At 45.8% G+C, this 72,089-nt stretch overlaps 1 protein-coding gene and 1 long non-coding RNA gene across 2 annotated transcripts; both read left to right on the plus strand.

Moving 5' to 3' along the window:
* The first annotated feature begins 13,503 nt into the window (after positions 1–13,503).
* Positions 13,504–49,235, plus strand: LOC142295765 (uncharacterized). Its single transcript, XM_075338852.1, has 3 exons — positions 13,504–13,554; positions 44,698–44,798; positions 47,579–49,235. Exons 2-3 carry the CDS (start codon positions 44,720–44,722, stop codon positions 49,159–49,161), a joined length of 1,662 nt encoding a protein of 553 aa, XP_075194967.1. The 5' UTR covers positions 13,504–13,554; positions 44,698–44,719; the 3' UTR covers positions 49,162–49,235.
* LOC142295766 (uncharacterized) lies at positions 17,086–18,577 on the plus strand. The gene is made up of 3 exons (XR_012751547.1): positions 17,086–17,849; positions 17,927–17,989; positions 18,063–18,577. It is a non-coding gene; the product is annotated as an uncharacterized LOC142295766 (long non-coding RNA).
* Positions 49,236–72,089: the final 22,854 nt, after the last annotated feature.

Genomic DNA, 72,089 nt, shown 5'->3' on the forward strand with positions numbered 1-72,089 from the left:
CACCCCTCACCCTCAGAACCTCCAAACACCGAGTAAAACAACCTTGGCTCACATCACAAACTCGATTTCTCCAGCGATGCTCTAGGAGTGCCGAGCGCCTATGAAGGAAATCCTGCACACCAGAAAACTTCATCCACTACAAGTTCATGTTAAGGACCTACAACTCTTCCCTTCACCTCCCCAAACAGACCTACTTCACATCCCTTATCTCCTCACTATCCAACAATCCAAAAAAGCTCTTTGACACCTTTCACTCCCTCCTCAGTCCCAAAGCACAGACCCCTATCACAGACCTTCATGCTGATGACCTGGCCTCGTATTTCACAGAGAAAATAGAAAACATCCGCCGAGGAGATCCGCTCCCAGCCACCAAGCTTTGTGAATCCCATCCCTCCCCATATCCTATCCAGCTCACTCTCCACATTTGACCCAGTCACAGAGGAGGAAGTCTCCAGGCTCCTCTCTTCTTCTCGTCCTACCACTTGCGCTACTGATCCCTTTCCCTCACACCTACTCCAGACACTCTTTCCGGTTGTCACTACTCACCTAACTAAAATCTTCAATCTCTCTCTCTCTTCTGGTATCCTCCCTTCCTCCCTCAAACACTCTATCATTACTCCATTATTAAAAAAAACTTCCCTTGATCCGTCCTGCACAAGCAACTACAGACCAGTCTCCAATCTCTCCTTCATCTCTAAACTCTTGGAGCGCCTGGTCTACTCTCGTCTCACCCACTACCTTTCCACTCACTCTCTTCTAGATCCTTTACAGTCTGGCTTCCGCCCTCTACACTCAACAGAAACTGCCCTTGTCAAAGTGACCAATGACATATTGACAGCAAAACGTAACGGTGACCACTCTCTGCTTATCCTTCTTGACCTTTCTGCCGCCTTCGACACTGTTGACCACCATCTCCTTCTCTCTATGCTCCATTCTATCGGCCTAAAGGACACTGTTCTTTCCTGGTTCTCTTCCTATCTTTCTGGCCGCTCATTCAGCGTATCATTTGCTGGCTCCACATCTTCTCCTATTCCTCTCACTGTTGGGGTCCCTCAAGGTTCAGTCCTTGGCCCTCTTCTTTTCTCCCTCTACACTGCCCCAATTGGGATGACCATCAGCAGATTCGGCTTCCAGTACCATCTTTATGCTGATGACACACAGCTATACACCTCATCCCCTGACCTCACCCCCGCTGTACTACAGAACACCAGTGACTGTCTGACTGTAGTTTGCAACATAATGTCTGCTCTCTATCTGAAACTTAACCTTTCCAAAACTGAACTTCTGCTTTTCCCTCCATCTCCCAACCTTCCTAAACCTGACATCTGCCTCTCAGGGTGTGGCACAACGATAAGTCCTAGGCAGCAGGCCCGCTGTCTGGGTGTTATACTTGACACCGATCTCTCCTTCACCTCCCACATACAATCTCTTGCCCGCACCTGCCGCTTGCACCTCAAGAACATCTCTAGAATCCGCCCCTTTCTCACAATGGAAACGACAAAAACCCTCACCGTGGCCCTGGTCCACTCTCGCCTTGACTACTGTAACTCTCTATTAATTGGTCCCCCAATAACTAGACTCTCTCCTCTACAATCCATCCTTAATGCAGCAGCCAGGGTCACCTATATGGCTACTCGGATACCTCTGCTCTGTGCCAGTCATTGCACTGGCTGCCCAAATATCACAGGAGCCAATTCAAACTGCTTGTTCTCACCCACAAAGCTCTCCACAGTGCGGCACCCCCTACATCTACACCCTCCTCTCTGTCTATCACCACAAAGCTCTCCACAGTGCGGCACCCCTCTACATCTCCACCCTCCTCTCTATCTATCATCCCACCCGTTCTCTACGCTCTGCAAATGACTTTTGACTAACATCCACACTAATTCGAACCTCCCACTGCCGAATCCAAGACTTCTTCCGAGCTGCACCAAACCTCTGGAACGCTCTACCCCAAGAAGTTAGGACAAATCACAACTTACTCAGCTTCAGACGCTCCCTAAAAACGCATCTTTTTAGGGTGGCCTATCACACTCCCTAGCCAAACTAATTTCACCTAATCCCTCTACAACTTCTCAAAACATAACCCCACGTCAAACTCCATGGCACCCAAATGCATCTCAAGGCTCTGGCCAACTGGTCCAGGAAGCCATTATCTATCCCCCATGAGATGGCTGGATTGTCATTGTAAATAAACACTTGTACCTTGCCCCTCCCCCCCCATCTCATTGTAGATTGTAAGCTCTCACGAGCAGGGTTGCCATTTTTCCCTTTAAATATTGTATCTTCTATAATTGTTACTTGTTTGTATATGTTTATGTATATGATATGTATATGTATATGAGCCTCCTGAATTGTAAAGCGCTGCGGAATATGTTGGCGCTATAGAAATAAAGATTATTATTATTATTATAATTAATGTGAAAAATAATAAGACATTAACCATTATCTTGAGAATATTCATGTAGGATATTCCTAGTTGGTGATATTTTAAGTGAAACAGCGTGTATAAAGGAAATTTAGAATAATTAAATAAAGTGTGTGTTGAAATCACATGTAAAGAATCGGTTCTGTTTGCTGAATTTGTGAAAATTATTTTTCAATCAATTAAATTAATGAATAAAAATTAAATGGTGTAAATAGTAAAATAAAAGGGACATGTGTCATTGGGATAGAAGTCTACGATGACGTGGGAGATCATCACGTACACCATTAGTATTAGCCTCCACCAGAAGGTATGGAGTAAAGGGAAAGCAAACACTGAGAAATGCCCAAGGCGCCAATGAAATGTATATTTGTATCATAATAGAATATTGTGTTAGAGACACTATGAATGGTGATTCCATGTGAACGTGAAAAGAAGAGACCAGGTAATAACAGTCGTTTCACAAGAAAGTGAGTGCCATAGTAAAGCCAAGTGCGCATGCGTCACCACAGTGCAACAGTCCAACACGCCAGTTCCTACCCTCTCTTTACTTCCATCCTTGAGGTAAGTCGGGAAGTCCCCATACTCATCGGATTGTTGTCTGATCCTGCCAACTTTAGCCCTATGTCTATGGGAGCCTTCATGTAATATGTATAAGGGCTTATTCAGACATCTATGCACGTTGGTACAGTCTCGGAATGCAATGCGTGGACTGGCTGAGGCCGTCCTTATAGACAATACTGGGAGCTCTGAAATCATGAACCTCAGTGCAGCAACTCTGATCTTGTCATCCCTGTAGTGAGACAGCTAGAATGGAGTTGCTACAGGGAAGACGTCCTTATAGACAGTACAGTACCCAGAAATCATGGACCTAGGTGCAACAACTCCGATCTAGTCATCTCTGTCCTGAAACATCTATAATGGAGTTGCTGTACACAGGACGTCATTATAGACAGTACAGTAAGCTCAGAAATTATGAGCCTTATTGCAGCATCTTCGATTTAGTCACCTCTGTAGTGAGATAGAATGGAGTTACTGTACAGAGGATGTTCCTTACAGACAGTGCTGGGAGATAAGACATGAGCCTCAGTGCAGCAACTCTGATCTAGAGCCTCTGTGGTGAAACAGCTAGAATGGAGTGTCTGTACAGAGGGTTTTCCTAAAGGCCCCGTCACACTAAGCAACATCGCTGCTAACGAACAACTTTTGTGACGTAGCAGTGATGTTGCTAGTGATGTTGCTGTGTGTGACATCCAGCAACAACCTGGCCCCTGCTGTGAGGTCGTTGGTTGTTGCTGAATGTCCTGGGCCATTTTTTAGTTGTTGCTGTCCCGCTGTGAAGCACAGATCGCTGTGTGTGACAGCAACAACTAAATGTGCAGGCAGCAGGAGCCGGCTTCTGCGGAGGCTGGTAACCAATGTAAACATCGGGTAACCAAGAAGCCCTGTCCTTGGTTACCCGATATTTACCTTTGTTACCAGCCTCCTCCGCTCTCACTGTCAGTGCCGGCTCCTGCTCTGTGCACATGTAGCTGCAGCATACATCGGGTTAATTAACCCGATGTGTGCTGTAACTAGGAGAGCAGGGAGCCAGCGCTAAGCATTGTGCGCTGCTCCCTGCTCTGTGCACATTTAGCTGCAGCACACATCGGGTTAATTAACCCGATGTGTGCTGTAACTAGGAGAGCAAGGAGCCAGCGCTCAGTGTGCGCTGCTCCCTGCTCTGTGCACATTTAGCTGCAGCACACATCGGGTAATTAACCCGATGTGTGCTGTAACTAGGAGAGCAGGGAGCCAGCGCTCAGTGTGCGCTGCTCCCTGCTCTCTGCACGTGTAGCTCCGTGCGGTGGTAACCAAGGTAAATATCGGGTTGGTTACCCGATATTTACCTTAGTTACCAAGCGCAGCATCTTCCACGCGGCGCTGGGGGCTGGTCACTGGTTGCTGGTGAGCTCACCAGCAACTTGTGTAGCGACGCTCCAGCGATCCCTGCCAGGTCAGGTTGCTGGTGGGATCGCTGGAGCGTCGCAGTGTGACATCTCACCAGCAACCTCCTAGCAACTTACCAGCGATCCCTATCGTTGTTGGGATCGCTGGTAAGTTGCTTAGTGTGACTGGACCTTTAGGCCAGAGCCACACTAGCATAAGGCATCGGATGTGATATGCTAATGGCACTTGGATCAGGCTCTGCTGCGAGTGTGAGTTGAGTGTCATTAGATTGTGATCCGATCCAGCGAACGGATCACAGGGGCAGAGGAGAAGGAAGGATTAACCCCTTCACGACCGGCCGATTTTTTCGCTTTCCGTTTCTTTTATTTCGACATTCTTTTTCTGAGAGACGTAAATTTTTTATTTTTCAGTCAATATGGTCATGTGAGGGCTCATTTTTTGTGGAACGAGCTGTTTTTACCATATAGTGTACTGGAAAACAGCAAAAAAATCCCTAATGCAGAAAAATTGCAAAAAAAGTGCGATAGCACTATTGTTTTTGAGATATTTTATTCACTGTGTTCACCGTATGGTAAAACTAATGTGTGGGTGTGATGCCTCAGGTCAGTACGAGTTCGTACCATAGTTACTGGTGTGCATACCTTATCTCCCCATAGTGATGTTTTTTAGGTTTTTTGCACCCAGTTCAGACATAGAATGGAGTTCCAAACGTTATTCCTTAAAGTACGAGTTCGTAGACACCAAACATGTATAGGTTTACTTTTATATAAGGGGTTAAAAAAAAAATCGGAAGTTTGTCTGAAAAAAGTGGCGCACGTTTTACGCCATATTCCGTGACCCATAGCGTTCTCATTTTTCGGTATCTATGGCTCAGTGACCACTTATTTTTTGCGTCTCGAGCTGACGTTTTTAACGGTACAATTTTTGCGCAGATGCTACGTTTAGATCGCCTCTTATTGCATTTTGCGCAAACGTGGCGACAAAAAAACGTCGTTTTGGCGTTTGGAATTTTTTTGCCGCTACGCCGTTTACTGATCAGATTAATTGATTTTATATTTTGATAGATCGGGCGTTTCTGAACGCGGCGATACCAAATCTGTGTATATTTTTTATTTTTTTAACCCTTTAATTTTCAATGGGGCGAATAGGGGGTGATTTGAACTTTTAGTTTTTTTTTGTTTTTTTTTAATTTTTTAAAACTTTTTTTTTAACTTTTTTTTTTATTTTACTAGTCCCCCTAGGGGGCTATAGCAATCAGCAATCTGATCGCTATTATCTATCTGCTGATCACAGCTGTAAACAGCAGATACGCTCACTTTCTTTTTCACTGTACTGCGGGCACAGCGAAAGTGAAAGCAATTCATGTGTAGTACAGGAGTCATCACATGACCCTGTGCTACCATGACAACTACCTGAAGTCACGTGATCGCATCACGTGACTTCCGGTATCGGGCGGTAAGTAAAAGTTTACCGCGATCGAGCTTATAATGGCGCTGTCACATATTGACAGCGCCATTTAAGGGGTTAAACGGCACAAGCAGATAACGATTCTGCTCGTGCCTAGCAGGCACACATCTCAGCTGTGAAAATCAGCTGAGATGTGCGCCGATCACAGCATGCTGCCACCGGCAGACCGCGGGCAGTAACGTTATGACCGCTAGGACGTAATTTTACGGGCCGCGGTCGTTAAGGGGTTAATCTCTCCATCTTCTCCATTGTTTGTCTCTGCGTATATCCATATGTCATCTGAGCGCAGTGTGATGTTTCACATGCACCCATAGACTTGTATGGGTGCAAGTGAGTCGAGACTCCCTGAAATCGCAGCATGCTGCCATTTTTCCTCAGTTCAGTTGGGGCTGAAGAAAAAAAATCATAGATCTGAGCTGCATCATTGTCTAACATTAGGCCGAGTGCAATGCGAGATTTTCCCTAGTCATACGCCAGTGTAACTCTGGCCTTATAGACAGTACAGTGCCCAGAAATCATGAACCTCAGTGTAACAACTGCGATCTAGTCATCTCTGTACCGAGCAGTGGTGTAACTAGAGTTTGATGGGCCCCAGTGCAAAGTTTGGACCTGGCCCCCCCAACACAGACACACGGGGTACAGGATGACACCGACACTGGGAATATGGGATATTGACGCTGACACTCAGGGTATGGGATAATGACATTGACATTTGGCTCTTTCCCTCAGCACCCAGCTTTCCTATGTTCTGAAATTCCTCTATCAGCACCCAGCTTTCCTATGTTCTGATATCCATCTATCCCTCAGCACATAGGTTTCCCATATCAAACCATGAGAAAGCTGGGTGCTGCGGGAAAAAGCCTCTTTCACTCAGCACAAAACTTTCCCATCCCAAGCTTGTGTCTTTGTCCCCCCCCCCCCTCGTATATAGTTCTCCAAATACTATAGGAGCCCCCACATAGCCTTCCATATAGAATAAAGGTTCTCACGTAACCCTTCATATTATTAGAATGCACTCCATAGTCCTCCATGTATTATAATGCATTTCCCACAATCCTCCATGTATAAGGTAGCCCTCATAGTCCTCCATATATTATAATGAACTCCCATAGTCCACGTATAAGATAGCCCTCAAAGTCCTTCATATATTATAATGCAGCCTCCATAGTCCTGCATGTATTATAATGCAGCCTCCATAGTTCTATATGTATTCTAATGCAGCCCCATAGTTCATGTATAAGGTAACCCCATTAGTCCTCATACAATGCAGCCCCCATACTCCTATAGGTATTATAATGCAGCCCTACAGTTCTTCATATTGTATTATGCACCCCATAGTCCTCAATGTATAATGTAACCCTATAGTCCGTGTAAAACTTATCCTTCATATTGTATTATGCAGCCCCATAGTCCTCCATGTAGCACCCCCTATAGTTCATGTATAAGGTAACCCCATACCAATAAAAAGGATGGATGCAGTTGATTTATTGATTATTTATTACGCCACCTGTGGTATGCGGCCATCTATGTGCCGCCGCTGTGGGAGGTGCTCGCTGGGGCAGATGGTGTGATGCAGCAGAGTTGGTGCAGCTCTCCACAGCCAGAGCTGTGCCCCAGTGATGCACCGGAGCGCGAGGGAAACAACCCCGGCAGTGATTGGACGACACAGTGGTTGCAGTTAAAATTCTTTACTCACTGAGATGTCACTGCCTTTGGAGTGCCGAGCTCCGCTGTTATGGGCTCCAGTTAATCCCGGATAGTTTGGAGGTCAAGGCCGGTGTTCCCTTCTGTGTGTCCTTTTTTGCGGTATTCCCTCCACCCCAGCTCCTGGGCTGTGGAACGGGTCACGGGTGTCCGCTGCACTCCCCACGATCCCTGGGATCCCTCTTCTTCCTAAGAGCCTAGGTAGAGCACTCCAGCTCCAGACCACAGATCCCTTGCTGTGTGCTCTCTCCTGTTGTCTGCTGTTGCTTGGAGTGGAGGTCCCGACTTGACTGACTTGAGTGTGTGATGGCCACTAACTTCCCCTGAAGGTGCCCCGTCTCCCGAGTTGCTGAACTCATGGGCAGGAGGTCCCATAGCTCATGATGGCCACCCCCCAGCACCTACTCTAGCCCAGTCCCAGTGTGAGGGCTCCTGTACTGAGTGTTGTATATATTATGATGTACACCGGTGAGTGACCTCCTCCTTACCCGGAATGATTACTGCACCTCAGCTGAGGCGTAGTACCCTGTGGTGCCTGAAGCCGCAGGAGCCCCACATATACACCCTTTATATTCCTCCATATAGTATTATGCACCCCTTATAGTCCTCCATATAGTATTATGCACCCCTTATATTCCTCCATATAATAGTATGCACCCCTTATATTCTGCTTATATTACGCCATATACTAGTATGCAGCTCTCATATACTGCACCACCATATTGTGCACCCCAATATAGTATTGTGCGCAACATATAGTTATATGCAGCCCTCATGTACTTTTTTGCAACCTCCATATAGTAGTATGCACCCTCATAGTCCTCTGGCCATCTTGATTAAATACACTCACTTCTCCTCATTCCCCCACTACTCCGGTCTCCTCAGCGTGTGTCCACTGTTCTGCCGCTCTGACATTTTAGCACAGCGGCGCACAGTAGTGACGTCACCGCACTCCTCTGTGCTGACACATCAGAGTGTCACAGACACACAGCGGGAGACTGATGAGAAAGGGAGTGCTCTGCTCCTCTCATCATTGCTTTCAATTGTATTGGCATCTGTGATGTTGATATAAATGTAAGTGCGATCCTCGGCAGGGGGCGTGTGGAAGGGGAGGAGGGCCGATGCCAGTGCTGGAATCGGGCCCCAGTGACTCATGGGCCCCATAGCGGTCATGTGGCCTGCCTCTATTGGTGGTATGCCACTGGTGGAGGCTACATGGAGATCATCAAAAAATCCACTCTAATCTAGCCGGCTCACTAGTGAATCATCTAGAAATGATTCACTAGTTACTAAAATGAGGTCCTCAAAAAATCCCCTCCAATCCAATGTTGTAAATTATGACGACTCTGTTGGCGTCGCTCTGTTAGGCTATGGGCGCATTTTGCAGATTTGGTGAAGAAATGTTCTCCATGAAATCTACATCGTCTGACAGAAAAATGCATAAAAAACATGCGTTTTGGTAGGTTTTTGTGCCATTTGTTTTTCTCAATGTAATCAATGGATTGAAAAGCTAAAAAGTGCAGGAAAAATCACACTAACAATTCACAAGATGCAGATTGTTTTCTGCACCAAATCTGCAGAAAAAAACAAAACGTGTGCGCTCAGCACATCAGCATTTACATTGACTTTGCTGCCATAGCTGGAGTAAAGATAGACATATAGACTGGTGCTACAAACTGCACTAAATCTGCAACAAAAACGCACTGTGTGTACACAGCCTTACACTTCTCCCCGTGAGGCTCCACCCACTCTTCAAAAATGTCGCTGCTGGGACTGAAGGGCGTAAAGTAAAAGTCAAAATGGAATTTTACTCTATAGAAATACATAAAATATAAGTGTAAAAGAAAAATTAATGTATGACTTCTGCTCCATTAAATACTTGAGCAATTCCCGAAAAAAAAGCATTAAAACATTAGTCATGAAATCATTACAATTATAAAGCGTGTGTGTGTATACAGTATATATATATATATATATATATATATATATATATATATATATATATATATATATATGAGAGGAGCTCCTAGAATCAAGTCCAATATAGACGCAACCGTCGCCTCGCTCCTTGTGAAACCAGGCCACGCCCCTAACACGTGTCAGAGGTGAAGGAGCCCATACATTCTAGCACGTAACATCCAAGTAGCCAGAGGGAAGCGTCTAGAATGGAGTTGATTGTAATGACGTCACCAGAAAAGGCGGAGCTTCCTCGGAGCAGGGCAGTTCTGTGAGCAGGAAGCAGCAGTGGTCGGGCTCCTAACTAGCGGCTAAATGATCGACAGGCCAGAATTCGCATCGCTTACTACGCATGCGCCGCTACCGCCTCCTCCTCTCCTGTGTATCCGCCCGACTGCTCCTGGCCGCGTTCCCGAGCTTCGCGCACTCGCCGGCTGTCATGCACCTGCCGGGAAACCCTCTATATTTCAAGACTGCAGTCAGTGGAGTGTCACAATGATTAACCCTTACACCGCCAGCGTGCCACAGTGATTAACCCTTAGGGCTGCTTCTCACTTGCGAGTTGCTCACAGTAGAGCAATGCGAGAAAAGCTCGCATTGGAATCAGACAAGTTAGTGAATGACTCAGCTCGCATTTGAGATTTTTTTTTTTCTCAGTCCAAATCGAACTGAGAAAAAAATCGCAGCATGCTGCTTTTTTGCGAGTTTCTACTGCGAGTCTCTCCAATGCAAGTCTATGGGAGCGTGTAAATAATCGGATGTCACGGGACGGCACTCACCATCCTAGTGACATCCGATTTTCTAAATACATTTCTCGCAGGTTTCCTAAAACACTGGAAACGAGCGATGTCTCACAATGTCTGTCAATCACTATTCTCTGTCAGTCGGTCTCTCCCTCTCGGTCTCTATTCTCTCTCTGTCGGTCCGTCACTATCTCTGTCCCTCTCTCACAGTCTGTCGGTCATTTTCCCCTCCTCTCTCATACTCACCGATCCCCGGCGCGGCGCTGCACGGCTTTCTCACTGCTGCGGCGGCTATTACTATTTTGAAAAAGCCGGCCGCTCATTAAACAATCTCGTATTCCCTGCTTTCCCCGCCCACAGGCTCCTATGATTGGTTGCAGTGAGACACGCCCCCACGCTGAGTGACAGGTGTCTCACTGCACCCAATCACAGCAGTCGGTGGGCGTGTCTATACTGTGCAGTGAAATAAATAATTCAATAATTAAAAAAAAACGGCGTGCGGTCCCCCCCCAATTTTAATACCAGCCAGAAAAAGCCATACGGCTGAAGGCTGGTATTCTCAGGATGGGGAGCTCCACGTTATGGGGAGCCCCCGAGCCTAACAATATCAGTCAGCAGCCGCTCAGAATTGCAGCATACATTAGATGCGACAGTTCTGGGACTGTACCCGGCTCTTCCCGATTTGCCCTGGTGCGTTGGCAAATCGGGGTAATAAGGAGTTAATGGCAGCCCATAGCTGCCACTAAATCCTAGATTAATCATGTCAGGCGTCTCCACGAGACAGCTGACAGCGCGACTCACTTCAGTTGCTGCGTGGAGCTGACAGAGAGCATTTTTACCAGCATTGAATAGTGCGGGGGCGCTCCGTGTGGAGAAGTGCGGCGCTCGTGAAAAAGCGCTAGTGTGAAAGCCCTCTAAGGTGGCATTCACAGTACCGCTTCTTCATGGGCTCTTAGTGCTCGGGACAAGCACGTCGTTTGCCTGCTGGAGTGTCCTTGCTTAAGGCTACTTTCACACTTGCGTCGTTTGGCATCCGTCACAGTGCGTTGTGTGACGCATGTGACGGATGCGGTGTAAATAGTGTGATAATAAAGGCAACGGATTTCTGTGAAATAACCCCGGCACTACAGCCCCCATCATCACCGCACACCCCGACACTACCGCCCCCCATCATCACCACACACACCAGCAATACCGACCCCGTCATCACCGCACACACCCTGGCACTTCCGCCCCCATCATCACCGCACACACCCCGGCACTACCGCCCCCATCATCACCGCACACACCCCGGCACTACCGCCCCCATCATCACCGCACACACCCCGGCACTACCGCCCTTATAATCACCGCACACACCCCGACACTACCGCCCCCATCACCACCGCATACACCGGCACTACCGCCCCCATCATCACCGCACACACTCCGGCACTACCACCCCCATCATCACCGCACACACTCCAGCACTACCGCCCCCATGATCACCGCACACATTCCGGCACTACCGCCCCCATCACCAGCGCATACACCGGCACTACCGCCCCCATCATCACCGCACACACCCCGACACTACCGCACCCATCATCACCGCACACACCCCGACACTACCGCACCCATCATCACCGTACACACCGGCACTACCACCCCCATCATCACCGCACACACCCCGACACTACCGCACCCATCATCACCGCACACACCCCGACACTACCGCACCCATCATCACCGTACACACCGGCACTACCTGAGTGACGTCTCCGCTGACAGCACGATTCACTTCAGTTGCGGCGTGGAGCTCACAGTGAGCGTCAGTGTTCTACGGCCGATCCTGTCAGCTTCATGTAGCAGAGCTGAAAGCGTCGTGGGACCATGTGAGGATTACGTGGGACCTGAAGGGTATTTGGGGATTAATAAAGTGGTGAAAGAGAGTGGGTTTTTTTGTCTTTTATTCCAAATAAAGTATTTTTTCGGATGTACTTGTTTACTTTCCCTTACAGGTTAATCATGGGGGGTGTCTCATATTCTGCAGTTACGTGCGCATGAGCCTTAAGGCCAGTTTCACACTAGTGCTTTTTTTTTCAGCGCTAATCATTGCGCTTTTCCAGTGGCGATTGGCGCTGCAAAATAGAACATGGGATTTTTAAATAAAAAAAAAATCTGAAGGAAAAGCCGGCACTTTTCGAGGAAGCATTGACTAAAGGCTGCTTTACACGAGACGATCTGTCGTGCGATAGATCGTCGGGGTCACGGTTTTTGTGACGCACATCCAGCATCGCTTGTGTGACACCTCCGAGCGACGCAGTATCGCTCACAAATCGTTAGTCGTGTACTCGTCGCTCGGTTTCATAATCTCGTTTAATTAAAATGGCGCCGGTTGCTCATCGTTCCCGGGGTAGCACACGCCGCTCCGTGTGACACCCCGTGAACGATGAGCAGCAGCTTACCTGTGTCCCGCGGCACCCGGCATCTATGCGGAAGGAGGAGGTGGGCGGGATGTTTACGTCCTGCTCATCTCCGCTTCTATTGGGCGGCCGCTGTGTGACGTCGATGTGACGCCGAACGTCCCTCCTCCTTCAGGAAGAGGATGTTCACCGCCCACAGCGAGGTCGCACGGGAGGGAAGTGCGTGTGACGGGGGGGTTAACGACTTTGTGCGCCACGGGCAACTAATTGCCCGAGACGCACAAACGACGGGGGCGCGTACGATCGCTCGTGCAATTGCACGATAGATCATACCGTGTAAAGCAGGCTTAAGGGTTAACCACCGTGGAACTACACTGCAGAGTTGAATTTGGCGGCTTTCCCGGCGGGCTGGCGGTGTAAGGGTTAATCTCTGTGACACTCTACTTGAAAATTGGCGGGATTCCGGCGGGTGCATGACAGGCGGCGGGAGCGCGAAGCTCGGGAACGCGGCCAGGAGCAGGCGGGCGGATCAACAGGAGAGGAGACGTGGCAGGAGAGGAGGAGACGATAGCGGCGCATGCGCAGTAAGCGCTAGTAAGGTTGAGCCTAGAATGTACGGGCTGCAGTCAGGTCATGGGCGTGGCGATGTTTTCCCGTCCTCTATAATCCTGCAGGCTCCGCCCCCTGCACCCCCTTCATCTGGAGCTGTTACCCCCAGACCCCGCCTCTATTATAATCACCTCTGTGCCCACGTGGTCTTAGAATAAACATTGCTAAACATGGCTGGAAACATCAGGCTGCATTGTGACCACGCCCCCTCACATGACCAGTGACGTCATACCTGTCAGGAGCCCGTACATTCTAGCATCTCCCCTGTGCAGAGCGGACGGATCCTGACCCTGAGGTGGGGAAGATTCAGCTTTTCCTCATTAGTTATAGAGCTGAGGTCACACTGGATTTTGGGGGAAGAAATAAAAGTGTCTCCTGTCACTACTGGGGGCTGCAGCTCGTGTATATATCACAGGGAAGGGGCTGAAGCTGCAGCACAGGGCTGTGGAGGCTTCCATAAGGAAGGGAGATATGGGGGGCTACACAGGGCAGGGGGCGATGCTGCATATTGGGAGGTTTACATTGAGCAATGCCGCACGCTGGGGGGCTTACACTGGGCGATACTGCATATTTGGGGGCTTACACTGGCCTATGCTGCATGATGGGGGTTTACACTGAGCAATGCCGCACGCTGGGGGGCTTACACTGGGCGATACTGCATATTTGGGGGCTTACACTGGCCTATGCTGCATGATGGGGGCTTACACTGGGTGATGCTGCATATTGGGGGGTTTACACTGAGCAATGCCGCACGCTGGGGGGCTTACACTAGGCGATACTGCATATTTGGGGGCTTATACTGGCCTATGCTGCATGATGGGGGTTTACACTGAGCAATGCCGCACGCTGGGGGGCTTACACTGGGCGATACTGCATATTGGGGGGCTTACACTGGCCTATGCTGCATGATGGGGGTTTACACTGAGCAATGCCGCACGCTGGGGGGCTTACACTGGGCGATACTGCATATTTGGGGGCTTACACTGGCCTATGCTGCATGATGGGGGCTTACACTGGGTGATGCTGCATATTGGGGGGTTTACACTGAGCAATGCCGCACGCTGGGGGGCTTACACTAGGCGATACTGCATATTTGGGGGCTTATACTGGCCTATGCTGCATGATGGGGGTTTACACTGAGCAATGCCGCACGCTGGGGGGCTTACACTGGGCGATACTGCGTATTTGGGGGCTTACACTGGCCTATGCTGCATGATGGGGGCTTACACGGAGCAATGCCGCATGCTGGGGGGCTTACACTAGGCGATACTGCATATTGGGGGGCTTACACTGGGCGATGCTGCATGATGGGGGCACATCGGGGGTGGGGACTGTAGGAAGGATGGATGGGGTATAGAAGTCCATGGCTTATCATATTTCTCTTTCTCGGTCTATGACATTCGCTCACACACCGCGCTGCTATCTCCACTGCAGTCTCTTCTTCCCCAGCAGGATATATATTTTCTCTTCCTCCTTTAGGCTATGTGTCCACGGTAGAATGTACCTGCGGATTTTTCTGCATCAAAATCCGCAGCTTTCCCCCGGAAGCCGCACCTTAGCATAGGTGCGGATTTCGTTGCGGATTTCGTTGCGGATTTTGTCCATTGTACTCTATTGTGTTTCTGAATAAAGCTTAGTCTGTTTTGAAGGGAAAAAAAAAGGCTCTTTATGTCATTTCCTGTCCCAACCCTCCTTTCTTCTCCATTATCCATTTTGTAATAAAGGGGCAGAAATGTTTAAAGGGAACTTGTCGCCACTTTTTTTGTAAAAAGCTGCAGCCAACACCACTGTGCTCTTATATACAGCATTTTAACAGGCTGTATACAATAACCCAGTGGTGGTGGCCGCAGCTTACAGCCAAAAAATGTGGTGCCATGTTCCCTTTCACTGGTATTTAAAAAAAAAAAAAAAAAAAAAAAAGTGCTCCGCTGTATTTTCACTGTCCAGCCCGATGCAAGCAAGCAAAAGAGAGAGGACCCCGCTTCACCATGTAGGTGCTCAGGAGAAAATACGTAGGCTAATAAAAGATAGCTCCGGCACACTACCTCAATGTAGTCAGACACAAAAGGTTTCTTTAAAAGATTTTTATTTTTGAAAAAAGGAATTCATGTATATGATGTCCACAATGTTAACGTTTCGACCACATTACGGTCTTCATCAAAAGGACCATCTAAATACAAATGTGAATACAAAGAATACACAAATAAACAAATAGCAGGTGAACAAAAAATATAGCAACACATATTGCCAATTTAGGGATTCAATATAGAAAGGGGAAGATCAATTAGGAATAGTGATCGCTGTAGAATAGAACATAGGAGGTCTATATAATTTTATTATACCATGACACCAACACCCTGACACAAGATGGAAGGTGCCCGTGTGGTGAAAATAATATCCTGCGGGGTGTAACTGATGGAGCTAACGTTACCTGTAGTGATTAGGTCAGGTGAGCTGTTAACTGGGAGATGCGCCGCGGCGAGAGCCTAAGGACCGTTACTTAAGAGTTTGAATAACCATACAATCTATCAAAGTAAAAGACACAAAAATTCTAGACAACTGGATAGAAATGTCATGTCCTAATTGTATGTTTGCCCAGTATTGTTACCTTGAAGTTATGGATATTAAATTGCATGTCATGCCGCTATATTAGTTCGGCTCAATCATATTCTTAATTCTGATATGACCACCGTTTCATCTACATGGAAGCAGAGAAAAGTAAATCCAGTGGATCCAAACATTGGATTATATTAGAGAGAAAAAAAACTCACATATACTTGCTCTGTGACTGGGTCTAGTTAGATAATGGAGGGGCAATATGTCGTTCCAGTATCCTAGAATGAATAACATAGTATATTGCGACTATAATAATTAAATGTATATGAACATATGACTACAGCGTGAGACATACCTATAAGGTACTGCAAGGTAATGTCCGTGTCCTTTGTTTAGGTTCGTGCCTGTATACTATAGTGTTACATTAGGTAGTCCTATAGATAATGTTCACTGTCTCATATCGGAATACAGGCTGCTGTATATACATTGAGGTAAAGGATTTCTGATAAATGATAAACAGTATATTAGTAGATATACTTAACTTATTATTTAGTGCTTAGTAATCAGAGTCAAATAATAGACCTGTTCAGGTTCCTAAGTGTGTACATGGCACCCAATGGAGGACCGGACTGTCTAAACAAAGACAGAAGGAAGACATGAGTGAAGTAATCTCAACAAGCCGCAAGGCATCACCCAGTAACTCACCTGAACCCGTGCAAAATGGCAAAAGGACCTGCTCCCTCAGTGTGGCGGTGGTAAATGCCAGCAAGTGGGGGTTTATAAAGAGAGACCTGCACGAATCATTTCCTGTACTAGCAATCAGGAAGTGGGGAGGTGAACCGCTGTGACGTTTGCGTTCCAAAACGTCATGTGACCCTCCGTCGCGTCACTTCCGGTTTCGTGTGACCGTCCGATACGTCACTTTTCCCTTTTTTTAAAAATTCTTTTCATATGCAGATCGGTTCTTGGATGCATACATATGTGCACATTGTGCACATTCCTTTTATTAATGTATATGACGTATGCATCCAGTGTGTAGATTTGCACATATGTGCACATACACGGATTTCCTGAACTAAAGTGTAAGATTTGTACATACGTGCACATGGATTATTTGTCTATCAGTGTATACATGTGAAAGAGTACATCGATATAGGTTTACATATGGGATATGACGAATCATCTTATGTCTAATATATAATAACTATGAATAATTATAATGATTTAAGCCGAACTGCAATTCTAATATATTTCCCTTTTTTTCAGAATTACTGACACCGCACTCTTGGGCACTTTCCATGACATGCCACCCATAAGCACAGAAACGTACAATCATAAGAATGGCACTTATTCACCACCTTCTTCGGATTAGTGACGCCCCCTACACTAGCGTCACTCCTAGGACACACCTCCTGGCCTTCTCCTCCTCACTAGTGGCACATGACACCAGCAAAACGTAAACCGGAAGTGACGTATCGGACGGTCACACGAAACCGGAAGTGACGCGACGGAGGGTCACATGACGTTTTGGAACGCAAACGTCACAGCGGTTCACCTCCCCACTTCCTGATTGCTAGTACAGGAAATGATTCGTGCAGGTCTCTCTTTATAAACCCCCACTTGCTGGCATTTACCACCGCCACACTGAGGGAGCAGGTCCTTTTGCCATTTTGCACGGGTTCAGGTGAGTTACTGGGTGATGCCTTGCGGCTTGTTGAGATTACTTCACTCATGTCTTCCTTCTGTCTTTGTTTAGACAGTCCGGTCCTCCATTGGGTGCCATTTACACACTTAGGAACCTGAACAGGTCTATTATTTGACTCTGATTACTAAGCACTAAATAATAAGTTAAGTATATCTACTAATATACTGTTTATCATTTATCAGAAATCCTTTACCTCAATGTATATACAGCAGCCTGTATTCCGATATGAGACAGTGAACATTATCTATAGGACTACCTAATGTAACACTATAGTATACAGGCACGAACCTAAACAAAGGACACGGACATTACCTTGCAGTACCTTATAGGTATGTCTCACGCTGTAGTCATATGTTCATATACATTTAATTATTATAGTCGCAATATACTATGTTATTCATTCTAGGATACTGGAACGACATATTGCCCCTCCATTATCTAACTAGACCCAGTCACAGAGCAAGTATATGTGAGTTTTTTTTCTCTCTAATATAATCCAATGTTTGGATCCACTGGATTTACTTTTCTCTGCTTCCATGTAGATGAAACGGTGGTCATATCAGAATTAAGAATATGATTGAGCCGAACTAATATAGCGGCATGACATGCAATTTAATATCCATAACTTCAAGGTAACAATACTGGGCAAACATACAATTAGGACATGACATTTCTATCCAGTTGTCTAGAATTTTTGTGTCTTTTACTTTGATAGATTGTATGGTTATTCAAACTCTTAAGTAACGGTCCTTAGGCTCTCGCCGCGGCGCATCTCCCAGTTAACAGCTCACCTGACCTAATCACTACAGGTAACGTTAGCTCCATCAGTTACACCCCGCAGGATATTATTTTCACCACACGGGCACCTTCCATCTTGTGTCAGGGTGTTGGTGTCATGGTATAATAAAATTATATAGACCTCCTATGTTCTATTCTACAGCGATCACTATTCCTAATTGATCTTCCCCTTTCTATATTGAATCCCTAAATTGGCAATATGTGTTGCTATATTTTTTGTTCACCTGCTATTTGTGTATTCTTTGTATTCACATTTGTATTTAGATGGTCCTTTTGATGAAGACCGTAATGTGGTCGAAACGTTAACATTGTGGACATCATATACATGAATTCCTTTTTTCAAAAATAAAAATCTTTTAAAGAAACCTTTTGTGTCTGACTACATTGAGGTAGTGTGCCGGAGCGATGCAAGCAAGCAACTGAGGGCTGTGCTTCTCAGCGGGATAAGGCTGAAGCATTCTCTGCCCCTCCCGCTGAGAAAAACAGTCCTCAGCTGCCCCTGAAAATGGCGGCTCCGTTGTGAAGCGCCATTCACAGGTGCTGTACCGAGGCTAATCCAGCTGCCCTGATGCATTGGCTGGCTGGGTAATATATTACGGGGTTAATGCCAGTGTTCTGCAAACTGGCACTAAGCCCGAGGTTCATAATGTCATGCCTGTGTAGACACGGCCATTATGAACCTCCGTTTGGTACTAAAGAAAAGAAAACACTTTTTTTAAAAATTTTATTTGAAAGAAAAACACACACACATCCCTGATTGCCATCTTTATTACTCCCTGAATCCCCCGACGATAATCCATGACAACCCCAAGCCGGGCTCCGATGTGCACCCGGCTGACCCGGGCACGGACGTCAGCCGGTCCCAGCAGCCGGAAGAGAGCTTTGCAGCATCTCGAACACTGACGGCAGCTGGGACCGGCTGACGTCCGTGCCCGGGTCACATGAGTGCACATCGGAGCCCGGCACATCAGCTGGTCGGTGTGCAGTCAGCTGACCCGCCCGCGCTCGCGAATTAAGTCAGCTGACCAGGGCTCTGATATCAGATGTTCCCAGCTGCCGGAAAAGAGCTGTGCAGCATTTAATAATACACTGACGGCTGCTGTCACCGGCTGACGTCAGTGCCCGGGTCAGCCGGGTGCACATCGGAGCCCGGCTCGGAGTTGTCATGGATTATCGTCGGGGGATTCAGGGAGTAATAAAGATGGCAATCAGGGATGTGTGTGTGTTTTTCTTTCAAATAAAATTTTTAAAAAAAGTGTTTTCTTTTCTTTAGTACCAAACGGAGGTTCATAATGGCAGTGTCTACACAGGCATGACATTATGAACCTCGGGCTTAGTGCCAGTTTGCAGAAAACTGGCATTAACCCCGTAATATATTACCCAGCCAGCCAATGCATCAGGGCAGCTGGATGAGCCTCGGTACAGCACCTGTGAATGGCGCTTCACAACGGAGCCGCCATTTTCAGGGGCAGCTGAGGACTGTTTTTCTCAGCGGGAGGGGCAGAGAATGCTTCAGCCTTATCCCGCTGAGAAGCACAGCCCTCAGTTGCTTGCTTGCATCGGGCTGGACAGTGAAAATACAGCGGAGCACATTTTTTTTTTTTTTTTTAAAAAGAATTGTGAAAAAAGACCTGGGATCCTGTTTTGCCAGCTAAAAGCAAGCAGCCTGTAACTAGCTGCTTTTAGCTGGCAATCCAGAGTCCGGACACAACACGACTACACTGCCACTACTCTACACTACAAAATGGTGAAACTTCCTCTTCCTGAACTATCCTACATCACTTCCTGCGGATTTGTTTGCGAAATCCGCACCAAATCCGCAGGAAAAAGAGCCTGTGGGAACAGACCTGCGGATTTCTTGCGGATTTTACACCTTGCATTGACTTGCATGGGAAAAATCCGCAACAAAATCCGCAACAATAATTGACATGCTGCAGATTTTTCCGGATCAAAATCCGCGGCAAATCCGCCGCGGAAAAATCCGCAGCATGGGCACAGCATTTCCAAAATGCCATTGAAATGGCTTGGAAGTGCCGCTGCTGCAGATTTTCGGTAAATCCGCGGCAAAATCCGCGGTAAATCCGCAGCGTGGGCACATAGCCTTAGAAGTGACCTGGTGCCAGACTGCTTGAGGAGGTGGCGATGGGGGTGTTAGCTCCCAATTGGATAACTTTGGCACAGGAATCTCTAAAATTTCGCAGAACCGAGGGAGGTCAGATGCTTCTTTGATCATGGCTGTGCGAACGTTTTTCCTGGCCGAGAAGCTAAAGGGGAATCCCCATCTATAGAGAATCTGATTAGGACAAGAGTGGTTTGAGCATCCTCCTCGTTTGCAAGGTAATCCAGGAGAGGTCTGGCAGAAGTTGAAGAGGGTGACCTTCGTGTTCTATGTTGCGCAGTTTCCGTGCTTGCTGCATGATCTCTTCCTTCAGCTTATAGTCAGTCACACAGCAAATGATATCTCTAGGTGTTTGAGATGCATTTTTTTGGTCGGAAGGCTCTGTGGGCTCTGTCTAGACTTATTTTATGGGATGGTGGAGCTTTCAGAATTTTGTTAAATATGGCTTGCAGGACTATGAATAGGTTTTCTTCTCCACTATGTTCAGGAAGGCCCCTAACTCTTATATTATGATGTCGTCCTCTGTTGGCTAAGTCCTCTAGGTGACGTTGGTATTCACAAAGGGTGTCATGCTGTGCTGTTATTGTAGATTGCATAATGGCTACATAATTCCTTGTGTCATCATGGTCGGTCTCTAAAGCTTCCACCCTGTGAGCCACATGCTGGATATCCTGTCTGACAGCCGAGATCTCTGTTCTGCACACTTCTTTAATTTCTTGTATCATGGATTGCAGGTCTTCTTTTGTGGACAATTGTGCCATGTATAGCCTCCAGTCCCTCCGAGATATACTTTGTGAGTCCTCATCTGGCAGGAGAGGGGTATCTGGGGTGTTGGGTAGAAAAGTGGCTGGTTGTGCATAGAGGGGGTGGCAGACAAGTGAAAATCCTCTGCAGGCTCCTGTGCCTGTGAGGAGTCAGTGTTTTCCTTTGATCTTAACGTTTTGGTGTGTTAGGCCTTGTGCGCACTAGGCGTTTTTGCCGCGTTTTTAGCGGCGTTTTTTACCACGTTTTTGTGCTGAAAACGCAGTGACATTGCTTCCCCAGCGTTGTCTATGGGTTTTCAGAAGTGCTGTCCGCACACAGCGTTTTTTTGTAGCTGCGTTTTTGTGGTGACCACAAAAATGCAGCATGTCAATTATTTCTGCGTTTTTCACTGCGTTTTTCACCCATTGAGTTCAATGAGATGTTCAACAACGCAATGAAAAACGCATATAGCTGCGTTTCTATGACTAAAAACGCAGCTATAAACGCAAGGGGTGGGTACTAAAGTGACGTGTACAGGAAGAGGATTCCTTCTGTTGGTAAACACAGAAGCATGAATCCTCCCGGTACCGTCACCGCTGCGTCCACAACCCGCCCTGTGCCATGTCAGCTCCGTGCAGCGCCATGTCTGGGCGGGAGGTGGAGGCAGCGGCGAAAACCAAAGTGAACAGTAGAAAAATAAAAAAATGTCATATATACTCACCTGTCTGCAGGGTCCCGGTGCCATGCCCGCTCCCATCTCCTCCCGGTACCGCCGCTCTGCCTGTGTGCAGTCTCCCCGGGGCAGGACCTTGCTTGCAGGACCTGGCGGTGGATCACCTGATGCAGTCACCTGACGCATCAGCTGATCGTAATTCTCGCGGGGTCGCCGGCTTTTTCGCGGCCGGCTATCAGCTGATCCTGTCATCAGGGGACTTCATCAGCTGATTACCGGCAGCTCCTGCAGCGATCGGACGGGATCAGACTCTCATCCGATCGCTGCAGGAGCTGCCGGTAATCAGCACATAAGTGAGTATGTATTTATTTATTTATTTATTTTTTCTACTGATGCATCAGCTGATTGTATAATCGGCTTTTATACAATCAGCTGATGTGTGATGTGATTCACGTAGTTTAACCTGACACATCATCTGATCGCTTTGCCTTCCAGCAAACCGATCAGATGATATTGGATCCGGATTGGACGGTGCGGGACCCTAACCCAGGATTACTGCGGAGGAGGGGGGTTCTTTATTTCAATAAAGATGGAGTCACTAATTGTGTTGTGTTTTATTTCTAATAAAAATAGTTTTCTGTGTGTTGTGTTTTTGTTTTTTTTTTTATCATTACTAGAAATTCATGGTGGCCATGTCTAATATTGGCGTGACACCATGAATTTCGGGCTTAGGGCTAGCTGATAATATACAGCTAGCCCTAACTCCATTATTACCCAGCTAGCCACCCGGCATCAGGGCAGCTGGAAGAGTTGGATACAGCGCCAGAAGATGGCGCTTCTATGAAAGCGCCATTTTCTGGGGTGGCTGCGGGACTGCAATTCGCAGTGGGGGTGCCCAGAAAGCTTGGGCACCCTGCACTGTGGATTCCAATACCCAGCTGCCTAGTTGTACCCGGCTGGACTCAAAAATTAGGCGAAGCTCACGCCATTTTTTTTTTTTTTTTAATTTTTTCATGAAATAATTAAAAAAAAAAAAGGGCTTCTCTATATTTTTGGTTCCCAGCCGGGTACAAAAAGGCAGCTGGGGGTTGGGGGCAGCCCGTACCTGCCTGCTGTACCCTGCTAGCATACAAAAATATGGCGAAGCCCATGTCATTTTTTTTTCTTTTTGGGCAAAAAACTGCATACAGTCCTGGATGGAGGATGCTGAGCTTTGTAGTTCTGCAGCTGCTGTCTGCTCTCCTGCATGCACTAGTGAATGGAGCATGCTGAGCCTTGTAGTTCTGCAGCTGCTGTCTGCTCTCCTGCATACACTAGTTCTGCAGCTGTCTGCTCTCCTGCATACAATGAACATTTTGAAGAAGGAAATGACATCAGACCTTTTTTTTTTTTCCATCAACAATCTTTAATGGCATTGTGCACTGATTAAAAACGCAGTGAGCAAAAACGCAGCAAAAAACGCACCAAATCGCGGCAAAAACGCATGCGTTTTTGTCGCGTTTTTTAGCTGCGGGTGCGTTTTTTGAGACAAAAACGCACATAAAAACGCAGCGTGAAAAAAACGCCTAGTGCGCACATACCCTTAGAGATTTTGGTTTCCGTTCTGGCTGCTGTGATCCCTGTGTCACTACTGGGATTTGCAGGCCTTCCTCCTCCATGTGTCTGGCCCCCACCCTCTGCTCCACTGCCTTATGTTGGGAGCTGTGTTGTCTCATGTTCTCCTCCTTCCCCTCTCTGCCCTGCATGCTCTGCTTGTTATGCGGTGAGATGGGGCTTTGATGTACCTTATCACTGTCCTGCTGCAGCTGTATAGTGTCTCCTCTCTGGGATTCATGCCGAGCTGCCACCATGCTGCCTGCACGTGTCTTCTCAGCTGAGGAGTGGAGGAACGCGTCCAGGGATCCCTGTGTTGAGGTAGGCAGTGGGGAGGGCACCGTTCCGTTGGGCAGCTCCTGCTGGGGTCTCATGACCATCGCTGGAGTGCCACCGGTGGGTTTAATTGTAGCTATGGCCGTTTGTTATGCTGTGACTGCGGGAGGTCCTCTGCCAGGCGTCCTACTCCATTGACTTCGGTCCCGCCCCCTGTCGTCAGCTTCTAACGCTGCCTGAAACCCCTGACTGGATGTGGCCTGAATCGACGAGACTGTCACATCTTCGGTCAGTGCCCCGGGACCCTGGTCCTGGCCTCTGCCTGACTCAGCTGCCACTTGGTCAGAAGGGAAAGAGCTATCGGACCTCCGAGAGGCCCCTTGGGTTCCAGCCCTCCCACTGCGGGTGACAGCGGCCACAGCCGCTGTTACCGTGGGCCGTGCCTGCTTCTCCGTTCCTGACCAAGTCGCCGATTCAAGCAGACCTACCTGGCCTCCTGACACCCCGGTTCTGGGGGAACCTTGCACCAAGATCATACCTGGGAGCACTTCCGCTCCTGGGCCAGCCCCAATCTCACCTGCCTGTTACCCCCCCCCCCCCTCTGCAGCACCAGAACCCCGCTGTGAAATCTCTGGGGACCCCGCATTTGCTGTGGTAGCCCCCACCTCACACACTGGCTCTCTCCCTGCAGTATCCTGCTCTCTGCTTATCCCTGCAGAGGGCAACAGATCCCAGCTCACTGGCTGATCACTTGTAAAGGCATTGTCACACCTTTCTCTGACCCCCTCCCCTGTCACAGCTGCAGCTGCGTGTGTGTCTGCGGTGTCAGTGTAAGCGGAAGACTCCAAGCTCACTCCCTCCTCCCTTACAACAGGTACGTATAACACAATAATGCAGCCACTGGTGAAATATAAATGATCAAAGACCAAATACAGAAACCTAAAATTTATCTTTTAATAATGATTTCTCTAAAAAAAGGAAAGGAATACCTTGCCTTTAATAGAAATAGTGCCTCGTGGAGAGTAAGGTACTGTATAGCCCTTATAATATATGAGGGCCTATACACCCTAACACGTGACATAACAAAAAATACACAAAGGCTAGTTAGGTGTTACAACTGACCCAGGCGCAACTGGTTGAATTATATAGGCAAAACTTCAGACCTCAAGGTCTTCTCACTATGGTGCTGCCTATAGTATTGTACCACACCACATCCTCGTATATCTGATGAGGGGGATAGGTACACCACCACCCATAAGGGTGTTAGATCAGCCAGTAAGTGCCCAGTGGTTCAGGACAAATCGACAAAGCTTCAGGGTTTATAGTACACTCAGATCCCCACTGTGCCTTTGTCTGATTAGTAAAAAATGGAGCGATCTCACCCGTGTTGGTGTATCTTTTTTCCATACAGACAGTTTGTCACCATTATCGGCATATCCACGGGCCCTTCCACTCTGGATCCGGGATCCCTTCTAATAAAGCAAACTGTCCTTCTCCCAGATTTTTCTTCTCCTGACGCGTTTCCTAGATACTATTCTTCAGGGGAGTTTATATAAGGAGATGCAGGTTTTAATGAAAAAACCTCTAGTGGGTTCACAGATGGTGACAGCAAGAATCCTCTCCGCTGTACCTGGTACTGGTGCAGCGGAGAGGATTCTTGCTGTCACCAGCTGTAGCAGTGGACCCCTTTTGGCTTCTGGTCTCTGATGAACTGGCGGAGATCCTCAGGGCAGTTCCACAAGAGTTGCTCCGTGATGAACAAATCCAGGATCTCCGGTCCGGTGGTAAGCTGCAGGCCTTGGGTCCAGTGGTCGGCAGCTCTGGCAAGGGCCCGCCGGTGGTCAGCCCAGGTGTCCTTTGGTCCCTTCTGCAGGCTCCGGAACTTCTTGCGGTAGGACTCCGGAGTAAGGTTGTACTGTTGGATCAGGGCTCGCTTGATGGTGTCATAGCCCTGATCTGCCTCAGCAGGCAAGTCCCCAAGGATATCCAGGGCCTTACCCCTTAAACGGGGGGTCAGGTACTTGGCCCACTGGTCCTTGTCCAGATGGTGTTGCCGGCAAGTCCGTTCAAAGGTCGTCAGAAAAGAGTCCAAGTCTCCATCCTTCTCCAGCCCTGGGAAGTCCTCAACATGGACCTTTGGGAGCTTGGTGTCTCGATGGTCACGGGTGGATGATGAGGGCTGGAGCTGATCTAGCTGCAGCCGATGGTCTCGCTCTGCCTGTCGTTCCGCAGCTTCACGCTCTGCCAGACGCCCATGCTCTGCTATGAGTATCTGGTAGGTGTTCTGGTCATCAGCTGTAAGCCTGTTCACAGCAGCTTGAAGGAGGGCCTCTGAACCTCTCAGGCCGGAGGGATTTGCAAGGGGTGATCTGCGGCACACTGCAGAGCCTGGTGAGCCGCTGGCATCTGGCTCTTTGAGGACCCTTGGGCGAGCTCCTCCTCATCTTGTCCATAATTGCCAGGTTGGGCGATGTCCTCTGCAGAGCTGTTATTGGGCGTCGGGCTCCTGGAGGGCTCATTGATAAGCTCCTCATTGCTGTCCACAGCACCGTCCTCCACCTCCTCGCCTCTGCCCAGAGCATCGGCCATTTCTTTAGCTTTGTGGCCCCTGGTGCTCTTAGCCATTCTTGCAGACTTTGGTCACTGACACAGAACTGACACCTGATGCACCCACACACCTTACAGTATCTGCACTCTGACACTCTAGTGTTGAGCTGGTCTGAAGACCCCAGTAGCCACAGCTGCTACTGGCAGTCTTTAGTGTTTGGGAGTATGGGTCTCACACTCACACACACTATTATCTCGATCCCACCGCTTGCCACCAATTTGTGACAAAACCCCCGGAGGGGGGTAGGAAGCGGAAGCTATAAGCCCCCCTTTCCACCACCCTGCCGACAGACAGAGCATGTGAAGCGCTCTCTAGCGTCCCTCTTATAGTCAGGCCAATTATGGAATTGCCAGACAATAAGCAAGGAGGCCACTATTCTACTATGCCGATGACTAAAGGGCTCCCAGTGAGAGTAAGGTATATATTCCCCCCGACCTCCGGACGGAATATATCTAAACCTCCCTCCGATCTCACTGGGTGGCCCACAATGATCCTTGGCGTAAACTCGCTGCCACCAATCGATTACGATAACTATTACGCCGAGCACATAGACGTGGCGTTCAGGATCGAGATAACAGAACGGCCCAAGATTAATTATATATTTTAATCGCCCTAAATGGCACACTAGAAACTACAATATATACAATATGGAATTTACAGAATATATATATATATATATATATATATATATTAATGTCAGAGTACATCTACAAATAAGGCATGGTTACAAACAGAGGCAGATCATGCAGTTACCTTATGCGTCTGGCCACAGGGGGGCGCCGTTCGACCAGGGTTCCAGGGACTTTCTCACAGGTGTATAGCACACCTGACCCCGAGCAAACACGACCTAAAATTGGCTGTACTGTGTTTAGCAATTGGCTACAATCCATGTCCCCTCCCCGTTTGGTGACTTCACAGGAGTGAACAGCTCCACCCTTGTCCTGCGTCTAAAATAATACCCCAAAGTGATTATTGGCCATAACTTTTCCTGGGAACATCGTAGGCGGACACCAATGCTCTCATTTTTACAGTTATGATTTTACCTTCACAATGATAGGAAACATGGCTAGTCTGCTGGTGCCCCACTGCCCAATATCAAGTTTGGGCTACCTACAAAGGTCCCACGCCTATATAAAATATGTGCTGGAATCGTCAGCATCCTGGGATGCCATATTTCTGCTCAACATAGGAATCACGGCTCACGAGATATTACATATTTACTCCTGGTGCCTATCTGTCTGGGGACTTCAGGATGCCGGTTAATTAGTTGGGAACTTCTTCCACAGTGTCCCAGAGGGGGGTCTTCCTTCCCTTTTGTGTACCGAAGAACTAAAGCTGGTGTCACACATAACGACGACGACAACGACGTCGCTGCTACGTCACCATTTTCTGTGACGTTGCAGCGACGTCCCGTCGCTGTCGCTGTGTGTGACATCCAGCAACGACCTGGCCCCTGCTGTGAGGTCGCCGGTCGTTGCTGAATGTCCAGCTTCATTTTTTGGTCGTCACTCTCCCGCTGTGACACACACATCGCTGTGTGTGACAGCGAGAGAGCGACGAAATGAAGCGATCAGGAGCCGGCGTCTGGCAGCTGCGGTAAGCTGTAACCAGCGTAAACATCGGGTAACCAAGGGAAGACCTTTCCCTGGTTACCCGATGTTTACGCTGGTTACCAGCCTCCGCTCTTGCTGCCAGCGCCGGCTCCTGCACTGTGACATGTGGCTGCAGTATGCATCGGGTAATTAACCCGATGTATACTGTAGCAAGGAGAGCAAGGAGCCAGCGCTAAGCAGTGCGCGCGGCTCCCTGCTCTCTGCACTGTGACATGTAGCTGCAGCACACATCGGGTTAATTAACCCGATGTGTGCTGCAGGAGAGCAAGGAGCCAGCGCTAAGCGCGGCTCCCTGCTCTCTGAACTGTGACATGTAGCTGCAGCACACATCGGGTTAATTAACCCGATGTGTGCTGCAGGAGAGCAAGGAGCCAGCGCTAAGCGCGGCTCCCTGCTCTCTGCACATGTAGCACAGCGACGTTATGATCGCTGCTTCTGCTGTGTTTGACAGCTAAGCAGCGATCATAACAGCGACTTACAAGGTCGCTGTTACGTCACCGAAAATGGTGACGTAACAGCGACGTCGCTGTCGTTTAGTGTGACACCAGCTTAAGCAGCTCACCTAATTTCCATATCATAGAAGACCGCCTTTTGTTCAAGCCACTGCTAAACAGACAACTTCCTCAAGTTAATTAGCATACTGATTGACTCTTCCTTAGGCTTGACATACCTTGAAAAGATGGGGGGGGGTATAGGAATATGGCTTATAGCGCAGAATATATCCCTATGTCCTCACAGTCATGCTTGGTATTAATTCAGTCCCTCATCTATGTTAGTGTTTTTGGATTCCAGTAACAGTGTGCTGATATAGGTCGTGTGACCTCAGGGTTTTTCCATATCAGACGTGCTGGTATTTTTTAGGGTTTTTACGGTTGCAGACAGTGCTCCTTCCTATCCTTTCCTATAAAGATAGTTTGGGCCTCACCTTTGCTGAAATCTGTTTTTCTAGCTTTGTATTGAGTTTTCCTATGTCACCGTAGTCTTTACATGTGGGGGGCTATCTATATCTTTGGGGATTGCTCCGAAGCAGATTAGTTTTCCTATATCTCTATCTGTAAGAATATTTAGTTCTCTGGCTGTGTCGAGACGACTAGGTCATCGTAGGCTCGTCCCACGGCTATTTCTAGTTGTGTGTCAGGATTAGGTCTGCAGTCTGATAAGATTCCAGCCACTCTGTTACCTTTTGGTTTCCGCATTTTTTGATCCTCCTCGGTCCTTGAATCCTAACGGGCACATCTGGGGTGGGGACTGATGGATGGGAGCACATCTGGGCTGGGGACTGTAGGTGGGGACTGTAGGATGAATAGGGGCACATCTAGGGTTTTTAAATCCAGTGAAAAAAGTCTACAATGTGTGTCAATCAGTGACGTTTCGGTCCTTTCTTGGACCTTTTAGGACCTTTATCAAGCTCGCACTATAAAGATACATAAGAAAAATACAAAGTGAATATTCTCTCAAAGGTACATGAATATTAGAGCAAAAATAATAATAATAAAAAAAGATTTATCTATATAACAGAAAATGGACACAATTGGAACATGGCCACGTCCCCAGTGGCTGCAAACTCCCATAATATTCACTTTGTATTTTTCTTATGGATCTTTATAGTGTGAGTTTGATAAAGGTCTAAGGAAGGACCGAAACGTCACTGATTGACACACATTGTGGTCTTTATTAACTGGATTTAAAAAATAAAAAAAAATTTGGAAAATATTTTGGATATTTTGAGTACCAGATTTATTTCTTCACTTTATTCTGATTTTATGTCAGATAGTGAGAAAAACCTGCAGATGTGTCTTTATAGAGATGGAGGGAAAAACCTGCAGATGTGTCTGTATAGATAGTGGATGGAAACTTCTTGTTTTTCCTACCGACTCCTCAGCCCTGGTGTGGAGGGTGCTGTGGAGGAAGTCACTGTGGAGGTATCCTACAATGCTTGTGGGACACTTTTGTTGGCATTATACATTATGAGGCAATGAAAGGGGAATCTTTTGGGCTTTAAGAGGAAAATTACTTTGTAAGGGTTGTAAAGTTCTGTGAGAGGTTCTTATGACCTAGTTTAATTTTTTATTTTTTATTTACAACTGCATATTTTCTTGAATTTTTCAAAAACAACAAAGAGAAAATACATGGATATGGCCCGCAAACATGTGAGCAGTAATTTTAAACCATAAATCAGGACACACATCATATTATCCATTGATATATGAGAGACAAAGAATGTGACAAGACAGACAATACAATACTAGACAAGGAGACATAGGGAAGGAGGGGACGGAATAGGGAGGATAAGTATATCAAACTTCCATCAGGACCATGCCGAGCTATCATTCTTTATTGGCCCAGTAAGTATCCCAAAGGGACCAAACACTCAAAATTATCCACCATGTTATTTGACATGGCGGATAGGTACTCCATCCTCTTCACATCTTGGATCCTAGAATGGAGATCATTAAGTGAGGGCGGATGGGCTAACCTCCATTTACTGGCAATCAGACACCTGGCTGCTGTGGTTATATGTAATAGTAACTGCTTCACTCTCCTCGCCAACTGGACAGGTGGAAAATTCAATAGATAGAATTTAGGATCTAAGGGTATCTTAAGATCGGCTACTTTGTAAATAAGAGATTGTACCAACTTGCAGAAGCATTGGATATTTGGGCATACCCAGAATATGTGCGGTATATCTCCCCCTGTAGTACCACATCTCCAGCAGTTATCAGGTATAGCCGGATTTAGTTTATGTAGTAGTGGTGGGGTGTGATACCAGTACATGAGTAATTTATACTGGTTTTCCTTATAGACCTAGCACGAGGATGTTTGAGGCAGTATCCCAAATCCATTTCCACATACATAAGGGAATGGTCTCACCAAGGAAATCCTCCCATTTACTCATATATGTATGATTTGGCTTGTCTTCTGGGTAGGGAGTAATTAAAATGCGATATGTCCGAAATAAGGCCCTTGGTGGAGACCCCAGCTCTGCATAATCTTTCTAAGAGTGTAGGGGTAGAAACTTCTAGGGAGTAAAAAAGGGAGCGCATCAAGTGTCTAACTTGTAGGTACCTATATTGGGAGTTGCCAGGGAGATTAAAACTAGTTGATATGGTGGCGTAGGGGAGAAGGACCCTGGAGTGTGCGTCTACTATGTCAGCAAAACAAAAGAGCTTCCTGTCGAACCATGTCTTAGTCACAGCACCTTGCATACCATTGTCTTGCTAAATTCTACTAAAAAGGGGGCTGAAAGCCCGTACTTAAGAAGTGCTCACTGATATCCTAATCAGGCATGAATACTAAGATTCTTTATAGCAAGATACTATTTATTTTAATAGCACATGAATAATCAATGGTACATAGGCATTAGAACTACTTCATAATCATAGAATCTTATACAATAACAGAAATATGCATCAACATTACCGTTTATGTTGTAGCAATCCTTTCTCATCGGAGGGACTCGATTAGTGTGAGAAGGAACAACCCGGCCTTTTGCATCACAGGAGCGGTACATACTCTTCAGCTTCCTGAAAGGGTTCCCTAAATGTCACTAAGCGAGTCCTGTCTCTTTATAGTAAAATTTGTAGTCTGTTTTCTGAATGGTTAATTGGTGACCAGCATGTGACAGCTGAGTCATGTTCATGTAACTTGACCACAAGCTGCTGTGGGTACCAGCAGCTTCCTGCACATTTCCTGCACATTTAGCCAGTTGACAACTGGCCGACCACAGTTTCCTGGAGATATTGCAAGGAGCCGTGAATTTTAGATGCTAGCTTCCTTACACCTGTTTTCAACTAACCACAAGTTTCCTGACTGTGGAACTGTAAACGTTACTTCCTCATCGTGGTTTTGCTTAAGATCTGTTTGACACGTATTCTTCATCATGGTAAAAATGGGTCAGCCAGAGGACATCTCTCTCTGATACTGAATTATTGATGGATCAAATAATATCTGGGATCACTATTTTTTGATTTATGATCACTATCTAAATCACACTCATTCTTCAGTCATATCACATTGGTATCACAATCAGTCCTTGATCCCAGGGATTATTTTCCATCATCAGTATTCCACTAGAGGAAGATCACTCTGAAAACAGCATACCATGACCAAGAGTATCGCTTTTAATAGGACACTATCATTGACTTTGCCACAAATTTTGATTTATTGGTTTGTTTGGATAAACGTTGAATAACAAATAGAATCACTTTCACTACTATGTATATTAAAACTAAAAGCAATATTATCTGAAAAGCTCCCTGCAAAAGCCCCATTACCCATCCTCCTAACCCCTTAAACCAATTTGCAGGGTTTAGGAAGGAAAAGGTATTCGCCCACCAACTATCTTTATTTACATCATTATCTTTTTGATATTTATCTCTTAATTTTTGTATGTCATTTAACTTTACTCATAATTGTAGCGTCCTTCAGGATCTATGTAATGGCAACAGGCGGGGCCTATTATCTGACACATACCCCCTTGGGCTGCTGTTAGGTAATCAAGTACCAAAGTATGCTGGTTAGTAACTATTATTAACTGCTGTTGTACAGCTACAGTGGTGTTTACTATATCCAAGATTGCAAAAATTTTATCATCTAGATAATCAGTTGATTCTACTAATGTATCCCACATTTGCATTACCATTGGATATAGGAACAAAGTACTGAAAAACTTATTTGCTGTTCCCATTTGTACCACATGGGGTCGCCCTGATTCCCTTGGTCTATAATCTGCAGCTCTCTTGAATATCATGTGTTTTGGCAAAACCTGAGCATCTAATTGATCATAAGGTACTATAAAGGTAGCTGGGGTCAAACGAGCTAAAGTACAGCTTCCCTTGACTCCTACTGGGAGCCATTTATAGGCATTATACCCACATACCCAATACATTCCTCTAGGTAAATCCCATATAGCCGAGTGTTGCAAAACTAAACGATGAACCAAGTCAACGAAAATACTAACATTTGATAACAAACACCACCCGGGCTGTTGTCCAACTGGGCTACAGTATCCTACATCAGGATTATTACAGGTCGGATCATTTGCTCGATATTGAGGTATCATTACATATTAGATTTCCCGATATGTTACTACAAGTTTCACTAGTCCCATTTATGAACATATTGGCATAAGGCCATAACATATCATGAATTGTCCTTTCCACTAAGCTGGGTTTAAAAGCATCAAAAGTATTTACAGTTGTCCCAAAACTTATTTTTATATCCTCCATAGGGAGGAATCCCAGGTTAGTCAGCCCAGTCTTATTTCTTGGTACCCAAATTCCTCCCTTTATAGCCAGATATTGTAAATTAGTGACTGTTCCACTCAAATTGCCTTGCCACCATGGAAGATTGATCCATCCCACTTCGGGAAATGGTACTGTAGTATTCCATAGTCGAACATTTCGAGTGTCTTTATCAGCAAGATGATCAGAACAACTTTTCCACTTTAGGATTTTCTCCATTGATACCGGGACATCCAGCTAAAGGTCCAGTCACACTAAGCAACTTACCAGCGATCCCAACAACGATAGGGATCGCTGGTAAGTTGCTAGGAGGTTGCTGGTGAGATGTCACACAGCGACGCTCCAGCGATCCCACCAGCAACCTGACCTGGCAGGGATCGCTGGAGCGTCGCTACACAAGTTGCTGGTGAGCTCACCAGCAACCAGTGACCAGCCCCCAGCGCCGCGTGGAAGATGCTGCGCTTGGTAACTAAGGTAAATATCGGGTAACCAACCCGATATTTACCTTGGTTACCACCGCACGTGCAGAGAGCAGGGAGCAGCGCACACTGAGCGCTGGCTCCCTGCTCTCCTAGTTACAGCACACATCGGGTTAATTAACCCGATGTGTGCTGCAGCTAAATGTGCACAGAGCAGGGAGCAGCGCACACTGCTTAGCGCTGGCTCCCTGCTCTCCTAGTTACAGCACACATCGGGTTAATTACCCGATGTGTCCTGCAGCTACATGTGCACAGAGCAGGAGCCGGCACTGACAGTGAGAGCGGCGGAGGCTGGTAACAAAGGTAAATATCGGGTAACCAAGGACAGGGCTTCTTGGTTACCCGATGTTTACATTGGTTACCAGCCTCCGCAGAAGCCGGCTCCTGCTGCCTGCACATTTAGTTGTTGCTGTCTCGCTGTCACACACAGCGATCTGTGCTTCACAGCGGGACAGCAACAACTAAAAAATGGCCCAGGACATTCAGCAACAACCAACGACCTCACAGCAGGGGCCAGGTTGTTGCTGGATGTCACACACAGCAACATCGCTAGCAACGTCACAAAAGTTGTTCGTTAGCAGCGATGTTGCTAGCGATGTTGCTTAGTGTGACGGGGCCTTAAGGGATACTGGTGGCTGTAACCGGAGAATGTGTACAGATCCAGCAATCTGTGTGTTGACTACTGTTCAGCGCATCAGTTAAAATGTGATGGTGCATCAGAAATTTATTCGCCATAGGTTCCTCCTGATGTAGACTTGTCCATCCAACGACCAAAGAGGCAAACATCAAACACAGGAATTTCTCCCTCTCATCACTATCGAGCTCTTCCCATTAACCAATACCATGGATTCCGCTTATTTACAACACCATCTGCAAATAAAGATACACTATTATTCTCGTAAATAACATTTTTCTTGTGGAACATATTCCCACTTCTCCACTCCTGGTCTCATTATCAGGAGAGTACCATCTTTTCCGACCGCTATTACCTCTGCCTCTGAGGGCGGTCCTTGGAGGTTTTGAATCCATATTTTTGCTCCTACATTTGTAATATTAGGAACCTTTAATACCCCGTATTGTTAATTCTGCCGGGACAGTTCCTTCTCTTATTTCAGACAAGTTTATTGGGATTATCAACATCTGAGCCACCTTCTGGTGCTTCACCAATATCAAAGGTTCATTTCTCAAATTTAGCATCAGTACCTTGATTTCTCCCTGATAATCTGCATCTATTACCCCTCCCACCACTATGGCTCCTTTTAACGCTAAACTAGAACGAGTGGCTATTTGACCATAATGATCCTTTGGCATCTGGCAACCCAATCCGGTTGAAATTGGTTTTACCTTACCTGGGGGTACCACGACAGTTTCCAATGTACTGAGGTCTAAACCTGCTGAATAAGGTGTCGCTCTTTCTGGGAGTTTTGCCTCTTCTTCCACTTTCCAATAAATGATTGTACTCACTACTGTGCCTCATGAATAGTAAGATTTGGTGTCAACATCCTCATGAGAGGAGTCATAGAATCTGTGATAGGTCTATTGTTTATTATCTGTAGGGCTTCACTGAGATTGTCTCTCCATTGTCCATACTGTTTGTCTGATTGATTTACTTTTTTCAAGGTGGATTTCAACAACCCATTCATTCTTTCCACCAGACCAGCCGCCTGGGGATAGTATGGCATATGATACACCCATTGAATGTTAAGCTGGTGTCACACACAGCGACAACGACGTCGCTGCTACGTCACCATTTTCGGTGACGTTGCAGCGACGTCCCGTCGCTGTCGCTGTGTGTGACATCCAGCAACGACCTGGCCCCTGCTGTGAGGTCGTTGGTTGTTGCTGAATGTCCTGGGCCATTTTTTAGTTGTTGCTGTCCTGCTGTGAAGCACAGATCGCTGTGTGTGACAGCGAGACAGCAACAACTAATGTGCAGTGAGCAGGGAGCCAGCTTCTGCTGAGGCTGGTAACTAATGTAAACATCGGGTAACCAAGAAGCCCTGTCCTTGGTTACCCGATATTTACCTTTGATACCAGCCTCCTCCGCTCTCACTGCCTGTGCTGCCGGCTCCTGCTCTGTGCACAGATAGCTGCAGCACACATCAGGCAATTAACCCGATGTGTGCTGTAACTAGGAGAGCAAGGAGCCAGCGCTCAGTGTGCGCTGCTCCCTGCTCTGTGCACATTTAGCTGCAGCACACATCGGGTTAATTAACCTGATGTGTGCTGTAACTAGGAGACTGGGGGCTGGTCACTGGTTGCTGGTGAGCTCACCAGCAACTCGTGTAGCCACGCTCCAGCGATCCCTGCCAGGTCAGGTTGCTGGTGGGATCGCTGGAGCGTCGCAGTGTGACAGCTCACCAGCAACCTCCTAGCAACTTACCAGCGATCCCTATCGTTGTTGGGATCGCTGGTAAGTTGCTTAGTGTGACTGGACCTTAAGATTGACGTAGGGGTCCCTTTTTATCAATAGGGGGGCTTGGCTGGCTACCTATGGTAAATCACTTCCTTCTGAACTTTCATTTACACAGACTTCAGTCTGTGTATTAGCCCTTCCTTCCGTGACCTTTGTGGCCACGGCTGCAGCCAGTTCTTCCCATGGATAAACTGACTGAAAATCTTCCCAAGACACTTTCTTTGGGGTTTTTTCCCCTTTTCCCTCTGATTTCTTTACCTTGGGGGGTTTTGAGTCCCCTTCCACATTTGTAGTGGTCACTTTTTTTGCAGATAGAACTTTGTTTGTACAACCTCCATAATTCTCCTGTCTCCTTTCCATCAATCCTTTCCTTATTGATCCCGGCTTTAAGCAAAGCCTGGAACATGTCTTTGCGAGACACCCGTGGGGCCTCCCCTACTGATTTCTCTTTCCAATCAGGATTGTTTGGCTTACTGTTACCAACATGGCCTCCAGGGGACGATTTATCCCACTGTCCCATATCCTGTAACTCCCTCATCCTCCCTAGAACTACACTGATTAATTCTCCAGTCAGCGCTACAGTTAAGGTTAAAATAACTGTTTTGTATGCTGGAGGAGCATGTTTAACCAGCCTATTTCTTATGCTGGCTGTTATAATGAGTACTGGAGATAATCATCATCCATTCCCAAAAGAGGAAGAGCATTCCTCATTGCTTCTTCCTTCATCCTTTCCATACCATCTTTTAAGGTATACCAAGGTTTATCATTGATAGGAAAGTCTGCTTCTGATGGGTATATGTCAAGAAAAGCATGGGCTAAGATCATGATTAAGTTTTGAGTACCATGCTCATTATGATCAACAAAATAATTTATTGATCTCTGAATTACTGGGTCCCAAGACATGGTGACAAATTTTGCCACGTCTCCGGCGTCAAAGTGCACTCCACCTCCTCCGAGATCGTGCACCCTGACCAACCAGGGAATTTCTCCTTCTCCTGGTTTTTTTCTAAACTGTGTTAAAATGCTATCAACTTCTCCCTGAGAGTAATCTTCAATGGTTACTCGATTTTTTACATGAGGAATCGTTCTCTCATTTGTGATGGCATTACCATCTTCGTCATATTGCAGATTTCCCTGACCATCCCGGACATGTTCCCGGATGATCTCATTCTCTTTCCTCTCTAGGCGCCTTCTTACAGGGTTAGCCTGAATCTTCCCTTTATGGTAATCCTCCTCATCAGATGATGATGAATCCCACACATCCCCATCCCAAGTATCGGGATCCCAGTTTACAGGAGCTGAGGCGATACTTTTATGTACTTTGGTTTTATTTACTTTTCCTCTTCTTTTCTTGTACTTATTTTGAGCAATTTTTACGGCAGCTTTTTCTGCCACATTCTGATAATGTTCCAATTTATCCTTCAACAGTCTGGTATTACATTCCAGAACTGTTTTCTGGCCACCTAATTCTATCATCTTTTGTTCCATCTGGGAACCTTTCTTCTGCATCTTTAGATTATGATCATGCATCTCGCGATATGCACTTGCCAAAATCCAGATGCGCCGTCCTAAAGACACTACATCACCTGCTTTCACAGGGACACTACTGAGTACATTTACAACATCAGTAGGTTCACTACCCTTGAGCTTATTCTGCCATTGCAGTTCCAGCAAAGGAAATAGATTTTTGATAACAATGAAAGATAATTACCTTTCACAAATGGTACAGGACCCCACAAGAGGGGGAGCACTACTAGACCTTGTACTAACCAATAGGCCAGACCGCATATCAAATATACAAGTTGGGGGTTACTTGGGGAATAGTGATCACAAAATAATAAGTTTTCATGTATTCTTTAGTAAGATGTCTAGTAGAGGGGCTACAAGGACACTAAACTTCAGGAAAGCAAATTTTAAACGGTTGAGAGATGATCTTAGTGCAATAAACTGGGATGATGTACTAAGTAATAAAAGTACACAAAGCAAATGGGAGACTTTTATGAGCATCCTGAATAGGGCTTGTGCAGAAAATATACCCTATGGGAACAAACATGCTAGAAATAGGAGGAAACCCCTATGGCTAAATAGAGCTGTAAGGGAAGCAATAAAAGAAAAACAGAAAGCCTTAAAAGAATTAAAGAGGGTAGGTAGTGATGAGGCATTATATAATTATAGAAAATTAAATAAAATATGTAAAAAACAAATTAAGTTAGCTAAGTTTGAGACAGAGAGACTCATTGCGAGAGAAAGTAAAAATAATCCTAAAATATTCTTTAACTACATAAACAGTAAAAAACTGAAAAGCGATAGTGTTGGCCCCCTTAAAAATAGTCTTGGTGAAATGGTGGAAGGGGATGAGGGTAAAGCCAACCTGCTGAATGACTTTTTTTCTACGGTTTTTATACAAGAAAATGCCATGGCAGATGACATGACCAGTGATACCATAAATTCACCCTTGAATATTACCTGCTTAACCCAGCAGGAAGTACGCCGCCGCCTCGAAATCACTAAGGTTGACAAATCTCCGGGCCCAGATGGCATACACCCCAGAGTACTACAGGAATTGAGTTCTGTGATAGATAGACCATTATTTTTAATCTTCTCAGATTCCTTAATAACAGGGTTGGTACCGCAGGACTGGCGCATAGCAAATGTGGTGCCAATATTCAAAAAGGGGACAAAAACTGAGCCGGGAAATTATAGGCCGGTAAGTTTAACCTCTACGGTTGGTAAAATCCTTGAGGGTTTCTTGAGAGATGCTATACTGGAGTATCTCAAGAAAAATAACCTTATGACAGAGTATCAACATGGGTTTATGAGGGATCGATCCTGTCAAACTAATTTGATCAGCTTCTATGAAGAGGTAAGTTCAAGCCTGGACCAGGGAAATGCAGTGGATGTTGTGTATATGGACTTTTCAAAAGCTTTTGATACGGTGCCACACAAAAGGTTGGTACATAAAATGAGAATAATGGGGATAGGGGAAAATATGTGTAACTGGGTTAAAAACTGGCTAAGTGATAGGAAACAAAGGGTGGTTATTAATGGTACGTACTCGGACTGGGTCTCAGTTCATAGTGGGGTACCACAGGGGTCAGTATTGGGCCCGCTTCTTTTCAACATATTTATAAATGACCTTGTTGGGGGCATGCGGAGTAGAATTTCAATATTTGCAGATGATACTAAACTTTGCAGGGTAATCAATACAGAGGAGGATAATTTTATATTACAGGGAGATTTATGTAAATTGGAGGATTGGGCTGAGAAGTGGCAATTGAAGTTTAATGTAGATAAATGTAAGGTCATGCACTTGGGTAGAGGAAATAACATTTATGATTATGTACTTAATTGTAGAACACTGGGTAAAACAGACACAGAAAAAGACTTGGGTGTATGGGTGGATGGTAAACTTCACTTTAGTGGACAGTGTCAGGCAGCTGCTGCCAGGGCTAATAAAATAATGGGATGTATTAAAAGAGGTATAAGTGTTCATGAAAAAAATATAGTTCTACCTCTGTACAAGTCACTAGTGCGACCGCACTTAGAATACTGTGTACAATTCTGGTCACCGATATATAAGAAGGACATAGCTGAACTGGAGAGGGTGCAGAGAAGAGCCACCAAGATTATTAGAGGGATGGGTGGGCTGCAATACCAAGACAGGTTATTAAACTTGGGGTTATTTAGTTTGGAAAAACGAAGGCTTAGGGGGGATCTAATCACAATGTATAAATATATGAGGGGACAGTACAGAGACCTTTCCAAAGATCTTTTTACACCTAGGCCTGCGACTGGAACACGGGGGCATCCGCTACGTCTTGAGGAAAGAAGGTTTAATCATAATCACAGACGAGGATTCTTTACTGTACGAGCAGTGAGACTATGGAACTCTCTGCCGCATGATGTTGTAATGAGTGATTCACTACTAACATTTAAGCAGAGCCTGGATGCCTTTCTTGAAAAATTTAATATTACCAGTTATGTATATTAGATTTTATGACAGGGTATTGATCCAGGGAACTAGTCTGATTGCCGGATGTGGAGTCAGGAAGGAAATTTTTTCCCCATTGGAACTTGTTTGCCACATTGGGTTTTTTTTTGCCTTCCTCTGGATCAACATGTTAGGCTACGGGTTGAACTAGATGGACTTAGAGTCTCCCTTCAACCTTAAAAACTATGATACTATGATTGTTCTGCCAATCCACAATTGACCAATTAATGTACTATAAGATTGTAGGGAGCCTCAGTCCAGCCGGGGATCTCCACAACAACCTCCTTCACATTATCCTTACGTTTTCTTAACATTTTGACACTATGGAAAAAGATGTTTTTAATTTCTAAATTACAAAAATTCATTACTTACTTCTTATAGAAGTAATCCTGCCGACTACGCCAATTTATGTCTTGCTAAATTCTACTAAAAAGGGGGCTGAAAGCCCGTACTTAAGCGCTCACTGATTTCCTAATCAGGCACGAATACTAAGATTCTTTATAGCGAGATACTATTTATTTTAATAGCACATGAATAATCAATGGTACATAGGCATTAGAACTACTTCATAATCATAGAATCTTATACAATAACAGAAATATGCATCAACATTACCGTTTATGTTGTAGCAATCCTTTCTCATCGGACGGACTCGATTAGTGTGAGAAGGAACAACCCGGCCTTTTGCATCACAGGAGCGGTACGTACACATCAGCTTCCTGGAAGGGTTCCCTAAATGTCACTAAGCGAGTCTTGTCTCTTTATAGGAAAAATTGTAGTCTGTGTTTTCTGAATGGTTCATTGGTGACCAGCATGTGACAGCTGAGTCATGTTCATGTAACTTGACCACAAGCTGCTGTGGGCACCAGCAGCTTCCTGCACATTTAGCCAGTTGACAACTGGGCGACCACAGTTTCCTGGAGATATTGCAAGGAGCCGTGAATTTTAGATGCTAGCTTCCTTACACCTGTTTTCAACTAACCACAAGTTTCCTGACTGTGGAACTGTAAACGTTACTTTCTCATAATCGGGGTTTTGCTTAAGATCTGTTTGACACGTATTCTTCATCATGGTAAAAATGGGTCAGCCAGAGGACATCTCTTTGATACTGAATTATTGATGGATCAAATAATATCTGGGATCACTATCTTTTGATTGTGATCCCTATCTAAATCACACTCATTCTTCAGTCATATCACATTGGTATCACAACCATCTGGCATCTTGGGTTTAAAAAGAAAGGAAGTCAAAGGAGAGCGTTCAGATTTAACCCCTTCAGCCCCCGGGCACTTTCCGTTTTTGCGTTTTTGTTTTTTGCTCCTTTTCTACCGAGAGCCGTAACTTTTTTATTATTCCGTCAATCTTGCCATTGTTTTTTGCAGGACGAGTTGTACTTTTAAATGAAACCATAGGTTTTACCATATATTGTACTGAAAAACTGCAAAAAAATTGTGATCGCACAATAGTTTTTGGGATGTTTTATTCACCGTGTTCACTATATGATAAAACTGATGCATCTATGTGATGCCTCAGGTCGGTGCGAGTTTGTAGACACCAAACATGTATAGGTTTACTTGTATCTAAGGGGTTAAAAAAAATTCACAAGTTTGTCCAATAAAAGTGTTGCACGTTTTGCGCCATTTTCCGAAACACGTAGCGTTCTTATTTTTTGGGATCTATGGCTCAGTGACGGCTTTTTTGCGTCTCGAGCTGACATTTATAATGGTACCATTTTTGCGCAGATGTTACGTTTTGATCGCCTGTTATTGCATTTTGCGTAAAACTTGCGGCGACCAAAAAACGTAATTTTGGCGTTTGGAATTTTTTTGCCACTACGCCGTTTACCAATCAGATTAATTGATTTTATATTTTGATCGGGCATTTCTGAACGCGGCGATACCAAATATGTGTATATTTATTTATTTTTTAACCCTTTAATTTTCAATGGGGGGAAAGGGGGGTGATTTGAACTTTAGGTTTTTTTTTTTTTTATTTTACTAGTCCCCCTAGGGTGCTATAGCGATCAGCAATCCGATCGCTATTTTCCATCTGCTGATCATAGCTATACAGCTGTAAACAGCAGATTCAGTCACTTTGTTTTTCCCTCTGCTCTCGGCCGAGGGAAAATGAAAGTGAAACATCATAGCTGCAGGCGTCATCACATAACCCTGTGCTGCGTTGGCAACCACTGATAGTCACGTGATAACGCACGTCACTTCCGGTGGGGGCGGCGGTAAGTAAAAAACATGGCCACGCGCATTTAGATCTTGCTGCCAGACTTTGGCAGCAAGATTTAAGGGGTTAATGGCCGCGGGTGGAAGCAATTCCACCCGTGGCTAGCAGGCACACGTCAGCTGTTGAAAACAGCTGATATGTGTGCCGACCGCCGCCGCCTGCCCGCGGCAGGGGGCGGGGCTTAACGGGACACGATCCTGGACGGATAGATCCGTCCAAGGTCGTGAAGGGGTTAAGTGGACTTTTTTTACACAACAATCCCAGATCATCTTAGTGAAGGCTATAGGGCCATGGGTATGTGGGTCAGGCTTATTAGATGAGCTACCCCAGAGATAAGAGTTGGGATGCGCTGGGGCTAGCCATAGCTTCTATATTTCCATTCATCTAGAGAAGGCACAGCGATTAGACCATGCAGGGATGTGACATAAGTGTACTGCCCAGTAATATTTAGTTATATCAGGAACCCCCAGGCCTCCTCTCAGTCTACTGTCCAGCAAAGTCATTTTTTTAATTCTATGTCTCTTATGGGCCCAAACGAATTGACGTATAATGGACTGTATATTGCGTAACTCTTTGTATGGCACACACACCGGAAGGGTCTCAAATAAATAAAGCAGATCTGGCACAACAGACATTTTGACAGCGGAGATTCTTCCAAATAGACAGTGGGAGCTTGTTCCAATTGAGTAGGAGTCTTTTTAGTTCAGTAAATCTAGGATAGTTATATTGATTTAAGAGCTTATATTTAGATGTTAGTTTTATCCCCAAGTAAGTCAAGGATGTATCTTTCCATTTATAGTTGTAATTTTCTCGCAAGGAGGACACCCGCGCCTGCGGAATATTAAGGGGTAGAGCCTCCGTTTTGCTCTGATTGACTTTATACCCTGACAGCCTTCCAAATTGTAATAAGAGTATGCAAATTCGGAAGGGTGATATGTGGACGGGACAATATCAATAAAACATCATCTGCATATAAAGATAACTTAAATTCTTTGTTTCGCACCAATACCCCACAGATATTAGGGTCCATGCGAATAGCAGCAGCCAATGGCTCAATGCACATAACAAAGAGAAGGGGGGACAGTGGACATCCCTGACGAGTGCCGTTGTGTATCTGAAACGGTTGGGATGTGGCATAAGGAAGCTTGACCAAAGCTGAGGGGCATGAATATAGACTTTTCAGGGCAGTAATAAGTGCACCCAAAATTCCAAAATGACGCAACGTCTCAAACATGAAGGCCATCCCAGACGGTCAAATGCCTTCTCCGCATCCAAACTGAGGAGGAGTGCCTCATTCTCCGTCTTATTGACAACCTCCACTAAGTCAATAATCTTCCTGGTGTTGTCCCCTCCCTGTCTACATGGGACATAACACATCTGGTCTTTGTGTATTAGGTGAGGGAGTAGGACCGAAAGGCGTAGGGGTAATAATTTAGTAAAAAATTTTAAATCCACATTAAGGAGTACTATAGGCCTGTAATTGGCACATTCCATAGCATCCTTCCCTGGTTTGGGTATAAGTGTAATATATGAATGCAACATACTTGTGGGTATAGGGGAGCCCATGAGGAAACCATTTAAATAGTTTAACTAAATAGGGGGTGAGTCGATCCGCAAATGCCTTGTAATAGAAGTACGTCAGACCGTCTGGACTCGGCGACCTCCTATTAGGAAGTAATTTAAGCACCTCTTCACCCGTGATTTCTTTATTCAGTGTATCTATAGCACTCCTAGTAAGAGTAGGTAACTTGAGAAAAGAGTGAATCAATTTCCTCTGTTTTCCTAGGTCTGCGGGAAGGGAGCTAGGCAAGGAATACAGTTTAGACAGATAATCCTGGAAGATCTTTGCAACTTTAGTAGGGTAATAGAGGATATTCCCCCCCACATCTCTTGAGGCATAAATGGATGAGTTCCCTCTATCCTGACCTAGTTTAATTTTAATTATATTTTTATTTTTGGGGGGAGGGGGTGCCAATTAGAACTTGCGCTATGGGGTCCCATGATTTCTATGTACGCCTCTGTTCGTCCCCTTAAAGAAAAACAATTGAATAGATCTAATTTTCCTCAAAAAGACTTTCAAAAATACAACATTGTTGACTAAACCAATTCTCAAATGACGGAAAAATAAGCATTAGGGCGTCCAAATTGTGAAGACAAAACAATGAAGGAAATCCTAATGTCATAATGTACCACACTAAGTGGCTCCTGCCAAGTCTGCTTCTATCCCTGCTGAACTGACTCTAGGGCAGCACGGGCGATATAGGAGGCGTAGAGGCCATGCTTTGATTGGTCTCAGGTGCCATACAGCTCTGGTAGCAGAAGCGTCCATCTAGAACCTTCCACATGACTTTTCCTTCTGTCTGTGACTTTTACAATATTTATTTTACAGCTTTGAGATTCAGGGAAAAGATATGCAGAACGCTGCAGACACAATGGAAAAAGGAGAAATGGATGTGCGGGGTGATGAACGGAGTAGAGACCTTTCCACAGGTAACCCTCCTCAGTGAAGTATCACTATTAAATAACATAGAGAACAGTCACATTTCCAGCTGCAAGGAGAAAATGAAGTTGCGTTCTCCCTGCTGCCACTCGTATATAGTCACTGATGAAGTGTGGGAAACAGATTTACCGCTCACAGACTGTCAGCCAAGGAACAAGTGGGTTGATTACTGTGCACTCACTATGTAGTGAGTGGTGACTGTTTCAGCCTCTCCCACTGTGCTGGTAACTGGAAGCAAGCAGCTGCTGGGAGAATGTAACTGCATTTTCTCCTTGCAGTTACTGTGTCACAATCTCTCCGCTGTCTTATACGCAGTGAGTGACAATTTTGCCTCTATGGAATCAGGGCCGTGCCAAGCTGTTAGTTTGTTGAGCAACAACTCAGTTCAATCTGAAACTGGGAGGTGCTTGGTTTCTTCAAGGGTTCCCTGTTCTGAGTGATCAGTTGGTTGGCTGAGTAGTCAGTCCCAAACCCAGGGTATCCCAGAGGTGTAAAGGTAGCTGGAGCAGGGACCCCAAAAATGGCCCACAGACTAGGGTCCGTTTGCTGTTCCTTATCCCAGAGGTAAGCTTGATGGTATCCAGGTCTGGACCGCCAACTTAACCCTAACTCCTGTCCAAACCCTGATCTAACACCCCCTCTCCCCCCACCTGGAGTGGAGATGCAAACCCCACAAATACCACAGACACAGGAAAAAAACAAAACTCATACACACTGCACACAAAAAGACACAGTATGTGTATCGGAGGGAATAAAGTATAAGGAAGGAAGTAAATGTACAACGGGGAAACTTCCACAACACTCAAACAGCAATATACTGGTCACCAAGAATAGGATCGCCACAAAGACCGGAATCGCAGGAGCATAAGCTGGAGGTATCATCTGCAGCAACATACAGACCCTCAAACCTTAAATAGGGAGAAGACCGGTGAATAGAAATTAGCCTTCTGAGTCTCAAGGAGCCACACACCACTCCACAGGAATTAACGCAGGACTAGAAAGCAGTGGAAAAAAATCAGCTGAGGCTGAGCAACTAAGATCAGGTTGCCTGTGAACAGAGTCCGACGCCGCAGCGGAACCCCGTGAATGTGGGCCTGAACACCACATGACACGGGGCATTGGTTATCTGTTCTCTGATCTATAGCTGCCAGACCTTGGACCTCCTCTGACCATCCATTTGCCCTGATCCACTATCCTCCTTATATGCTGACCCCAGACCGGACTACGCCTTTGTCTTTCCCCTTAGTTCACGGCATGCTCTGTTTGTATCTGACCCCAGAACATTTGATAACCCTGCCTCACGGCTTGTCCATGCAGTGACTAGTGTCCCACACTGTTCCAATAAACCAGATAGATAGCATTTATTTGCTAGGTACTCAGATTACCACTATATCTGCAGGTAAATAGTGTCTTTGTAGCTGTCAGGTTTTCTTTAACCCCTTCTCGATATGTAACATATTATTAGATCATATTACTTATTGCGGGCTCAGAAGCTGAGTCTCCATTATTGACAGATGATGCCTGGGTTATTCAGTGGAGCTAAGCTTCACCCACTGCTGTTTAACTTTCAATCTTTGACAGCAGCATTCGCAGCACGTAGCCAATGGGCTACAATGTTCCATATCCAATGCCTTCAGCAACATTTATTATTGGGTTCATATGGGTCGCCATATTAGCTGGGGATCTGCTAAAGACCCCTTGCCCAATATAGGAGTACTCCTATGATCTCCACACCTAGATACATTCCTTCAGTGGTGTAGATTTCAAAATGAGATTTGTGGGGTGTGTTTCCACTGTTTAGACACATCAAGGGCTTTACAAACGTGACATGGCATCCTTTATTTCAGCCAATTTTGTTCTCCAAAAGTCAAATGGTGCTCCTTCCCTTCCGAGTCCTGGGGTATCTGCGTATACACAAGAAATTGCACAACAGAATTATATGGTCCATTTTCTCATCTTACCCTTGGGAAAATGAAAATTTGTGATTAAAGCAACACTTTTGTGGGAACAATGTAAATCTTTATTTTTTTTTTCCCTCCACATTGCTTTAATTTCTGTGACGCATTACTGCTGTAGGAATATTACAAAAAAAGGATAAATACATAGCTAATGTGAAAAATGAGTAAAAAGACAGTCATTGCATTACTGCTTTCGAGATATTTGCAAAGAGAGAGTCTTAGCTTATGTATTGGCCAATCCATGTGAGCCCGATCACCTCGACAAGGTGATCTCATTATATTGGGAACCTAATCTTAAATGCCTTTGTGTGATTAAAAATCTGCATATCTGGGCAGATAGGTTCCTGGCTAAATAAGATGGTGGACACACCCTGGCTATAGGGCAGAGTGCTTGGTCAGGTGCTTGTCAAGGTTATCAGGCTCACATGGATTGGTCAATACATAAGCTAAGAATCTCACTTTACAAATATCTCTAAAGCAGTAATGCAATGCATATATAGTTTTACTCATTTTTCTCATTACCTATGTATTAATCCCGTTTGGCATTGTATTACTGCTGTAGAAATATTAGACAAAGTATCTTATATTATTGAGTGCCACTGGATATGCTTTTGTAGATATGTTTTATTGAATGTCGTTTTGAGCACTTCGAAGGGTGCAGTTTTTAAAATGTCATTTTAGGTATTTTCTGTCACATAGGCCTTTTAAAGTACAACACTGTACACTTTGGAATTTATATGGATTTATGTGTGCCTGTGTATGTTTGAGGTTATATTATTAAAAGCTTATAACTTCAATTTTATTTATGGCAGATGACTGTACCAGGAGGTCAACACAGAATGCTAAGGGAAGTGAAAGTCACAAAGGAGAGAAGCCATATTCATGCTCAGAATGTGAGAAATGTTTTGCTAAGAAATCAAGTCTCATTAGACATGAGAGAATTCACACAGGAGTGAAGCCATATTCATGTGCAGAATGTGGGAAATGTTTTGCTCTGAATGCATATCTTATTAGACATGAGAGAATTCACACAGGAGTGAAGCCATATTCATGTTCAGAATGTGAGAAATGTTTTGCTGACAAATCCGATCTCATTATACATGAGAGAATTCACACAGGAGTGAAGCCATATTCATGTGCAGAATGTGGGAAATGTTTTGCTCTGAAAGGACATCTTATTAGACATGAGAGAATTCACACAGGAGTGAAGCCATATTCATGTTCAGAATGTGAGAAATGTTTTGCTGTCAAATCAGATCTCATTACACATGAGAGAATTCACACAGGAGTGAAGCCATATTCATGTTCAGAATGTGGGAAATGTTTTGCTGAGAAATCAAGTCTTGTTAGACATGAGAGAATTCACACAGGAGAGAAGCCATATTCATGTTCAGAATGTGAGAAATGTTGTGCTTCCAAATCCGATCTCATTACACATGAGAGAATTCACACAGGAGAGAAGCCATATTCATGTTCAGAATGTGGGAAATGTTTTGCTGAGAAATCAAGTCTTATTAGACATGAGAGAATTCACACAGGAGAGAAGCCATATTCATGTTCAGAATGTGGGAAATGTTTTACTTTGAAATTAAGTCTTGTAAAACATTTGAGAATTCACACAGGAGTGAAGCCATATTCATGTTCAGAATGTGGGAAATGTTTTACTTTTAAATCAAGTCTTGTTAAACATTTGAGAATTCACACAGGAGTGAAGCCATATTCATGTTCAGAATGTGGGAAATGTTTTACTTTTAAATCAAATCTTGTTAAACATTTGAGAATTCACACAGGAGAGAAGCCATATTCATGTTCAGAATGTGAGAAATGTTGTGCTTCCAAATCAGAGCTCATTACACATGAGATAATTCACACAGGAGAGAAGCTATATTCATGTTCAGAATGTGGGAAATGTTTTACTTTTAAATCAAGTCTTGTTAAACATTTGAGAATTCACACAGGAGAGAGTTCATATTCATGTTCAGAATGTGGGAAATGTTTTGCTGAGAAATCAAATCTTATTAGACATGAGAAAATTCACACAGGAGAGAAGCCATATTCCTGTTCAGAATGTGAGAAATGTTTTGCTCAGAAATCAGATCTTGTTAAACATGAGAGAATTCACACAGGAGAGAAGCCATATTTTTCATGTTCAGAATGTGGGAAATGTTTTGCGCGGAAATCACATCTCATTACACATGAGAGAATTCACACAGGAGTGAAGCCATATTCATGTTCAGAATGTGGGAAATGTTTTACTTTTAAATCAGAGCTCATTACAAATGAGATCATTCACACAGGAGAGAATTCATATTCATGTTCAGAATGTGGGAAATGTTTTGCTGAGAAATCAAATCTTATTAGACATGAGAAAATTCAAACAGGAGTGAAGCCATAGTCATGAATAGAATGTCTGTTTTAGTAAATCTTAATAGACTTTTACTATCTGTTAATAAAGAGTTCATTTTATGTCATTACGGTTGTGCACTTTTTATGATGGATCATTTACAAACTATTCATCTTTTTACACTTTTTTTTTAATATTTGATAGAGAAAAAAACTTTTTTTTTTGTTATAGCCAAGTTGTACTCTTTATTCATACATTTGTGTACTGTTTGAGAGCATAATTCATTTTGTTAAATCTACACTCCATTTTGTCTTTGTGTGTACTGTGTCTCCCTTGGTGTAATGCAGCAGAGACCTCTGTTTACTTTAGATAAGGACTTGTATACTTTAAATTTCTTTGTTAAAAGTGAAGTTCAGGAATGTGAAACTAAAAAGTTTATATAGTCTTAAGGTGGCTTTACACACTACGACATCGCTGTAACGTCACCGGTTTTGTGATGCAATAGCGACCTCCCCAGCGACATTGCAGTGTGTGAAACACATCAGTGACCTGGCCCCTGCTGTGAAGTTGTTGATCGCTACAAATCGTTCAGGACCATTCTTTGGTCCTTTGTTTCCCGCTGTGCAGCAAAGTCTCAGTGTGTAAAAAGACTTTACAGCAACTTTATTAGCGACTTCCCTTTCAAAAAGCTGCTTTACAACGTCCCCAAAGACTAGCTAGGTCGTTCTGCAGGTCCGGATCGCTGTTGCGTCGTTGGCCAGGTCTGCCTGTTTGACAGCTCACTAGAGACTTTGTAGCGATCCCGGCCAGGTTGGGATCGCTGGTGGGATCGCTAGAAAGTCTGTGTGTAAAGGGGCCTTTAGATAAGAGTGATGATGATGTAATCTTTTGTTTGAGACAAAGGGAGAGCTACTTCTGATACTTTGTCTTAGAGAGGCGTATCTTATACATACATATATACATGATCTTTATAATTTAATTTAATTAGGACCACACACACAAAATCTTATATGTCTCATGCTGAATGGCGACAACAAAATCTAGTGCCTGAACAGCGACCCACTATTCCTGAGAACCGCTGATCCAACCACCTTGCCTTCTTCAGAAAGGCAACTCAAGCTGTATCAAAAGGTAAGAAGCTTATTCTTACAATATTCGAATTTGATAAACGGACTATTTTGCAAATTTTCCTACCTACAAAGAATGGAGAGGGCTGTAATCTTTATTGTAGGTAACTTCAACTGTGACAGAATGAAATTCTGGTGAAGAAAATAAGGGAACGGAACGTACAGGTTGTTTTCTCATCAATCCTCCCAGTCGATGGCCATGGTGGCAGAAGATGGAATAGGATACTAGATTTGAACAACTGGCTACAATTACTTACTAAATGGGAAACTGCTGGGGAAAACAGACATGGAAAAAGACTTAGATTCTTATTGACTAAGATACTAAATTGAAGTGCCCAGTGTCAGGCAGCAGCCACCAAAGCAAATAGGGTGATGGGATGCATTAGAAGAGGTCTGGGGGCACGAGATGAAAACATCATTCTCCCTCTGTACAAATCACTCGTCAGACCACACTTGGAGTATTGTGTGCAATTTTGGGCGCCGGTGCTCATGAAAGACAATACTGAACTTGAAAGGGTTCAGAGGCGGGCTACTAAAATAATAAATGGAGTGGGAGCATTACAATACATGGAAAGGTTATCAAAATTAGGTCTATTTACTCTAGAAAAGAGAAGACTTAAGGTCCAGTCACACTAAGCAACTTACCAGCGATCCCAACAACGATAGGGATCGCTGGTAAGTTGCTAGGAGGTTGCTGGTGAGCTGTCACACTGCGACGCTCCAGCGATCCCACCAGCAACCTGACCTGGCAGGGATCGCTGGAGCGTGGCTACACGAGTTGCTGGTGAGCTCACCAGCAACCAGTGACCAGCCCCCAGTCTCCTAGTTACAGCACACATCAGGTTAATTAACCCGATGTGTGCTGCAGCTAAATGTGCACAGAGCAGGGAGCAGCGCACACTGAGCGCTGGCTCCTTGCTCTCCTAGTTACAGCACACATCGGGTTAATTGCCTGATGTGTGCTGCAGCTAAATGTGCACAGAGCAGGGAGCAGCGCACACTGCTTAGTGCTGGCTCCTTGCTCTCCTAGTTACAGCACACATCGGGTTAATTACCTGATGTGTGCTGCAGCTACATGTGCACAGAGCAGGAGCCGGCAGCACAGGCAGTGAGAGCGGAGGAGGCTGGTATCAAAGGTAAATATCGGGTAACCAAGGACAGGGCTTCTTGGTTACCCGATGTTTACATTAGTTACCAGCCTCAGCAGAAGCTGGCTCCCTGCTCACTGCACATTAGTTGTTGCTGTCTCGCTGTCACACACAGCGATCTGTGCTTCACAGCAGGACAGCAACAACTAAAAAATGGCCCAGGACATTCAGCAACAACCAACGACCTCACAGCAGGGGCCAGGTTGTTGCTGGATGTCACACACAGCAACATCGCTAGCAACGTCACAAAAGTTGTTCGTTACCAGCGATGTTGCTAGCGATGTTGCTTAGTGTGACGGGGCCTTTAGGGGAGACCTAATAAATATGTACAAATATATCAGAGGGCCATATAGAGATCTCTTCCCATGATCTGTTTGTACCAAGGACTATGACAAGAACAAGGGGGCATTCTCTTCGATTGGAGGAAAGAAAATTCCTACATCAGCATAGAAGAGGGTTCTTCACGGTAAGAGCAGTGAGGCTCTGGAACTCTCTTCCTGAGGAAGTGGTGATGGCCAACTCACTGAATGAATTTAAGAAAGGAATGGATGCTTTTCTTGATAGCAAAAGTATAGAAGGTTATAAATAGCATAATCTTACAGGTAGATAGAAGAGCGACCAAGATTATTAGAGGAATGGGTGGGCTGCAATACCAAGACATGTTATTAAACTTGGGGTTATTTAGTTTGGAAAAACAAAGGCTTAGGGGGATCTAATCACAATGTATAAACATAGGAGGGGACTGTACAGAGACCTTTCCAAAGATCTCTTTACACCTAGGCCTGTGACTGGAACACGGGAGCATCCGCTACGTCTTGAGGAAAGAAGGTTTAATCATAATTACAGACGAGGATTCTTTACTGTACGAACAGTGAGACTATGGAACTCTCTGCCGCATGATGTTGTAATGAGTGGATTCACTACTAACATTTAAGCAGAGCCTGGATGCCTTTCTTGAAAAATATAATATTACCAGTTATGTATATTAGATTTAATGACTGGGTGTTGATCCAGGGAACTAGTCTGATTGCCGTATGTGGAGTCAGGAAGGAAATTTTTTCCCCATTGGAGCTTATTTGACACATTGGGGTTTTTTTGCCTTCCTCTGGATCAACATGTTAGGCTACGGGTTGAACTAGATGGACTTAGAGTCTCCCTTCAACCTTAAAACCTATGAAACTATGAAAAAAAACAATACAGAAAATTATATTGCATGATTTTTAAATAATGAATTTACATTTTATTGCGTGAAATAAGTATTTGATACAATGGAAATACAGAACTTGGCATTTGGCACAGAAACCTTTGTTTGCAGTTACAGAGGTCAGACGTTTCCTACGGTTCTTGACACAGTTTGCACACAATGCAGCAGGGATTTTGGTTCACTCCTCCATACAGATCTTTCAGGTTTCAGATCCTTCCAAAGATTTTCTTTTAGGCTCAGGTCCTTAGTTGCCCTGTGTGTGTGTTTCGGGTCATCGTCATGCTGTAAGACCTAGCCTCGACCCATCTTCAATGCTCTAACACTAATTCTATTTTGGTCACACTTGACCACATGACCTTCTCCCATGCCTCCCTGGATCATCCAGATGGTCACTGGCAAGATTCAAATGAGCCTTGATGTGCTGGCATGAACAGGGGGACCTTGCATGCCCTGCAGAATGTTAATCCATGACGGTATAGTGTGTTACGGTAGTTTTTGAGAATGTGGTCTCAGTTCTGTTCAGGTCATTGACCAGGTCCTCGACCAGGTCCTCCCATGTAATTCTGGGCTGATTCTTGACTTTTCTCATTATACTTACCCACACGAGGCAAGATCTTGCATGGAGCCCCAAACCGAGTAAGATCGAAAGTCACTGGGGGACGTGCGTGCGGCAGAGCATTGAGGGCGTACATGCAGCAGAGCATTGGGGGGGGTGTGCGTGCGTGCTGCAGAGCATTGGTGGGGCGTGCGTGCTGCAGAGCATTGGGAGCCTGCATGAGGCAGCATTGCGAGGGTGCGTGCGGCAGAGCATTGGGGGGGGGAGTGAGTACGGCAGAGCTTTGGATGGCTTGCGTGCGGCATAGCATTGAGGGGCATGTGTGCGGCAGAGCATAGCAGGCATGCGTGCGGCAGAGTAGTGCGGGCGGGCGGTAGAGCATTGCTGGTACAGGTAGTGCAGAGCAGTATTTAAAGAGCACTATGCAGCTGTCCTTAGTGACACTTTAGACATTAGGATCACTTTGCGCTCACCAACAAAATGGCATCGCCCTGTGATCCTAAACTTCATTCTCATCCTTTTGGAAATACCCAGAACAGGAGGGGAAGGTGACATCACACACATGAACAGATTCCAGCTACTTTTACTGCAATTGTAATGTAAGCTAGTTATACAGTAGGTCTATAGTAGGATTGCAGCAGCTGCTCTCCCTAGTGCTTAAGAGTGGAAAATATAAAACATTTTTATTTTTATCTAGTCACCCTCCACGAAAGCATACAGGAAGTTAACGCTCTGCCCTAATAGGGACAGGAAATACAAAGAGGTTAAATAACTCCTCCCCATCTCCAGTGTTGTTTCCTGTCCCTTAGGGGCACTAAGAGGTTACCAGCGGTGCTTCCGTGGCCGGTGATGAGAACGTCACATACATACTTCCTTATCAACCGGGCAGCTGAGGTCTGAGTCAACCTGCTTCCTCCTCCATGTCTCCTCCAGATTCGGGACATGCCTGCACCTCTTGGGGTGCTCTGAGGCAAGTCAGGATTCCTCATTCTATCTTTGAGGCTAGTTAGTTTTCAGGTGGTGACAAGGCGTCTAGGTTGGTTAGCATTGCTCCACTGCTACGTCCAGTTGTGTATGTGTAGTCAGCGGATTGCAGCCAGCTAAGTTTCTGACTATTGTGCATTATTTCCTATCTCTTATGGGATTTTTGCAAGATCATTTGCAGTGGTCTACTGACCATAATAGTCCGGGCATGGTGACTTTCTGGAGTGGGGACCTGGACTTGATTCTCGAGGTCACTGAAATCAAAGTACCCAAACGATCAGAGGCGACCCTGCTTTATATGTTTCATATGCCAGAAAAGGCCTATTAGAAGTCGATTCTAAGGTATCTATTTCTGGCTGCCAAGGCGGTCATCCCACGCCACATGAACTACGTTGAGCCTCCTTTGGAGGAATGGTTTGTGGAAATAGGCATAACCTACCGCATGAAGAGATTTGTGTCCCAGTCTCGCAGGAAGGCTGCAGCCACCGCCACCAGGTTGTTCCATTGGGAGTATTTGTGTCGGGTCCCAAGTTTCTTTCCTCACGTTTGCCTCTGCTTGGTCCCCCCGTCGGGGTGTGTGTGTGATATGTTTGTCCTCTTATTCATCGTCCTCACACTGCGGGGACCGATTAGGTCCTCGAGGTCTCTCCCCACCCTTCCTTACTCAGACTTAACTACGATATTCTATCCTAACTCGTTCCACCCTTTTTTTCTTTTTCTTCTTTCCTCTTTTAATGACTTGGATATTTCCACACTCATAGGATTATACCCTTATAAATGCATGTTTAACCCTATATTAACCATCTGTGTGCTGTCTTTTTCCTTACATCACCGTTTTTATATGTTGGAGGCTTTTCTATCTTTTTGGAGGTAAAGCGGAGCAGGCTGACTTGCTGTGGCCTCCCAGAACTCTGGCACTTCTGCTCTCTCACGTACGGTGGGGCGTGTATGAAGTGACGTCATCGGGCGCTCCTTGCCAGCATCACTTCCGGATTTCCTGTGTTCCACTGTGGAACGCACACACAATCACAGACCTGTTGCAGTAAACCAGGAACTCGCCCCGTTAGGTGGCCTGTGCCCCTCCTGACCGATCGAGGAGGTGGAGTCACCCACACAGTGGGAAGCTGGGATATCATCCGGACTGCATAAAGATCCCAGTGAAAGCACTGTCCAGGCTGGACTGAGGATGGAGGGAGATCGCTCTACCCACTCTGCTTTTGTGAAGCCCAAGCAAAGCCCCCTGTTCAGTGAGTATACTGCAACTTGGGGGAAGATCAGGGGAGACAAGAATGTGGCACCCAAGAAGGAGAAGACCTCCAGCCGTAAATGTGTGGTATAGCAAGAAGCTTCCTTCAGGCCATAATAAGAGACTATGCCTAACCTGTACTGACCGAGTAGTTAGAGAGGAACAACCCTCGCTCATTGAAGACTTAAGAAACCTGAAATGTAAGGAGATTCAGTCTTCTCTAGCATCCCTCTCCCTGCCTCTTCTTACTGCAGCCCCAGCACCCAAGAAGAGGACACAGCCCCATGGAGTCAGTCAGACTCTTTAGAAGGTCCGTCATCACTACCAGATAAGGTAATAGAGGAGAATGAAAATATCTCTTCAGTGGATAAAGTAGTGACCAAATATTTCAGTTTTAATATTTTATTAAGTTTTCATAAAGAAAAGAAACAACAAAACTGATGAAATAGTAGACACCCTCGGATACAACATAACATGCATTTATAAGGGTATAATCCTACAAGTGGGGAAATATCCGAGTCATTAAAAGAGGAAAGAAAAAAAAGAAAAAAAGGGTGGAACGAGTTAGGATAGAATATCGTCGTTAAGTCTGAGTAAGGAAGGATGGGGAGAGACCTCGAGGACCTAATCGGTCCCCGCAGTGTGAGAACGATGAATAAGAGGACAAACATATCACACACACACCCCGACGGGGGGACCAAGCAGAGGAAAACGTGAGGAAAGAAACTTGGGACCCGACACAAATTACTCCCAATGGAACAACCTGGTGGCGGTGGCTGCAGCCTTCCTGCGAGACTGGGACACAAATCTCTTCATGCGGTAGGTTATGCCTATTTCCACAAACCATTCCTCCAAAGAAGGAGGCTCAACGTAGTTCATGTGGCGTGGGATGATCGCCTTGGCAGCCAGAAATAGATACCTTAGAATCGACTTCTAATAGGCCTTTACTGGCATATGAAACATATACAGCTCTGCATCCTGGACACGCCCCCACCCAGAGTCTTTTAAGTCTTAAAAAATGCTTTTCTCCCAAATGAGTCTCCTGAAGAAGGACGATATCTGGGGAGAATCATTTGAGGTGTCTCAATACCTTAGATCTTTTATTCGGGGACCTCAGGCCTTTTACATTCAAGGAAATGATAATCATAAGGGTCCCTGTGGAATCTATTTACTACCTTTTACTAGTTGCTTGTGGAAGTGTTGCACAGCACTCGAAGTCTTTCATTGACTCTTAAAAGAAAGAAGATGTTAGAAGAAGAAACAAAAAAAAAAACTAAGAAAAACACAGCAAAGCAATCAACACTAAGGGGTACTTTGCACGTTGCGACATCGCAAGCCGATGCTGCGATGACGAACGCGATAGTCCCCGCCCCCGTCGCAGCTGCGATATCTTGTGATTCCTGGCGTAGCGAACATTATCGCTACGCCAGCTTCACATGCACTCACCTGTCCTACGACGTCGCTCTGGCCGGCAACCCGCCTCCTTGTTAAGGGGCCGGGTCATGCGGCGTCACTGTGGCGTCACATGGCAGGCGGCAAATCAAAACGGAGGGGCGGAGATGAGCAGGATGTAAACATACCGCCCACTTTCTTCCTTCCGTATAGCCGCCGGCGGCAGGTAAGGTGATGTTCCTCGCTCCTGCGGCTTTATACACAGCGATGTGTGCTGCCGCAGGAACGAGGAACAACATCGTACCTGTCGCGGCAGCGTAATTTTGAAAAAGTCGGAGCCTACACCGATGATACGATAACGACGCTACTGCTCTCGTTAATCGTATCATCTAGGATTTACACACTACGATTTTGAAAATGACGCCGGATGTGCGTCACTTTCGATTTGACCCCACCGACATCGCATGTGCGATGTTGCAACGTGCAAAGCCGCCCTAAGGCTAAGACCGCACTTTGCGTTTCCACCTGCGTTTCAGGTGCTTTTTAGGTCCGTTTTGAGATGCACCTTTTTCATGCCAAAAGGCTTGCGTTTTGATTTTTCATCAAAATCAATAGAAAATGTGGTTTTTCCAACCGCACTTAGCATTTATAAACGCTGCATTTAATTTGCATATTTTGTGGCAAAAAACATGCGTTCAAAGAAGCAGCATGTCAATTGTTTTTGCCATTTCTGCAGCGTTTTGCTAACATTGAAGTCAATGAGAAATGGAAAAAGCAGCAAACATCCAAATTCCAGCGTTTTACCTGCTTTTTACCTGCAGAAACAATGGGTTTTTTACTTCAAAAACGCATTCTTTTCTGTCAATAAAATAATGGAATAATATGTCCCTTTACACACACACATAGTCCAACAATTAAAATAAAGAAAATTATGATTTTATTGCTGTTTTTCCCTAAAATATTATAAAACCGCTATAATTTCAAGAAATATAACTATTTTCTTTAATAATTCCAAAAATATATCTGTATTTCTCTTTTTTCATTCTGAATGACTGTTTCAACTTTATTTAGCAGTGTCTTGATGTACAAAACGCATCTGTCAAAACGCAAGGGAAAAAGCATGTAAAAAGCGCTGAAAACGCATCTAAAATGCGGTAAATATGCATGCGTTTTTAGCGCTAAATTTCTGAAAAAGGCAACTTTGGCTAAATCAATGCCAAAACGTGCGTTCTAAACTGCATGTAGGGCAACGCAAAGTGCGGTCTTAGCCTTAGGGGTACTTTGCACACTGCGACATCGCTAGTCGATGGTAGCGATGCCGAGCACGATAGTCCACGCCCCCGTCGCAGCTTCGATATCTTGTGATAGCTGCCGTAGCGAACATTATCGCTACGGCAGCTTCACACGCACTTACTTGCCCTGCGACGTCGCTCTGGCCGGCGAACCGCTTCCTTCCCAAGGGAGCGGGTCGTGTAGCGTTACAGCGACGTCACATGGCAGGCAGCCACTAGAAGCGGAGGGGCAGAGATGAGCGGGATGTAAACATCCCGCCCACCTCCTTCCTTCCTCATTGCAGACGGTACGCAGGTAAGGAGATGTTCCTTGCTCCTGCGGCTTCATACACAGCGATGTGTGCTGCCGCAGGAACGAGCAACAACATCGTACCTGTCGCTACAGCGAAATTATGAAAATGACCGACGTGACACAGAGCACCGATTTTTGACTGTTTCACGCTCGGTCATCTTCTCTCCTAGGCTTTACACGTTGCGACGTCATTATCGGCGCCGGATGTGCGTCACTTTCAATTTTACCCCAGCGATATCGCAGTAGCTATGTCGCAACGTGCAAAGTACCTCTTAGTCAACAGTAACTTTAAATTCGTAGTGCACTGTAGTGTGTTCCCAACTCTACACACCACCGAAAGTGCTCTGGACTTCACTTTTTTCTGAAGATGAGAATGTGCTTGGTCACACAATCATAATAAAGAAGCTCATCTTGCACCATAGGAAATAGATACAAAAGAATACCAGGGTGCCGTCCATATCTCTTACCCCCACCCAATTTGACTAAGTCGTTTATTTTGTTACTTCCTTTGCCGAACCACAGGACACATCCCCAAAGAAGGGGGGTATAGATAGTGTGAACAAGCATCCCCTGGCTCGGCGAGTCACCCATGTCCCAAGGCAGCCCATAATCCTCCCCCACTAGATCCCCGTCAACCTTTGCTCACAAAGATAGTTCGTTCAATAACTTGATTTCCCCACTAAGACACTGCGGCATAACTCCAGTCTACTAAAAGGAATAGTGGGTAAGAGGATGAATCAAGGCGTCAGACAGACTGTCACTGAGGTTTTTCATCTAGTGTGGTCTGTAGATCTCTGAGATTTCGGTGATGGTTGCCGTTTGTCCCTTTTCCGATCTCTTCTTCTCTCTGCAATTTTTGCCGATTGTAATATTTTTTCAGTGTCTCTTTCTGCATCCCTTGCCGACTTGTAAACAATACTGTCGCCATCCTTTTGAAAAATCCTCAGCAGGGCCGGATACTGAAGCGCAACATTTCTCCTGGCTTGAAATAGAGAGACACAAATCTTGCTAAAGGCTCTTCTTCGCTTGGCCACGTCTGCAGAGTAATCCACGAATAAGAGAAGCCTCATACCTCTTATGATCAGTGGTTGAGTTTGCTGTCTATAAGCCCTTATGATGTCACATTTATCATTATAGTCTAGAAATGTCATAATCACTTGGCGTGGTCTTATTGCCTGATCTCCGGATTCTCGGTTATGGGAGCACAGGTCTGGGCCCACCCTGTGAGCTCCTTCAACTCTACATCCTCTGTTGATTCCCAAGGCTGTCAGCAGATCCCTTCCGCACAAGCATTGTAATTCGGCAGTCGGGACCGCTTCAGATAGCGCCACTAATCTTAGATTGCTGCATCTGGATCTATTTTCGAGATCTTCAACTTTTCTGTTAGGCTAGGTTCACACACTTCGTTTTTTTGACGCTGCGTTTTTGTGCGTTTTTTGCGGCAAAAACCGCACAAAAATGCACCCGCGGCAAAAAAACGCACGCGTTTTGCCGCGATTTGGTGCGGTTTTTTGCTGCGTTTTGCTGCGTTTTTGTTCACTGCGTCTTTATGCGTTTTTTATCAATGAACAAAAAAAAAAGGTGTGATGTCATTTCCTTCTTCAATGTGTTCTTCATTCTCCACTAGTGTATGCAGAAGAGCAGACAGCTTCAGAACTACAAGGCTCAGCATACTCCATCCAATAGTGTATGCAGGAGAGCAGACAGCAGCTGCAGAACTACAAGGCTCAGCATGCTCCATCCAGGACTGTATGTTTGAGGGAGAGTCAGGGAGAGCAGACCTACAAGGCTCAGCATCCTCCATCCAATAGTGTATGCAGGAGAGCAGACAGCAGCTGTTGAACTACAAGGCTCAGCATCCTCCATCCAATAGTGTATGCAGGAGAGCAGACAGCAGCTGTCGAACTACAAGGCTCAGCATCCTCCTTCCAGGACTGTATGCAGGATTTCTTTGCCCCCCCAAACAAAAAAAATGACGTGGGCTTCGCCATATTTTTGTATGCTAGACGGGTACAGCAGGCAGGTACGGGCTGCCCCCAACCCCCAGCTGCCTATTTGTACCCGGCTGGGAACCAAAAATATAGGGAAGCCCTTTTTTTTAAATTATTTCATGAATTTCATGAAATAATTTAAAAAAAAAATGACGTGAGCTTCGCCCAATTTTTGAGTCCAGCCGGGTACAACTAGGCAGCTGGGGATTGGAATCCACAGTGCAGGGTGCCCATGCTTTCTGGGCACCCCCGGTGTGAATTGCAGTCCTGCAGCCACCCCAGAAAATGGCGCTTTCATAGAAGCGCCATCTTCTGGCGCTGTATCCAACTCTTCCAACTGCCCTGATGCCGGGTGGCTCACTGGGTAATAATGGGGTTAGGGATAGCTGTATAGCTGGCCCTAAGCCTGAAATTCATGGTGTCACGCCCAATATTAGACATGGCCACCATGAATTTCTAGTAAAGATAAAAAAACACAACACACAGAAAAATATTTTTATTAGAAATAAAACACAACACAATTAGTGACTCCATCTTTATTGAAATAAAGTACCCCCCTCCGCAGTAATCCTTGGTCAAGGGTCCCGCGCCGTCCAATCCGGATCCAATATCATCTGATGGATTTGCTGGAAGGCAAAGCGATCAGATGATGTGTCAGATTCTAGGGGCTGAATCACATCACACATCAGCTGATTGTATAAAAGCCGTTTATACAATCAGCAGATGCATCGGTGCAAAAAAAAAAAAAAATACTCACTTATGTGCTGATTACCGGCAGCTCCTGGAGCGATGGGGCGGGAGTCTGATCCTGTCCGATCGCTGCAGCAGCTGCCGGTAATCAGGGATGAAGTCTCCTACGCATCCGCTGATAGCTTAAACCGGCCGGGCGCCCGCGTCACCGCGATACTTACGATCACCTGATGCGTCAGGTGACTGCATCAGGTGATCCATCGCCAGGTCCTGCATCCATCGGAGGTGTCCCGGCCGTCTGCACACAGCTGGAGCGGGGGTGGCGATACCGTGAGAGGAGATGGGAGCGGGCATGGCACCGGGACCCTGCAGACAGGTGAGTATAACTTTTTTTTTTTTTCTACTGTTCACTTTTGTTTTCGCAGCCGCTTCCACCTCCCGCCCGAACATGGCGCCGCACGGCAGCATACATGCACAGGACTGGAGGTGGACGCAGCGGTGACGGTACCGGGAGGATTCACGCTTCTGTGTTTACTGACAGAAGGAATCCTCTTCCTGTACATGTCACTTTACTACCCACCTCCTGCGTTTATAGCTGCGTTTTTGGTCTTAGAAACGCACCAAAACACAGCTATTTGCGTTTCTCATTGCGTCTTTCAACATCCCATTGCACTCAATGGATGAAAAGCGCAGTGAAAAACGCGGGAATAATTGACATGCTGCGTTTTTGTGGCACCACAAAAACGCAGCTGAAAAAAAACGCTGTGTGCACACAGCAAAAATGAAAACTCATAGACTTTGCTGGGGAAGCAAAGTCATGCAGTTTTCTGAGCAAAAACGCACCCGAAAACTGCGCAAAAATGCAGCGAAAAACGCACTGTGTGAACTTACCCTTAGTCGTTTTGTCTCTGCAACAGTTTCTTCCAGCTGTGAAGACATTTGTTTATTTTCCTCCTCCAGAGATGACCCTCTGCTGCAGCTCCTCTATCTGTCCTTTATGTTTGTTTAGTTCCCCCGGAAGTTATGGAGGGCATTCTGGATAGCTTGCTCCACGCTTTTCTGAATCTCTGGCATGTTGTTGGCTGTGACCTCCGTCGCCATATTTGTGTAGCCTATCATTTGCGGTTGCTGGACATCCTCCCTGTTGCCATCATTAGAATTGTTTGTAGAGTCATCACTGAAGGCACTGTGGAGCGATTGAGATACATCCGCAGGGTCTCGTTCCTCCAAAGGACTCGATACCATGTCTCCCTCCCCTTTGCTACCTGCTCTGACCTCTGCTTGGCGATAATGGTCTGATTTTGCGCGCTACGTAGAAGGTAGCGATCAATAGGTCGCTGGTCCGCTGGCTGAGAAAAGCTCCTCTTTATCTAGAGGGGAACACCCAGTTGAAAAGTGGAAATCCTGTGTTAGGATTTATTTATTTATTTCCAGCCCTCTCAGAAGCCAACAAGCATTACATTGGGTGCAGTTCTTTATGTTGGCCACTGGGGGTGAGTGTTGTTATTTATTTTTATTTTTTTAACCCTTTAGTGACGGAGCTAATTTTCACCTTAAAGGGAACCAAACATCAGGATTTTCGTGTATAAGCTGCAGCCAGTGCAGTACTGGCACTATCATGCACAGTGTGTACATACCATCAGGGGGCAGCTCGGGTGTTTAGGCAGCGAAATCCAACTTTATAAAGTTTGAAATTTCGTGCACTTTTTGATTGACGTGTGCACCTCTGCTGATAATGCCCGGGCGGGTTATGCAGGAGTTCCCCGCCCCCCCCCACCAGCCTGTTCCTCCCTCTCTCCTCATGTCCGGTCGGGTTATGCATGTGTTCCCCGCCCCCCCGCGCTGCCTGTTCCTCCCTCCGGCTGTATGTAAATATCTAATCTTCAGAAACATGGCGCCGGAGTGGGCCTCTGCGCATAGCGCTTATCTCCGGCGCCATGTTTCTGAAGCCCGCATTACACAGCTTGGTGTCTGCAGACTGCAGAACAGCTGATCGGAGGACGCGATCAGCTGTAGCTATGATGACGTGCTGCCTCAGGACACCGGGCCAGGACAGGAGCTTGCCAGCGACATCGGGGTCAGGTGAGGTAAGTTCACAATGGACTCACATGACCCCGTGACGGCAGTGCTGCGAGACCCGGTCACGGAAGTGATATCGCGTCCTCCGATCAGCTGTTCTGCAGTCTGCAGACACCAAGCTGTGTAATGCGGGCTTCAGAAACATGGCGCCGGAGATAAGCGCTATGCGCAGAGGCCCACTCCGGTGCCATGTTTCTGAAGATTAGATATTTACATACAGCCGGAGGGAGGGAGGGAGGAACAGGCGGCGCGGGGGGGCGGGGAACACGTGCATAACCCGCCCGGACATCAGGAGAGAGGGAGGAACAGGCTGGTGGGGGGGCGGGGAACTCCTGCATAACCCGCCCGGACATTAACAGAGAGGGAGGAACAGGCTGGTGGGGGGGTGGGGAACTCCTGCATAACCCGCCCGGACATTAACAGAGAGGTGCACACGTCAATCAAAAAGTGCACGAAATTTCAAACTTTATAAAGTTGGATTTCACTGACTAAACACCCGAGCTGCCCCCTGATGGTATGTACACACTGTGCATGATAGTGCCAGTACTGCACTGGCTGCAGCTTATACACGAAAATCCTGATGTTTGGTTCCCTTTAATGACCAGACCAAATTTTGCAATTTTGACCAGTGTCCCTTCATGAGGTTATAACTCTGGAACGCTTCAACGGATCCCAGTGATTCTGAGATTGTTTTTTCGTCACATATTGGGCTTCATGTTAGTACCAAATTTAGGACAATATTTTTTGCGTTTATTTGTGAAAAAAAATGAATTTTGGCAAAATTTTTGAAAAATTTGAAATTTTCAACTTTTGAATTTTTTTACCGTTAAGTCAGAGAGTTCTGTGACACAAAATACTTAATAAATAACATTTCTCACATGTCTAGTTTACATCAGCACAATTTTGGAAAAAAAAAATTTTGTTAGGAAGTTAGAAGGGTTCAAAGTTCATCAGCAATTTCTCATTTTTACATCAAAATTTTCAAAACCTTTTTTTTAGGGACTTAGGGACCACATCACATTTGAAGTGATTTTGAGAGGCCTAGGTGACCGAAAATACCCAAAAGTGACCCCATTCTAAAAACTGCACCCCTCAAGGTACTCAAAACCACATTGAAGAAGTTTATTAACCCTTTAGGTGCTTCACAGGAACTAAAGCAATATGGAATTAAAAAAGCAAAAAATAAAATTTTACCTAAAAATGTTGCTCTACCCCAAATGTAATCACTTTTATAAGAAATAACACAACAAGATGGACCCCAAAACTTGTTACCCACTTTCTTATGAGCGCGGTGATACCCCACATGTGGTAAGAAACCTCTGTTTGGACAAATGGGAGGGCTTGGAACAGAAGGAGCAATATTTGAATTTTGGAAAGCAAATTTGGCTGAAATAGATTGCGGGCACCATGTTGCATTTACAGGTCCGATAAGGTACCTAAACAGCAGAAACCTCTCACAAGTGATGCCATTCTGGAAACTAGACCCCTCAAGGCTTCTATCTAGGGGTATAGTGAGCATTTTGGACCCACAGGTACTTCACAGATTTTGATAACGTTACGTTGTCATATTGAAAATTTTCATTTTTTTCTCAAAAATGTTGCTTTAGCATTAATTTTCTCACTTTTTCAAGAGGTAATTCCAAAAATTGTACCCCAACGTTTGTTACCTAACTTCTTATGAGCGCGGTGGTACCCCACATGTGGTAAGAAACCTCTGTTTGGACAAATGGGAGGGCTTGGAACAGAAGGAGCAATATTTGAATTTTGGAAAGCAAATTTGGCTGAAAAAGATTGCGGGCACCATGTTGCATTTGTAGGGTTCCTAAGGTACCTAAACAGCAGAAACCCCTCACAACTGACCCCATTTTGGAAACTAGACCCCTCAAGGAATTTATTTAGATGTTTGGTGAGTACCCTGAACCCCCAGGTGCTTCACAGAAATTTATAATGTTGAGCTGTGAAAATAAAAAAATACATTTTTACCACAAAATTGTTATTTCAACCAGGTAGCTTTTTTTTTTACAAGGGTAACAGGAAAAAAATCAGCATAAAATGTATTGTGCAATTTCTCCTGAGTATGCTGATACATCATATGTGGTGGAAATCAACTGTCTGGGTGCACAGCAGGGCTCAGAATGAAACTAGCGCCATTTGACTGCAAAATTGGCAGGAATCCTTAGCGAACGCCATGTTGCGTTTGGAGACCCCCTGAGGTGGCTTAACAGTGGAGCCCCCCACAACTGACCCCATTCTGGAATCTATAACCCTCAAGGATTTTATCTAGGGGTATAGTGTGCATTTTGAACCCACAAGTACGTCACAGAATTTTATAACAATAGCTTGTCCTATTGAAAATGTTCTTCTTTTTCACAAAAGTGATGCTTTAGCACCAGATTTTCCACTTTTACAAGAGGTAACATCAAAATGTGGACCCCTCAGTTTGTTACCCACTTTCTTATGAGTGCAGCGATACCCAACATGTAGTCAAAAACTTCTGTTTGGCCAAACTGCAGGACTTGGAAGGGAAGGTGCACTTTTCAAATTTTGGATTATTAGATTTGCAGAGCCTATGTGTTTTTAGAACAACTGAAAACCCACATAAATGGATTTTTTTGTACATTTTATCTTGGAGTGAAGGGCAAAATGTGGAGGAAAATACCACCAACTATATGGCAGACTTGTGCTTGTTCCAGAGATGAAGGAACACCAGGAGGGCTAGAAGGACACGTTAATTTTTCAGAGACTGGTCGTACAACGTCTGTTTAGCACCATCAATCCCTATATGAGGGACAATTGTGCCAGCCGACGTGGTACACCATAACAGGCTCCTACCTGCCAAGGTCGGAACTGCTATATGCACAAAACAACCAGTCCCCTACAGGGTTATAAAAGTATTGTCCAGTGCAGGAGGTTCAGCAAGAACCATGCAGTAAAGCCCAAGGTGTAAAATTACAGAACAGCTTCAGATCCTCCAATAAAATTATCATGCCCGTATCACCAAGACATAGTTGTAATAGCAGTCAGACTAAGATGACTGGTGCTAAAACTTTGAGTGATCAAATCTTGGAATTATTTGTCAGATGATCAGATGTTTCAAGAACATTTGCGGGGTCCACATTCTGGAGTACGCAGACATGGGCATATGACGAGAATTTGTCTGCATAACACTTCGGTATGTGAGTGATCAAGTCCTGGAATTATTTGTGAAATGGGGTAAAATGTGTTTTACTGGTGAAAATAGTAAATTTTATTTGACAAGTAACACAGGGGCTCACTACACAGAAAATATAAACGTGAAAGAAAAACCCTACCACACAATTTGGGAATAGTGTATGATGTCTAATAATTGTGGGATGTGTGGTAGATCTCGAAGCAGGGGGTAACACAAAGTCCTGGCTGGGAAGGGCACATGGGACAGTAATATCTTGAGTCGCTTCTCCTACCCTGCTTGCGACATACCCGGCACCTTTTTTTAGGACGGTTTTGGGTGGGAGTAGGAGGCACGAGATGCATAAAATGCCGTTCTGTTAGTCTCCGGGCATTCTCTGACTCAAAGGCTGCCTCTGGTGCCGCTGAGTCAAACATGAGGGACTCAATAATTTTTTCCTGGTATTGCAGAAATGTGAGGGCCCCTTGTGATTTTTTAAACAGTACAAAACTGTTGTAGGTAGCAATCTGTATCAGGTAGATTGCTACCTTTTTGTACCAGGCCCTCGTTTTCCGCTTTACCAGGTATGGTTGGAGCACCTGGTCAGACAGGTCCACGCCACCCATAAACCTGTTGTATTGGGTCACACAGAAGGGTTTCTGTTTGTCCCTGGTGGCTCCCCTCTCTCTGACCGACACAGTGGTGTCCTCATGCAGGGTGGTGAGCATGTAGACGTCCTTGCGGTCATTCCACTTTACGGCAAGCAGTTTGTCACTTGCCAGTGCGAATGACGCCCCCCTCTCTAGACGTCTGGACACTAACTGTGCTGGCAAACCAACACGGTTTTTCCTTATTGTCCCACAGGCCCCTGTATTTGCAGCATAGAGGGATTGGTATAGGGGGATACTGGTGTAGTAATTGTCGGTGTACACATGGTAACCTTTACCAAGAAATGGGGACATTAGCTCCCAGACAATTTTTCCTGGTGCGCCAATTGTCTGGGGACAGTTGGGTGGGCTTATTTGGCGGTCCCTACCCTCATAAATGATAAAGTTACATGTGTACCCGCTGGTGCTTTCGCACACTTTATATAATTTTATGCCATACTTGGCTCTTTTGGAGGGGATAAACTGACGGAATGAGAGACGGCCCTTGTAACTCATTAGGGACTCGTCAACCGAAACGTTCTCCTCTGGGCTGTAGGAAGTTAGGAAGGACTCTTTCAGGAGGGATATTAGGGGTTTCAATTTATTAAGGCGGTCATAATTGGGGTCAGTTCTTGGGGGGACTTGGGAATTATCACTAAAATGGAGGAATCTCAATAGGGTCTCATATCGGGTTCTGGGCATTATGGCTGCAAATACAGGGGTGGCGTGGACAGATTTGGTTGCCCAGTAGGAGCGGATACTGGGTTTTTTCACTATTCCCATGTTGAGGGTAATGCCTAAAAATTTTTTGATTTCCGGGACACTTGTGGGGATCCAGGACCGGGAATGGACAGATGTTGGCTTTTGGGCAATATATTGGCGGGCGTACAAGTTGGTGTGGTGGGTGATAAGCTCAAGTACTTGTTGGTTAACAAAAATTTGGAAAAAATCCAGTGGGGCAAAATTGGTGACATTTATTTTTATGCCAGGGTCTCCTATGAAAGGGGGAATTTGTGGGGTAAAGGACGGGTCGGGGTACCAGAGAGCATGGGGGACTGCAGAACTAGGTCCTGCCCCTGACGCTTCAGCAGTGGCGACTGGCGGGGTGTGGGACCCCGTGGAGGAAGCCGAATCGTCACCGCTATCCGAAAAATCTCTTTCTGAGGCCGATTCGGTCTCTGACCCAGAACTGCCGGAGGCAAGCAGCGAGTACGCTTGCTCTGCCGTAAACATTCTGCGGGCCATGGTTTTTGTTTTTATCCCTGGCTAACAAAAAATAAACCTAAACCTAACACTAGTATTTTTTTTTTTTTATATATATAAACCCTACATTTTTTTATAAAGATTATAAAAAAAAATATTTAGGGGAATGACGCAGCGAGGGATGACGGAATGATGGAGGGGGGGATGATCACAGGGGGGTGATCAGAAAAATTGGAAATTGATTATGATGATCTTTGTGAATTTCTAACTTTTTCTCTCTATATGGCAGCACGTAGTCTCTCTCTCTTCTCTCCCAGATCAACTACAAGGGAGAGAGGAGAAAGGCAGACCTAAATGCTGCCATATTTATCAAATATTGGCATTTTGACTACTGTGATAGGATCTATCACAGTATTCAAATCTAAACAGCCAATCAGAATTTTTTTTTGGGTTGCCGGGTGCAGGAGGCAGATTATGCCAAGCACACTGCGCATGCGCCCGCCATTTTCCCGGAGAAGAGAAGAAGGGGGGCCGCGGGGGACCGGGGGACCGGTGATTTTTTTTATTGAGGTACAGAGGAGGGGATTGGGGGAACGGGGGATCCCAGATCGGGTGGGAGAGAGACTGGGAACGGTGGTGAGAACTCCGGTTCTCCAGATCCCTCTCTCTGGTCCCCCGGAGGGGGCTCCGGGGGACCAGAGAGCTCCGGTGTACCGGAGGAGAGGTCAGGGGGAGGACATTTCCCTCCGATCTGAAATGTTTGATCATTTCAGATCGGAGGGAAATGAATGCAGAGCCGGCGGCAGCAGTTTTCAGCGCGCGTCGGCGCCATCTTGCATTGTCCGGAGGGGGGCTCTGAAGAACCGGAAGGGGCTCCAGGGACCAAAGAGCTCCGGTGTACCGGAGGAGAGGTCAGGGGGAGGACATTTCCCTCCGATCTGAAATGTTTGATTATTTCAGATCGGGGGGAAATGAATGCAGAGCCGACGGCAGCAGTTTTCAGCGCGCGTCGGCGCCATCTTGCATTGTCCGGAGGGGGGCTCTGAAGAACCGGAGGGGGCTCCAGGGACCAAAGAGCTCCGGTGTACCGGAGGAGAGGTCAGGGGGAGGACATTTCCCTCCGATCTGAAATGTTTGATCATTTCAGATCGGAGGGAAATGAATGCAGAGCCGGCGGCAGCAGTTTTCAGCGCGCGTCGGCGCCATCTTGCACGCTCCGGAGGGGGGCTCTGAAGAACCGTAGGGGGCTCCAGGGACCAAAGAGCTCCGGTGTACCGGAGGAGAGGTCAGGGGGAGGACATTTCCCTCCGATCTGAAATGTTTGATCATTTCAGATCGGAGGGAAATGAATGCAGAGCCGGCGGCGGCGGGAGTTTTCAGCGCGCGTCGGCGCCATCTTGGATTTTCCGGAGGGGGGGTTGGATGGATTTCTCCGGTACCGGGGGCCTTGGGGGCACTAAGGGCTCACATTTATTTCTCATCTGACATGTTTGATCACGTCAGATGAGAAATAAATCAATTTTACCAGCCATTTATTTTTTTTTTATGTTGTCACCGGTATACGGTGTATACCGGCGATCGCATTAACGGGGTGCATAAAAAACACCCCGATTCATAATCTGGGGGGGCTCAGCTACCCCCGGTAGCTGAAACCCCCGAGATTTTCGGTCACTGGGGGGCGCTACAGGGTTTTTTCGGGCCGCCGCTTTAAAGCGGCAGAACAGAATAAGTACCCTGTTTTGCCGCCGCTTTAAGTCGTACGGCCGTCGTTATGAGGTTAAAGTGAGGTGCTATGACTGCCTCAGTCCACCAGATGTCGCCCTTTTCCCCAAGCAGCAATTCACTGAGCAGTGGCCGGCTTTTGAATGCAGAGCTGTTTCCCACCCAAATATGGTTGCGGCAATCAAAGGAGCCTGGAGCAGTCTAGCAGCCGCCTCCTCCTCTCCTCATCTGCCCTGCTGCCACTGTCCTCTGAGGGTCCCTGGTCTCTCCCCTTGCCTCAGATCTCCCCCTGCTACAGGTGGCAGGCTTTCCTCCTCAGCCCAGGTGAGGGCACTGTGTGGCTTGGCCCGGGGAGATGAGATCACCAGCAGGGGGTCCCTCCAGCGCTTCAGGATCACGGTCTGTCCCGGAGGGGGGAGGGGTATATGCATGGCTAAAATTTCCAGCTTCCTCCACCGCACGATCTTTAATGGCACGCTGCTGCACACCTTCTCTCCTTTCTACCTCCTCCACGCTGCCTCAGACAGAGGGGTGATTGCAATGTCTGCTCCCCCACTCTCCTCCTCGGTCAGAAAGTCCTCCGGCTCGGATCTACCAGATGCTCAGGTGGTGGAGGTAATATGCAAGGATGACTAAGGCTATGTGCCCACGGGACTCTGTACCTGCGGATCAGAGGTGTATTATTATTATTATTTATTATTCTAGCGCCATTTATTCCATGGCGCTTTACAAGTGAAAGAGGGTATACGTACAACAATCAACAGTACAAAACAGACTGGTATAGGAGGAGAGAGGACCCTGCCCGCGAGGGCTCACAGTCTACAGGGAATGGATCTAGGCTTTCTGGCACCCGGGGCAAGACTTCCGTTTGGCGCCCCCCCATGTGACCAATCATTCATATGTGATTTGCATACTCAGTCACGTGATGACGAGCTGCTCTTAATAATGTAATTCTCTTAATGTTCAAAGAGAAACATATGAAGAAAAGCGAGTTGTCGTATGCAAGTATGAAAATCACATATGAGTGGAGTGGCCAAATGATGACTGCTGGAACCAAACGCAGAGCTGAATCCTGACAGGGAGTATATTACACGCTGTTATGATTGGGCTACAGTGCTTAATTTTATAAGTAATAGGGTTGTCCAGGTTTGAGATGAAAATCTGCAGTTACTATGTGACTGCAGACGTTTGAATTCTCCAAGTGCGCACATTGCCCGCATGCTACTGCAGGAGTCTCTGGTGCCGATGGTCAGAGTGGGAGATCATGAAACTGCAAGTATGTGATTTACATATATGTGGTCATGTGCTGACTAGACATGCGTGGCCTCGCTCAAAATGAATTATATGAGGCTGGACACATCAAATCAGAATGTGGCCAATAATATAAAAATCTCATACTTGCGCTCACATGACCATCCACTCTTTCCACTGGCACCGGAGAATCACAAAAGTGTGCAGAGCATGCATTGTGAGAATTCTCTTTCCAGGGCTGTCTCTCTTTCCTTCCAGGGCTGTCTCTCTTTCCTTCCAGGGCTGTATCTCTTTCCTTCCAGGGCTGTCTCTCTTTCTCTATCCGTCCCCCCACTGATATCATATTACCTCACACATAAGCTTCTTATACTATGACTGTCCTTTGTTCCTATAACAACCAATCACAGCTCCTATTAATGACCTATAGCTCGCAGCTCCATTGACTTTAGTGGAGTCAGGTTTTTTGGAGAGTAACTGTAAAGGGTGGGGTTACATTTTCCCGTCAAAACATAGTCTATGACATTCCCTGGGTCATATGAGACGTCTGTGCAAAATTTCGTGATTGTAAATGTGATGGTGCTGATTCCTTTAGCGGACATACATACTGTACATACACACATACGCTCAGCTTTATATATCTAACTAGCTGTAGTCCCCGGGCTTTGCCCGGGATAGTAGCTGTCTCTCTGTCTCTCTCACAGTCTCTATCTGTGTGTCGCTGTCTGTCTGTGTCTTTTCTTTGTCTGCCTATGTCTATGTCTCTGTCTGTCTGTTTCTATCTCTCTGTCTGTATTTGTATCAGTCTATCTGTCTGCATCTCTGTGTTTGTCTCTATATGTGTGTCTGTCTGTCTCTTTCCCCGGCTGTCTCTTTCCCCGGCTGTCTCTTTCCCCGGCTGTCTCTTTGCCATTCTGTCTCTTTGCCATTCTGTCTCTTTGCTATTCTGTCTCCCTCTATCAGTCTCCCCACTGACATCTTATTACCTCACACATAAGCTTCTTATACTA

This window comes from Anomaloglossus baeobatrachus, chromosome 3 (assembly GCF_048569485.1).
Source record: "Anomaloglossus baeobatrachus isolate aAnoBae1 chromosome 3, aAnoBae1.hap1, whole genome shotgun sequence".
In the NCBI taxonomy this organism is placed as follows: domain Eukaryota; kingdom Metazoa; phylum Chordata; class Amphibia; order Anura; family Aromobatidae; genus Anomaloglossus; species Anomaloglossus baeobatrachus.

What these genes read in the sequence shown, in the direction of transcription:
- LOC142295765 (XM_075338852.1), top strand. Translation starts at nt 44,720, where the DNA reads ATGCAGAACGCTGCAGACACAATGGAAAAAGGAGAAATGGATGTGCGG. An exon ending in GAGTAGAGACCTTTCCACAG is followed by an intron (nt 44,799 to 47,578) that starts GTAACCCTCCTC and finishes TATTTATGGCAG; the next exon opens with ATGACTGTACCAGGAGGTCA.